The sequence below is a fragment of the Oratosquilla oratoria genome, unplaced genomic scaffold (genome assembly GCF_046742065.1).
Source record: "Oratosquilla oratoria isolate Oo_2021 unplaced genomic scaffold, ASM4674206v1 SCAFFOLD45, whole genome shotgun sequence".
Classification (NCBI taxonomy): Eukaryota; Metazoa; Arthropoda; class Malacostraca; order Stomatopoda; family Squillidae; genus Oratosquilla; species Oratosquilla oratoria.
Window position 1 is genome coordinate 5,969,944 of NW_027467710.1, and position 72,089 is coordinate 6,042,032.

General features: G+C 40.5%; 1 pseudogene; it reads left to right on the plus strand.

Moving 5' to 3' along the window:
• The first annotated feature begins 25,254 nt into the window (after positions 1 to 25,254).
• LOC143023317 (protein CWC15 homolog pseudogene) lies at positions 25,255 to 60,347 on the plus strand (annotated as a pseudogene).
• Positions 60,348 to 72,089: the final 11,742 nt, after the last annotated feature.

A 72,089-nucleotide genomic window follows, 5' to 3' on the forward strand; every position in this document is an offset into this window, starting at 1 on the left:
GTGGAGGACAAAAGATCACGATGGGAAATAATGATAGTGGAGAACAAAATATCACGATAGCATGTAATGATAATGGAGGAGAAAATATCACGGTAGGATATAATGTCAGTGAAGAACAAAATATAATTTTAGGAAGAGATACCGGACAGAATGTCAATGAAGGCCAAAATATCAAGATAGGATGTAATGACAGTGGAAGACAAAAGATCACGATGGGATGTAATTATAGTGGAGGAAAAAATATCACGGTAGGATATAATGTCACTGGAGGACAAAATATAATTTTAGAAAGGGATGCCGGACATAATGTCACTGAACGACGAGAGGCCGGCGTGAATCACGGTGACGTAGGGGGACAAAATGTACAAAATAGATCGGATGACCGTAATCGACCAGATGTCCGTGATGGGGGAAATGTTAATTTTGATAGGAGAAATGTTAATGAGGCATTGAATGTCAATGAAGGACCAAATAATAATAATATAGAGCAAGGCATAAATAAAAAACAAAATGATAATATAAGACATGATATTGAAACTCAAAATGTGTCAAAAAGAAATAATCAGGAGTTTCTTAAAACTATGTACTTTAATGCTCGTAGTATTAGGAACAAATTTCAAGAAATACAGGCGTATGTCAAAAGCGAAAATCTCGATATGATAGGAATAACTGAGACATGGTTGAATGGTACAGAGTTCGAAGCTGAATTTAATATTGCGGGATTTAAACACTTTCATCAGGATAGAAACCACAAGAAAGGTGGGGGTGTTCTATTGTACGTTAAAAACAATGTTCATGCTTGTGTTTTAGAGAAAGTGAAACAGGATGCATATGACAGTTTGTGGGTTGAGTTAACCCAAACAAATGGACAAAAAATGAATATAGGTGTAATATATAGGCCAAAGACATTATCATTAGCAGACGACAAACTGTTATTTCAAGAACTGTCTAGTTTCTGCAACCGGGATTTATTGATAATGGGTGATTTCAATTTTACTGACATTGATTGGATGACCCTTGAACATGGCCATATAGGTAGTCGCTTGATTGATTTTCTTGGTGACAATTACTTAATTCAGCATGTAAAAGAGCCCACAAGATATGGAAACTTACTCGATTTATTGATCACTAGCCGCGAAAGCATGGCAACTGATGTAGAAGTCGGTGAATCTGTTGCAAATAGCGATCACAACTTAGTCAGATTCAAACTCCTAAACAATTTTAGAATAGATACTTGTGCTTCTAAAATACCCGATTTCAGTAAAGCTCAGTTCATAGAACTACGTCAGGAGCTTCAGCTTACAGATTGGGAGGAAAAATTAAACGAAAGGCCTGTAGATCAGATGTGGGAAATATTTCAAAATACGCTCACTAAGATGATTCAAACTTACATTCCTTTTAAGGACAGACGTCCCCCAAATCAGGCTCGCCCAAAGTGGCTCGACAAAGAAACTGAAAAAAGTATTGCTAAAAAGAGACAGGCTTATAAGAAATATAAGTGCTCGGGTGCATCAAATGACTATGAAAGTTATGTATCAATACAGAGAGATTTAAAAAAGACAATAAGAAAAAGAAAACGACAATACGAAATGAACATCGCTGAGAAATCCAAAGAGAATCCCAAAGAATTCTATAGTTACATTAGAGATAAAAAGGTTGTTAGGAATCACATTGGTCCACTATTATCTGCTGACGGTCAACTTGAATATTCAAATGAAGGAATGTGTAATCTCTTAAACAATTATTTTAGCTCGGTATTCGTAAACGAAACACCTCAAAGTGAATTCCAAACTGAAACCTGTGAAAAGTCTGGGGTAAACTTACTCACTACGGTAAATATAACAAAAGAAACAATTAAAAGGTGTATAGACAAACTCAAAGTTAATAAAACACCAGGGCCTGACGGTTGGCATCCAAGAATCTTAAAGGAAATGAAAAATGAGATTGTTGTTCCATTAGAAATTATTTTCAAGAAATCCATCATATCCGGAGATGTCCCAAGAGAATGGAAGCTAGCTAACGTTACTCCCATATTCAAAAAAGGTGACAAAAAGAAACCAAATAACTATAGGCCTATTAGTTTGACTTCGATCGTAGGAAAAATAATGGAAACTATCATCAGAGATGCTATCGAATATCATTTAGAAAGTAACCGTTTGATAAATGATAGCCAACATGGTTTCAGACGGAAACGTTCTTGCGTGACTAACTTACTCGAATTCTACAACACAGTTGTCTCGAATTATGACAAAAGAAACAATATAGATTTAATATATCTAGACTTTGCAAAAGCTTTTGATACCGTCCCACACGAAAGACTACTTACTAAATTAGCTTTGCATGGAATAAGTGGTAGCCTATTAGGTTGGACTAGTAATTGGTTGAAAGGTCGAAAACAGAGAGTTGTTTTAAATGGAAAAACTTCTGGATGGAAAAGTGTTGCAAGTGGAGTTCCTCAGGGTTCCGTTCTTGGGCCACTTCTATTCATAGTATATATAAATGATATAGACCATGGACTAAAATCTACTGTTTCCAAATTTGCTGATGATACAAAACTGTGCGGAGTGGCAAATGATCACTCAAACCAATTAGATATTCAAGAAGATTTAGATCAATTACAGCAATGGTCTGAAAAGTGGCTAATGAAATTTAACACAAGTAAATGCAAGGTAATGCACATAGGTAAAAATAACAGTAAGTACGATTACAAGTTATTTGGAAATTCGTTAACAAAAGTGGATAGTGAAAAAGATCTCGGCGTAATTATCAGTAACGACCTCAAATCATCCAAGCAGTGTATTTCAGCCTCTGAGAAAGCAAATAAGATTCTGGGATTGATTGCGCGATCTTTTGATTTCAAAAGTCCATCACTCATTAACAAGCTATATAAATCGTTAGTTCGTCCACATTTGGAATATGCTGTTTCCGTATGGTCACCGAATCTCATTAAAGACATTGACAGACTGGAAAAAGTACAACGGCGAGCCACAAAACTGATTCCAAATATCAAAAATAAATCATACGAAAATCGACTTAAGCACATGAATCTGTTTTCCCTAAAAAAGCGTAGACTCAGAGGTGACTTGATACAGGTCTTTAAGATTTTAAAGGGAATTGACAACATCAAAAGTGACCAAATTTTCACATTGAATGAGAATCAGACAAGAAACAATGGTCTCAAACTGTCCGGAAATAGATTCAATTTGGAAGTAGGTAGAAACAACTTTGCCAACCGTGTAGTTAATGAATGGAATAAACTTCCTGCACAGGTAGTGCAATGTAGTTCAGTTCGAAGCTTTAAGAATCATTTAGATAAATACCTAAGTAAGATGCTGTAATTATTATAATTTATGTTATATTATTTGTTTTTGTTTTGTTATAATTTGTCTGTCTGATTTTCATTTATCATTAGTTATATGTCAATTTATTATCATTTACTATTTACCTGTTTGTTTGTTATTCAACTATACCAATGCATTTATTTATGTATTTTAATTGTTATTTACATTGTTATAGTTTTAATTTATTATTAATATGATTTTTTTTTTTTTTTTTTTTTTTTTTTTTTTTTTTTTTTTCATCCGACCTAGATATGGATCAAAAGGTCTCCTGTCGGCATGCTTTGCCTTTGTAATCCTTTGAAGCTGTAGTTAGCTATGGTAATTAGACGAATCGTATATTTGGTTTTAGACCAATTCGCTTTGGACCAGTCTTAGTTAAATCGGTAGTTAGAATAAAGAAATTTTGCACAAACTATCCTTTAGGTGAAGCGGTTGGTTTTAGACTAATCGTGTTGTTGGACCAATCGTACTATTGGACGAGATGGTTTTAGACCAAATGGAATTAGACCAATCGTCCGGGACCGACAGCAGCATCTAGATGAAAAAGGTCTATTGCTGGCTAGATAAATGTCAGTTTGCTCAATCATGGGTTTAATAATTAGGACATAATCTGTCATGAGAAGGGATAGCTAAAGAACCCAAGATCAATGCTGTCTTAAAGATGCCTACACCGACAGATATGTCTAGCTTGAAAGCATCCTTGGGGTTACTATAGTTTTACGTCACTTGCTAACTCAATTTTCTATTATTTTTTAACAAGTGTACCACCTGACAAAGAAGAAACTTCCTTAGAAATGGAGAGAATCCTCGTGAAAGGATTTTGAATGTCACAAGGAATTGCTGTCATCATATGACATCTTGGTTCATTATAATCCAAAAATGTCCATTGACATACCATGCGATAACTCAAATGTTGGAATTGGTGCCATCTTATTTCACCATCTTCCAGGTGGAAGCAGACTTCCAATTTGCAACCTGTCCATGATTCTTACTAAAATATAAGGAAATTAGAGCCAGAATCAGAAGAAAGCACTGGCCTGATGAAATTTTGTAGGTTGTGGTACTCTATATTTAGAATTGGTGGTGAAAGAAACTTGAGCAGAGTTCTTGGCTTTAATTCTGCAAGTTCGGATATAATTACAAAATACACAGCAAGACCCTAGGAAGGCTCGGAGGATTACCAAACACATATTATTTACATATGTACAGTTGCCATATCATAGTAAAGATTAACAAGGTTTCATTGCGTTGATTGAGATGTCAGCCAATAATGTGCAGGTGTTGACCCAAGATGCAGCTGGGCCCTTTGTCTAGTAGAGCTCTTGACCTGAGACACCAACAATCTATTGTTGTCAAGAAGGGGTTGGTGAGCTTAGTTACCAAACAATGAAAGTCCCTAGGGAAACGCTAGTCTCATCGTTGAAATCACATCTTGTAGCATATTGTGCATGCACGCTAGTCATCAAAGTGTTGCATACATTGAATATAACAATTTTACCAATGTAATGAGGAATAGACATTTTGGAATGGATGCTAAGAGGAGACTATATGAAGGAGTGATTGTGCCAACAGTACTGTATGGGGCAGAAACATGGAACATAAGAGAGAAAGAGTTTGAATGTGTTTGAGATGAGGTGTCTGAGAAGTATGATGTGGGTTACTAGGCTAGATAGAGTGAGAAATGAGAACAGGGGTGGAAAGGGAGTTGGGAGATAGGGTTGATGAAAGAGTATTAGGATGGTTTGGACACATGGAAAGAATGAGTGAAGAAAGACTAGTAAAAGAGGTGTGGAAGGCAGATGTGGAGGGAGTGAACATGAGGGGACGTCCTAGGATGAGGTGGATGGATGGGGTGAAGGGGGCTTTGGGGAAGAGGGGAATGTCTGTTGAGGAAGGATGGGAGAGGACAGAAGACAGGGGTGAATGGAGAATGGTTGTATATGGATGATGTGATGCATGAGGTGGAATGGGCGGGGGGATAGGGGGTGAGGTAATATGTGTGAGCAAATTTTGACACAGCCCGAAGGGATTTCTCCCCCATCTTCTCCTTTATGCATGGGGGGACGGAGAGGGGGGGTTGCCAATTTAATGAAGCGGCCTTGCTGTGGATGTGCTGTGTCTTGCGACACTCCTTCTGACCCAGGGTAGTGGACAAGGTGCAGGGATGACCCGTCATCCAGGAGGTGCTAAGATGAGAGGGGGGGTGGAGGGGTGTGGAGTGTATTCAGGGATGGAATGGGTGGGAATGATTTTATGCCTTTTCCTTTTTGGCTACCTCCCTTGTAAGGGGGAAAAAGCCTTGCTATATGTATGTATGTACCAATATGTCTATGGACGAAGATTTATTTTGGTTACAGATCACAGGCCATAAATTGCTATGTTTGGACCAGGAAAAACAAGCCTGGTATTGGCTGCCACCAGACTGGTACAATGGAGTCTCTAAGGTTGGTAGAATAATTGTAATTACTTAATTCAGCTAAAACATCAACAAATACTTTTCTGTATTTAAAGAGTATGCTTCCAAGAGGTGTTTGTTTATGTTTTAATAAGGAAGGCATTTTTTAAGATGGCCACCACCCTAACGGCCCCGTCATACCACGCGTCAAATCTTGGGGAGTTCACCCCGGCGGTGTCCGCAACACACTCAAATTGAGGCGCGCGAGGCACTTGGCGCGCGCCACTTTCTTCTGAACAGCGGTAGGTTGGTGAGGCGCGACAGAAGACCCACCAAACCGACTCACTCTTGTCACAGAAGTCTTCGTTTCAATGGCATCGTGAAGACGTTATTCAATTAATAGAACTGTACGAGGATAACGTGTGCCTGTAGCAAGTGAAACATCACCTGTACTAAGCTGTGACAGCTATAGGCCACGTCACACTACGTGTCTTTTGAATCAAGGTGGCCTGGCGCGGGAGTGAAAGGCGCGCTCCTTTTAACCGCCCTGTGTTCAAACGGTGACTCATTGCCGTGAGTGAGTGACGCGCGCTACTCAGTTCATCAAAGCGGTCACAGCTTTGTACAGGTGACGATTCACTTCCCACAGGAACATGTTGAGGCCCCGTCACACTGCGCGTCAAATCGTGGAGAATTCACCTCCAGCGTTCCCCGCACCACACTCAAATTGAGGCGCGCGGGATACTAGTTTCACGCCACTGTCCTCCCAGCAGTGGTGGATTGGTGAGGCGCGACAGAAGACCCACCAAACCACCTCACTGATCATGTCGCAGAAGTCGCAGCTCCACTGGCGTCATGTGGACGTTATTCAACGGATAGAACAGTACAAGTATAACGTGTTCCTGTGGCAAGTGAAACATCACCTGTGCAAAGACAGAAATGACAGGGATGAACTGAGTAGCGCGCGTCATTCACCCACGGCAACGAGTCACCGTTAGAAGACGGGACGGGTAAAAGACGCGCACCTTTCACCTCCGCGCCAAACCACCCTGACTCAAAAGACGCGTTATGTCACGTGGCTTTAAGTCATTTTTGTAGAGTTCTATTAGTTGAATAACGTCTTCATGACGCCAGTGGAGCTGAAACTTCTGTGACAAGAGGAGTGAGGCGGTTTGGTGGGTCTTCTGACGCGCCTCACCATCCTTTTTAGTTAGTTAAGTTTATTCAACAAAATAAAATACAATTCATACATACATATATACAAATTTTTTTTACAAAATTGCTTGTTGAAAAGGGAGAGCGTGAAGCAAAGCTTGTGGGGAATTGCTCTCCCTAGGAAATAATTATTTTTATTTAGTTTATTTATTTTTGTTACATGTTAGTATGATACATATATATACACACACACACACACACACACACATATATATATATATATATATATACATACATACACACATACATATACATATATACATCTATATATATTTTTTGCAATGAGATGCGACGCGACGCCCGTCTCCGACCTCACGTAGGAATCGGGGTCACGTGCGAGCAACGCATCTTGTGGGGGTCAGGTGAGAGGTGAGATGTCAGGTCGATTGTTGACGGGACGATAATTGCTTACTGCGCGGATCCGGGTCACCGTCACCTGCAGGAACAAAAAAAAAAAAAAAAGAGAGAGCGGCAGACTTGGGCGGTACATGACAGTTTCTCCATGAATACAATCATGAAATGGACCTGAAATGTTCAATATACTAATACTTATAGATTAATGACTTTTAAATATCGTTTGAATGTTGATAAACATTTTGTCTTAGGTAATTCCTTTTCAAGTTTATTCCATGTGTTAACACCTATAATAGATAAGCATTGGCCTTTTTTGGTTGTTCTGTATTGAGTTTTAAAGAAGTCGTTTGTATGTCTAGTCGCATAGCGAGTGTCGTAAGTTGAGTAAAATTTCAATATATTTTGATTCAATTGTTTATTGTAGATTTGGTGCATAACGATGGCAGTTTTGTACTTTATTAAGTCCATGAATTTCAGTAGATTTAGTTTTTTAAATAAATTATTTGTATGTTCTAAACGACCTACATTGCAGATTATACGCAGTGCCTTTTTGTGAGGTAATTATGCGTTGAAGATTAGTTTGATAAGTATTACCCCAAATTTCTGAACAGTAGTTTAGGTATGGTAGTAGTAGAGGATATTTATCATTTTATGCATTATTCCTAAAGTTTTAGACATCTCATTGATCACGTGATTTATATGATGTTTCCAATTAAGTTGATCGTCTAAATACACGCCTAGGAATTTACTGACGGACGCTTTTTCAATAATTTCGTTGTTTATTTTGATCGGCTTAGTGCTTTCATTATTTTTGTAGAAAAGCAGGTAGTTTTTGATACATTTAAGGATAGTTTATTGGCTGAAAACAAGTTAGATAGCTGACATAATCCTTCATTAATTGTCTTGATCAGTTTGTCGGAATTTATATCGGAGCATAGAGTGGTGGTATCGTCGGCGAATAGAATAAATTTCATAAGGTTGGGTACATTTGTAATGTCATTAATGTATAGTAAGAATAGTTTGGGTCCTAGAACTGAACCTTGAGGTACTCCGCATGTAACTGGTAGAATATGTGATCTTTCTTCCTCAATGGCTACATATTGTTTCCTGTTTTTTAGATAACTTTTTAACCAATTATAATTAACCTTACCTCTTAGCCCATAGTATTCGGACTTTCGAATTAGGATTTCATGATTTACTGTGTCAAATGCCTTTTTTAGATCAATAAATATGCCGGCTGTCTTTTTCTTTTGTTCTATATTGTTAGTTATCTCTTCAATTAATTCCATTACTGCTGTTGACGTTGAAAGATTTCGTTGAAATCCATATTGGCTATGGTAAATGACGTCTTTTTTTTTTTTTTTTTAATGAGTCAAGGCGAATTGTGAATAACTTCTCAAGAATTTTGGAAAACTGTGGTAATAGTGAAATTGGTCTATAGTTATTACAGCTTGATTTGTCGGCTGATTTCAATATCGGTATTACTTTTGCTATTTTCATTGCATCTGGAAATATTCCTTGTTCAAATGATTTATTGCATATTGTCAGAAAATTATTTTTGATGATAGGCATAATTTTTTTTACGAGGTTCATATTGATTCATGTGCAATCGAGTGATTTCTTGTTCTGTATTGATTTTACTGTGTTCATAAGTTCGTTTTCCGTGATGGGTTTTAAGAACATAGTGTTATTTATTCGGTGTTTCAAAAAGGTCTCATAAGTTTGATGTGTTATCTTTGTTTCGCGAGGTTAGGCCCTACATGGGAGAAAAATTAATTAAATTCGTTTGCCACTTTTTTTTCCCGTTTTTAATAATGTCTATGAATTCATCGGTGTGTAACGTAATATTAGATATTACGTCATATGTGTAATTATGTTATAGAATTGTGTTCCTTTGTATTACATAACTATGTTCATATTTCTTGTCTATGTATGTATTGTAACAATGTTAAGCAGTAACGCCCGTCCACTATATGTAATCTTGCCTACGTGCGGAGAGAGGTGCGCACTCTTGTAGAACAAACAGACAAGCGAAATCCTGAATAGTTCGGAGCGCACAGATTTGACAGTTACTAAATAAGTAGATTGTTCAAGCGAGTCGAGGGTCCTAAAACTACCCATGTTGACGTGTGTTAACTTACCCTCCTCCCCTCCTTTCGCTCTCCCGAACACTCACCCGGAAGTATTCCGCTTCCGGTCCAATGGTATATAAGCGGTGGAAATCGCTCACTCCTCGTCATTTTCTCGCATATCTTATCTCTTGATAAAAACTGGAAGTTTAGACTCGTGAGACGATTGGTGTGAAGTGATCACCCTTTTTGCCTACATTACGTGTCTGATATACATTGCATTACTTTACTTATATTTGTACTTATTACTTATTTTGATGCATGTTCCTGATCTCTTTGTACTTAGATAGTACCATATTGTATACGTATCTTGTGTTTCTTATTTGAACGATAAATTTCCATATTCTTATAATCATGTAACGGTCCCATTGACCCTACTGCCCATTCTCTTTTGTGTTGATTGCCTGTAAATATTTTCCATATTAATAATTTCGTTTACTAGTTTTATCGCTAGTTTAATATTCCTTTCCTGGAATCTTCTTTGTTACCTTTACTTCTAGTCTTACGAATTATCTAGGCCCTGACCAGATAGTTCAGTCCTACAGTGGCTTCTAGAAGTGAGCTGGTTCTTAAGCACTTAGACGTTATACGTAACGTCTCTTCACATACCAGCCGGCCCGTAACAAAGTGGCGACCCTTGCCAAGGATATTGGATCAGGTATTTAACACATTCTTATAGAGATGGATGATATAATTAAAGAATTCGTTCAAAATCCCAAGGTAAGTTTCTTAAAGAAACAAACTAAAGACACTTTGATAGAAATAGGCAAGCACTTTGGAGTAGACATTGATACAAGTTTGCGAAAGAAAAAAATACTTCAGGAACTCGTTGAAAATCTGATCGAAGATGAGATCTTATCTCCAGAAGAGATTACAGCTATACAAATTCCTTCAAATAGGTTAGAAATAGAGGCACGACTAACCGAACTTAAGATTAAGGAGATTGAATTAAAGGTCAGGAGAGTAGAAATTGAGGAGGAAACTAAACTGAAACAAATGCAAATTGAGGCAGAATTTAAAGCTAAAGAGGAGGAAACTAAACTAAAACAAATGCAAATTGAGGCAGAATTTAAAGCTAGAGAAGAGGAAGCTAAAGTGAAACAAGTAGCTAAAGAGGAAACTAAACTGAAACAAATGCAAATTGAGGCAGAATTTAGAGCTAGAGAAGAGGAAGCTAAAGTGAAACAAATAGAAAGAGAGGACGAAACTAAAATCAAATTGGCAGAATTTAAAGCTAGAGAAGAGGAAGCTAAAGTGAAACAAGTAGAGTTAGAATTAAAGAAGACAGAAGTAGAAGCTAGGATTGTTGATAGACAACCCGTAGTTCAGGAAGGTCATATAGATATTTCCAAGTATGTAAAACTTTTACCCAAATTTTCAGAAGGAGAGCCAGAAATTTTCTTTCTTCAGTGGGAAAAATTGGCGCAACAGTTACAAATCCCTAAAGAAAATTGGCCATTAATCATTCAAACACAATTTAAGGGTAAGGCTCAGCAAATTTATACTTCTCTTTCAGAAGCAGAAAGCGAGTATGATAATATGAAAGCTTGTATTTTAAAAGCTTATGAACTAATACCAGAGGCCTATAGACAGAAATTCCGTAATTATAGGAAGACACCTCAGTTAACATACGTAGAATATGCGGCTCAACAAGAGAGGTTATTCAATAGGTGGTGTTTGGCTAGTGAAACGGACACCTTAGATAGACTTAAACAGTTGATTTTGTTGGAGCAGTTTAAGAATACCTTAGAGACAGATCTTAGGATTTTTATAGATGATCATGTTCCCGAAACTTTAACTAAAGCTGCTGTATTGGCTGATGAGTTCACACTAAATCATAAACCTAAGTCAAGACAAATGGAATCCCAAAAGTCAAAGTCATATATTTCAGATTCAACAAAATACTCTGATCCTTGGTCCCCAAAGAAACACTTTGAAAATCAGTCTAGCCCATCACATTTCAGTTACAGGTCTGATTTCAATCAATATCCTCCAAACCAACCTTGGCAAAGAATGGAAAGGTTTAAGACTAATCCCCCTGTAACTTGTTCATATTGTAAACAGGTTGGCCATCACATTTCTAATTGCAGAAAGAGACTGACACCCTCATTCTCCAATAAGACACCAACTCTTGTAAGTAATATAAAATCAGATGATTCAAAATCCTCTATTCAGGATGAACTACCAAAGAAGCCGGTATTGTCAAGTAATGTAGTAATGTAGATCCTTGTTTCAAACCATTTGTATCTTCAGGAACTATATCTCATAGTAGTAGTTCACAACAATATCCTATTTCCATACTCCGAGACACAGGAGCAAAGCAAAGTCTGATTTTAAATTCTGTCTTGCAGAATCTGGGTGAGTCATATACAGGTTATGATATATTGATAGAAGGAGTTGGAGGAATTGTAAAATGTCCATTACATAATGTTTTCTTGCTGTCTGATTTAACAACCGGAATGGTTAAAGTAGCAGTAGTAGACTCTCTTCCCATAGTAGGAATATCCTTATTGTTGGCCAATGACATCGCTGGAAGCAAAGTCATTTCTCCCTTAATAACAAATAACCCTAAGACCTCAGTAGAACCTTCAGATAACTTACAGTTGTTTCCCGCTTGTGCTGTAACCAGATCTCAGTACAAGAAATCTGAAGAGGAGACCTATAATTTAGAATCCCTATTCTCCCAAACTGACCCATCTTCTTCTTCACCAGTTTCTCTATCTAGAGCAGAATTAATCAAAGAACAGAAGTCAGATCATTCTCTTAAAAATTTGTACGAGATTGTTTCTTCTCCAGAAGAAGTTGAAAATATGTCACGAGGTTTCTATATAGAAAACGGAGTCCTAATGCGAAAATGGAGAGCATCCACCGCAACCGCTGACCAGCCATGGCAAGTAAGGAATCAAATAGTCCTCCCTCTTGGTTTCAGGAATAATGTTCTAAGATTGGCTCATGATACTCCCTTAGCAGGTCACTTAGGGGTAAGAAAGACTTTGTTCAACATAACCCAACATTTCCATTGGCCCACGGTTGTCAAAGATGTTGCCCAATATTGTAAAACATGTCATACATGTCAACTTGTAGGTAAGCCCAACCAGAAAATTGTAGAAGCTCCACTCCATCCCATTCCTGTAATGGAAGAGCCATTTAAAAAAGTTCTTATTGACTGTGTAGGACCTTTACCTCCTTCAAGTAAAGGAAATCAGTACATTCTCACAATCATGTGTATGAGCACTCGTTTTCCAGAAGCAATTCCTTTGAAAAATATTAAAGCTCAAAACATAATCAGAGAAATGTTGAAATATTTCACTATGGTAGGATTTCCTAAGAACATTCAGAGTGATCAAGGAAGTAATTTTCTTTCCAACAAGTTTAGAGAAACTCTTGTAACACTAGGTATAAATCATGTAACTTCCTCCGCCTATCATCCTCAATCACAAGGTGCTCTAGAGCGCTTTCACCAAACGCTCAAGACAATGTTAAGAATCTTCTGTGCTGAGAACACTCGAAATTGGGAAGACGGACTCCCCTTTTTGTTGTTCGCCACCCGAACAACAATTCAAGAAAGCCTTGGATTCAGCCCGTCAGAATTAGTCTTCGGTCATGAAGTCCGTGGTCCCCTAAAGATACTTCATGAACAATGGATGAAAGAAGAACCACCTGTTCCTTCTTTGAAATACGTGTCCCAGGTCACGTAACAGGTCACGTAACAGCCGGCCCGTAACAGGTGTTATTATTTTTGGGCCTAGTTAAGTTGTTTATTACTTCCCATGTCTTTTTTATATTACCTTTATAATTTTCCAGCAGTGTGTCATAGTATTTTATCGGCTGAAAGAAACCTGCACAGCGAAGCTATAGCGATAATCCCATACCACACTCCTGGTCATATGACCATTTCCCGAAGGTTGAGTGTGGTTTGAATTTTCCGCCAAAATCATCGGAAATTTAAAATTCCCGGCTCTGTGCAGGCATGCGCATTGTCGACCCCACCTCCCCCTCCCTATCCCCTCCCTTCTTACCCGGCTAGCTCGAGCCGGGCGTCGCGTCACTTAGATCGCGGAAACGGGACGGAGTGGTTAACTCGCTGCCCACATGGGAGCAGGCGGTCCCGTTTCCTGCTGGTTAATCGTCTGTTAGTTTTATCGCTTTCCGCTTGGCTGCTGGTTTGTCCCATTCTTCGACTTTGATTTTATACGAGCACAATCCGTCCCCGTCTTCGAGCCGTCCCTGGTAAACAACCCGGGTCCTCTCGGAGGACAGGGGACGTGTCTTATGGTACGGAGTGTGGCGCCCCCCAGGGTCATCAGGCCTCTCGGCAGCCCCATACCTCTGACCATCATCGGTCCTCTATTGCCTCACGGTTTGTATCAGGCCCTAGGCGTAGACTTTGACCATATACGATCGCAATACGTCCCCGTCTTCAGGCCGTCCGTGGTAAGAACCCGGGCCTCTCGGAAGACAGGGGGACGTGTCTTATGGTACGGAGTGTGGCGCCCCCCAGGGTCATCAGGCCTCTCGGCAGCGCCATACCTCCGACCATCATCGGTCCTCTATTGCCTCACGGTTTGTTTCAGGCCCTAGGCGTAGACTTTGACCATATACGATCGCAATACGTCCGTCTCCAGGCCGTCCGTGGTAAGAACCCGGGCCTCTTTGAAGACGGGGGGACGTGTCTTATGGTACGGAGTGTGGCGCCCCCCAGGGTCATCGGGCCTCTCGGCAGCGCCATACCTCCGACCATCATCGGTCCTCTATTGCCTCACGGTTTGTTTCAGGCCCTAGGCGTAGACTTTGACCATATACGATCGCAATACGTCCCCGTCTCCAGGCCGTCCGTGGTAAGAACCCGGGCCTCTTTGAAGACGGGGGGACGTGTCTTATGGTACGGAGTGTGGCGCCCCCCAGGGTCATCAGGCCTCTCGGCAGCGCCATACCTCCGACCATCATCGGTCCTCTATTGCCTCACGGTTTGTATCAGGCCCTAGGCGTAGACTTTGACCATATACGATCGCAATACGTCCCCGTCTCCAGGCCGTCCGTGGTAAGAACCCGGGCCTCTTTGAAGACAGGGGGACGTGTCTTATGGTACGGAGTGTGGCGCCCCCCAGGGTCATCAGGCCTCTCGGCAGCCCCAAACCTCCGGTCATCAATGGTCCTCTAACAGCCTCATAGCTTGCTTCGTCAGGCCCTAGGCGTAGACTTTGACCTTATACGATCGTAATCCGTTCCCCATACGTCTTCGGGTCGTCCGCGGTAAGAACCCGGGCCTCTCGGAAGACAGGGGGACGTGTCCTATGATACGGAGGGTGACGCCCCGAGGGTCATCAGGCCTCGGCAGCCCCATACCTTCGACCAATAATGGTCCTTTAACGCCTTATAACTTTCTTTGTCAGGCCCTAGGCGTAGACTTTGACCTTTTCCACTCGTACTCCGTTCCCCATACGTCCTCAAGTCGTCCGTGGTAAGAACCCGGGCCTCTTGGAGGACAAGGGGACGTGTCTTATGATACGGAGGGTGGCTCCCCGAGGATCATCAGGCCTCGGCAGCCCCATACCTCCGAGCTTCAATGGTCTTCTAACGCCTCACGGCACCACCCTCCTTCCAGGTTTCTTAAGCAAAAAACCGCCCAGCCCTTCTCATGAGCCACAGCCAACCTCTTATCAACTTCACTTGGCTTGAGTTTAAAGATGACTTCCCTGATGTTCCACCCCCAAGTAAAATACAAAAGAACTTTAGACTTAGGGAGTCTAGTATTAGTTAAAATGAGTATAAATTAGTTCAAAGAAACTACAATCATTTAGTGTAATGAGAAGAGGAAAATGTTTTAAATAGTACAGTTTCAGTTGGCGCAAAGTGCTAGGTATTACATAAATAAAATGCCTTGACCTTAAAAAAAAAAAAAACGCAGGTCGAAATGGACATGACTTCTATTCAACTTAAGCTAATATATAGTCATGATGGTCAAGAATTTTACCATGTTGAAATTAATTTCAACGCTCACTGTAACTCAGATCGAAATGACCATGACTTTTCCTATTCAACTTAAGCTAATCTACAGTCATGATGGTCGAGAATTTTACCATGTTAAAATTAATTTCGACGCGCACTGTGACTCAGGTCGAAATGGACATGACTTTTCCTATTCAACTTAAGCTAATCTATAGTCATGATGGTCAAGAACTTTACCATGTTAAAATTAATTTCAACGCTCACTGTGACTCAGGTTGTAATGACCATGACTTTTCCTATTCAACTTGAGCTAATCTACAGTCATGATGGTCGAGAATTTTCCCATGTTAAAATTAATTTCGACGCTCACCGTGACTCAGGTGGAAATGGACATGACTTTTCCTATTCAACTTGAGCTAATCTACAGTCATGATGGTCGAGAATTTTACCATGTTAAAATTGATTTCGACGCTCACTGTGACTTAGGTCGAAATGACCATGACTTTAACTATTCAACTTAAGCTAATCTGTAGTCATGATGGTCAAGAATTTTACCATGTTAAATTAATTCAACGCCCACTATGACTCAGGTCGACATGAACATGACTTTTCCTATTCAACTTAATTTAATCTACAGTCATGATGGTCGAGAATTTTACCATGTTAAAATTAATTTCGACGCTCACTGTGACTTAGGTCGAAATGAACATGACTTTTCCTATTCAACTTAAGCTAATCTGTAGTCATGATGGTCAAGAATTTTACCATGTTAAACTAATTCAACGCCCACTGTGACTCAGGTCGACATGAACATGACTTTTCCTATTCAACTTAATTTAATCTACAGTCATGATGGTCGAGAATTTTACCATGTTAAAATTAATTTCGACGCTCACTGTGACTTAGGTCGAAATGAACATGACTTTTCCTATTCAACTTAAGCTAATCTGTAGTCATGATGGTCAAGAATTTTACCATGTTAAACTAATTCAACGCCCACTGTGACTCAGGTCAACATGAACATGACTTTTCCTATTCAACTTAATTTAATCTACAGTCATGATGGTCGAGAATTTTACCATGTTAAAATTAATTTCGACGCTCACTGTGACTTAGGTCGAAATGAACATGACTTTTCCTATTCAACTTAATTTAATCTACAGTCATGATGGTCCAGAATTTTACCATGTCAAAATTTATTTCAACGCTCACTGTGACTCAGTGATGTCACGGTATGATAAGATGACGTCATTATGTGATAAATTGACGTCACCATGTAGTCCTATGACGTCAATTTGTGTCCCTGTGACGTCACGAGACGATCCTATGGCGCCATGATCAATCCGGTGACGTCACAGTATAATCACATGATGTCACTAGGTATTAAACATATAGAAGTCCGCTTGTGGGTGATGAGACGTCACAAATTGCCATAGCACACTATTGGATGAAGACGCTCGCCACGGGCTTCGAGGACTTCCCGCGGGAAGACTTTGGGTGAGTTGGATACATACCGAGGGTCCAGGCCCGTCTTCGTGGGAGACGCTCAGGGAACGTCTTCACCCAGGACGAAGCCTCTTGACTAACGCCCACGGACGAGGTCGCTCGGAAACGAACTTGGCCTCGCATACTCCCTTTCGGTTTCTCGCTTACCCCGAGGATCTTCACGAAACTAGTGAGAGTGGTAGGCGTACGTTGGACGGAAGCAAGCGTCTCCACACTCATGTTCCTAGACGGCTAGTTGATGCATTTGCCCACCGGGGAGGGTGCATCGGCCGACATCTCAGTGGCTCTGAGTGTGTTGGCGGACGTGGAGTTCGGGGTGGACTGGGACGGGTCTGCCCTTGCTCCCACACAGAGACTTTATTGGCTCGGGATTGAGTGGGACACAGTCAGCGTCCTTCGGGTGCTCCCCTGCGCCAAAAGAGCGTGCTTCTCTCACACGTCCTCCCTCCTTCGTTGGCGGGGGGGGGGGGTTGCCTCAACTTCGCGACCCCGGCCCTTCCACTGAGCCGCTTGGGGCGCCGACGGCTGGTACGGGAGGTCGACAGGAGCATACTGCTTCTCCCGCGTGACCTGCCCGGGCCGATACCCTCAGCACTCCACAGGTTGTTGCGTCCCTGGCTTCGGTCGGGGGCCCTACGCCGGTCGCTCTATCCAGGTTTCAAGAGATCTACGTTGTGTAGCAACTACGCCCACAAGTGTTCGAGTCGTTCTCCCTCCGCTACGGCACCCCAGAGGTGGACCTGTTTGCCTCCCCAAACACGACCCAGCTCCCCCTTTACCTCACCTGCATCCAAAGGACACGCACAGGAGGCCCAGACGCCTTCACGGAGGACTGGAACAGCTGGAGGTACGTATTCATTTTCCTCCTCCAGCGACACTAGTCCTCCTGAAGGTGATGCAGACCCTCAGATCCTTCAAGGGTCTGGTCCTCCTGATAGCTCCCTACTGGCCAACCCAGCCGTGGTTCGGGGAGCTAATGAGATGGGGCCCTTCTCCCCTTCTACTGGGGTCAGCCTGCCTAGCCAACAGCCTTACCGCGCCTCTCCAAGCGTCACTCCAACTTGATAATTGGAGTTTCTACGGGGAGCTCTCAGCCAACTCTTCTCTACAGAGGCAGCAGACAAGATGCTCAGAGCTCACCTTCCGTCCTCAGTGCGGCAGTGTGGTTCCTGCTAACGGAGATTCCGGAACTGCCTTCGGAGACGCACGATGGTGACCATCTCCGCCAGTATGGTCACGGACTTCCTGACTTGGCTGGCTACCTCCACCAACAGGCCACCGGCGACTATCTTGACTCACTATACAGCCCTCACTGATCCGCTACGCTTTGGCATGAACATCCGAGTGCCACAGAGGGCGTGAACCCTCCTAATGAAGGGGATCAGCGCCTCGAGAGAGCCGAGACATCAACCGGTCCTGGCCTGGTCCTTGCATCGTGTTCTGCAGTACCTGGCGTTCGAAAGGGCCATTATGGAGGAAGAACACTTCCCTCGACGCGTCGCCTTTCTGCTCGCCTTGACTACGGACTACAGGGCTTCACAGCTGGCGGCAATCACCCGCCACCCGTCCGTCTCCAAACTGGAGGAAGACAGCTCGGCCCTAACCCTCTCTCCATCACCAACATTCCTGGCCAGGAACGGCCGAGCGGACGACATGATCGGCCCTCTCAGAATACAATCCTTCCGGGAGGGAGGACGCCCACATCCACTGCGCCCGGTCCGTGCGTTCGAAGACTACGTGGACCACACGGAAGAGATTTCTGAGGATCATCTCTTCTACAACTCGAAATTTAGGATTCCCCTAACCCCGAGGTCCCGGGCGCACCTGCCCTTCCGCTTTTTGGGAGAGAGCCGACCCGGGCCATGCCCCGCACGCCCACAGTATCAGGGACTTTGTGGCATCGCTGGAGTTTCATGCATAGCTTCGCTGTGCAGGTTTCTTTCAGCCGATAATATTTCTTTGTCGCGGCTCGTGCCGCTTAAATTCTTCTTATCGGCTTAAGAAACCTGCACAGATTTAGGGTCCCTCCCTCCTCCCACAGGCGAAGCCTTCATTTCTCATTGAAGTGACGCGACGCCCGGCTCGAGCTAGCCGGGTAAGAAGGGAGGGGATAGGGAGGGGGAGGTGGGGTCGACAATGCGCATGCCTGCACAGAGCCGGGAATTTTAAATTTCCGATGATTTTGGCGGAAAATTCAAACCACACTCAACCTTCGGGAAATGGCCATATGACCAGGAGTGTGGTATGGGATTATCGCTATAGCTTCGCTGTGCAGGTTTCTTTAGCCGATAAGAAGAATTTAAGCGGCACGAGCCGCGACAAAGAAATATTTTTTCGCAGTTGCGTAAAATTTTGGTAAGTTTGTTTTTGTACGCTTTGTATTTGTTTTCGTCTGTCAAGGACTTGCTTTTAATAGATTTCTTGTAAAGTTGGTTTTTCTTTCGACACGCGTTCTTAAGACCGTTTATAAACCATGGTTTTGAGTTTACGTTACATGGTTTTATTTCTACTTCTCTCTCTGGGCAGCATTTGTTTACATTACTCATGATAATGCTTACAAATTCGTTATATGATAGATTGGCATTTTCTGACTCGTAAACCAATTTTCTTCTTTTAAGCATTGATTTAATTTTGCAATACTTTTTTCGTCTATTTTACGTTTTAGTGCAATTCTGGGTTTTGTTATGCAGTGTATTTCTTTTGGATTGATAGTGAATACCGGTGGATGGTCACTTATGTCACTTGTCACAACTTTGGGTTGTGACACACGGCGTACTATTTCTTCTCATTTTCTTATGCCTGCTCTCAAACCACAGTTACCAAATAATTTCGTTCAAGGGCCTAGCCGACGCAAGCTCCACAGTTTTTCGTCTCCTTTCAGCCCTTTTCGACTATCAATTCCCTCTACTCCTTGGAATCACCGGAACTCTAAGGCCTCTAGCAACTACTTCTTGATATTTTCCCTTCTCCTTATCCTCATTAACTATTGTACCAATTTGGCAATCAATTACAGTGCCTTAACGAATTTGAGAGAGAGACTTCTAATTGCTCAGGAAAACCCTCCCCCTTGGTTTAGTTCCAGGTGTCTACATATGCCTGCGAGCAAAAACACGAATGTTTAACATTAAGTGTGGGATTCCACAACCTCTCAAGTTTACTGTTCCTTCTTGCAGTTGTAAGTTGCTACTTTATGAATAGAATTAGTGTATTACATTCAAGAGTTACCGTTCGAATTAGTTCTAACGGTTCCGCCCCCCCCCCTGCGCGCTTGCCATTTATTGTTTAGGCTAGTTTTAATTAGACTAGTTAGGATCATATCTTCCACTCTCGTGAATAGTGACTACCCTCAAGGAACAATTAGAACTGTTTCAACTTCCACATAAAGATTGCACGGCGCCCCCTACGGAGCTGATGAGTTGACATTGCGAAAAACGGCAACGGTGTATGCCATGCAGTATGGGAGGCAGTTGAGAGGTCAGTGCTTGACTGGCAGTGCGGCTTGGGTTCACACAGAGTGAGGTGGGACACACGTGTCCTCGGAAGGTCCAAATGTGCATCATTCTCTCGTAGAGTGGTCACTGCGAATTCTACTCATTAATACGAACTGTTTAATCACCGTCAATCATACACGGCTGATTAATTATAAGTGACTAGTGCCCTGAGAACTCGTGAATATCAGTGCTACGACATTCAGCGCCACTGTGACCAGGAACATGTCGGTGAAGAGTGTCGCCTTCAATGATTGCCCGACCTAATCGTTCTGCCGTATCGCCACTAGAAGGTGCATAAACGCCCCCTTTCGGGACATCCTGCCCGGAAAGGAACTGGCATAATTACAGAAAGACGCCTGCGTAACCGTTCCCAACTCCCGCCGTGAAGTGCTACCTCACGAGGTCAGTCAGTTCCCGCCGAGCTCAACCACAAAGGCATCCGCACCCCAGACGCATACTGCCGGAACGAGGGACCCGCGCCTATTGGAAGACATCCCCGCAAACAGCAGAAGATGCTAAGAGAAGTAAAGAAAATGTCGACCTAGTGGTAAAGTAGTAGTTAGATGTCATAGGCTTAGAGCAGGGGATTAGTTAGGATACATAAGTGAAATTAGGTTATCTGTTAAAATATCCTACTAAGTATTGGTGTATGGTTACTGTGTTTGATTGTAGAAATAATCTTAATAATTAAATTTCACAATAGGATGATCTGTTTGATTAGCCTAGGACGGTCTACTTAATGAGTTGTCATATACACGCGCGCCGAGAAGGGAGTGCGCGTGGTCCCGGTCGGTGACTCAAATCTCCTGGACTTCGGCTTCCCACTGCGGCTATCCTTCCCCCTTCATCTCTCACTCAAGGTATGTATGTCCCACGCCCCCACAACCACCACCTTCTCCTTCCACTGTCCAGGGATTTGTGACATCATTAAGATACCACTATGAATCTCGGAGTTTACAATATTGGTGAAAATGTTATCTATCATTGTTTCACTTGTATTTGTTATTCGGGTTGGTTTATTTATCAAAGGATATATACCTAAAGAGAAAATCATATCTGTAAAGTGTCTTGTTTGTTCGTGAGTCTCGTACTTAAGTAAATATATGTTGAAGTCACCACAGAGATATAGGTTTTTATTTCTAGATGGAGTTATGATTTCTTCAAGCATATTTGTGAACTCATTGATGTTTGTGCCTGGCTTTCTGTAAATGTTATGACTTTTTTTTTTTTTTTTTTTTTTTACTGAAAATCTCAACAGCTACGCAATCAGATAGGTTTTCATGCGAATTAGTGGATTGATTTATTAGTTTGCATGATTTTTTTTTTTTTTTTTTTTTTTTTAAGATAGAGACTCCACCGCCTTTTTGGATTAGGGAGTATAGTCTTGTAGGAAAATTACTAGACATCCTGGGTCAATCCATGTTTCGCTTATCACTATAACGTCAAAGCTTTTATTGAGTAACTTGAGATAACAGTCAATTTTCTGATAATTAATTAGCGTTTAGGCTCTTTGCATAAATGTGAATTAGTGTGAAACCAATATCACGAAATACTGTGTCAAATTGTGTATCACTATAGTAATCGCTGTCTTTTGTTAGTTTTGAGTAGAAATTTAATTCGGGGTCAATTTGGGTATTATTGTGATTAAATATCGAAAATTCCTTTTCTGATATTTTGTCTATTTCTTTATACTTCATAATGGCGGTATATACATCCAGGTTTTTTTGATGCGAGATTTGGCGCGGAAAACAAAAAAATAATTTCTGTGTTTGAGATGGCATGATAGGGAAATGTTTTTGAGCAGTCTGTGCAGAACCAGTTTTTGAAAATATTGGGGTTATTTTTGGCAGTGTTTACGGGTATATTTGCACACATGAAATGATGTAAATGTTTGCATAATGTACATTTGAGGTGATTGGTAGGGACAAGGGTATGGCATGAAGAACAGTTTTTTGTTATGTTTCTTTTTGTGTTAGTTGTAGTGTTCATGGTTATGTTTGTATTAGAAGATTAAGGAATGTGAACTATTGAAATTCAACTAATTGTTCAAGATTACTTACTTGATGTACTTTTTCATCCTTGCACTTGATATACACCTTGCAGTCTCTTGTCCATGTCGAGATGATCTTCCCTTGTTTCCTCATGTCGTGTGCTGGTTTGGCAATCTCTCCGTTTCGTGTCGTCAGGTGTTCATTTACGTAGATGCCCGTCCCCTTCAATTTCTTGGCGTTTTTCAGCACGTTCACCTTCGACTTTCTTGATACGAATCTCACGATTACAATTTGGGTACCGTCCTGTTTTCTTTTTCCCAGTGTATGGCAAGCTGATACCTCTGTGTCTCTGTTCTGTATTCCCTTGTTACTTAGAGAATGGATCACGTGGCATCTTTTCAATCTCTAAGACCACGCGAGCGTGAGCAATACATGGAAAACTTTCTTGATCCCCTTTGTCCGATAGCGAGTAGGAATATATTTGACATAGTAATATTTTTACATGTGTTTGTTGACGAATAAAGTCCTTTTTATGGATTTCACTATAATTAATGTTAATGATTATAATAGTAATTTAAAGATATTAGAGCTGGATGATGAATCAATTTCTAAGTACATCCAAAATTTTAGAAGGATAGCTTTTCACTCTGACAACGCCACTGTTGGAAAGAGAGTGGAGCTCGCCTCAATTTGAGTGTGTTGCGGAGACCGCCGGGGTGAGTTTGTATACCCGTTGCACTGAGAACTGGCCGTTAGGGCGGAGCACTGGGAGTTCCCCTGTGGTGCCACATCTAATTATTTCATAATTTTATTTTATTTTATAATTCTATTTTATGATTTTATTATGTTGCCACATATGATTATATCATAATTTTTGTCACCACTGAGGTAAAAATCAAAGCAATGTTTTCTATACAAAGGTTTCGTTTCTTCGAGTGTAGACATGGCATATGGAAAAGAGAGAGCGACGTTGCCGCTACATCTAATCTCTGGCCCCGCCCCCCTCACACTGCATTCAGAAAACATTGCATCCACACGCACGTTCTCGCCATGGATGCCCATGTGTGGCAACACCGGGAAATCTCCTAGCCCCGCCTTATCGGTCATTTCTCCTTGCGCTGACTATAGTAATATTTGGTTCGGAACAACGGCAGGATAAATGAAAATCAACAAAAACTATCTAATCTCTTTCTTTTGGTAAATAGCCACAAGGTGCGACACTATAAGTGTCACATGAGAAATATAGGTGAAGCTCGGACTAAGGCCACTGCTTAGTGGAGCTTATGGTTGTAGCTGGACGTGGAGCCTAACGTCAGCGAGGCGGTAGCAGATGATGACGGCGAGGCTCGATGGGACAGCTAGAAGACTGGACGAGGAGATGTTGTTGTGTGTGCTGGTAGTACTGTTCTGGTCATCTCGGCGAAACGCCGACCTTTTAAAGGAGGCTCGCGGGAACGTGAGGAGCTTTGCAAGTTCCTGGTTGGCTGGCCGCTGGCTGGTCGGGACGTCCTTGCGACTTACGCTTGCCAACTATGTGTGTGACGGGTCGTGGGATGCGTCACGTCACTACAAGCTCCCCACGATTTGATGCCTAGTGTGACGGGGCCTTTTTCCTACGAGTTAAATTCTATGACGCAAAGCGAAGTGAGGAAAATGAAGGTACGCAAAAGGCAAGGTGCTTATGGACTGATAGTCGAGTTGTGCAAGAAAGTGAATGAAAGCCAATATTTATTTTTGTCAAAGCTAAACAGATGGCATTGAATAAAATTTTGATACATTGATATGTTTTCTTACCTCATTTCAAAATCCAAGGTGGAGATGGAGTCTCGAATTTCTTTGCCATCATTTATGAAGCTAAATACATTGAAACACCAGAGATTAGGCTTGTCGTCTTCTTCAGGCTGCAGCACCAGATTTTGTTGGCTCCTTCATCAGTCTCAACTCGTGTCCCTGTTGAGATCGATGTGGATGTAGTTTGGTTTTCATGTCGAACCTTGTCAAGTATTCAATTAAGTACAGTATCCCTCGCATTTCTGTCTTTATACGACTGATGCTTGACTTGCCACAGTCACGTGTTATCCTTATAATTTTCTACTAATTCAGTTACGTCTTCACCAGAGCTGGGCGCATTCCTCGGTGCGTTCCGCTTTAGTTTGGCCGCGGTTAGCGCTCCCAAACAAAGTTTAAGAGACAGGTTCATACCGAAATAAAAGTCCGGTAGGCCACATACTGTACCAAAGTAAAATTTCGTAGGCCTCATCCAAAAGGTAGGCCACATACTTGTACGTACCGGCACCTATATTGCTTTAGTTTGGGGGCGATAACTGCGGCCAAACTAAAGCAGAACATACCAAGGAACGCGCCCAGCTCTGGTCTTCACGACACCAGAAGAGCTGTAACTTTAGTAAAATGAATGGAGCGGTTTGGTGGGTCTTCTGCCACGCGCCAAAATATCCATCTGCTGGGAGGTCAGTGGCGCGAGTTAGGGCGCTGCGTTCCTCAATTTGATTGTGTTGCGAGAACCGCTAGGGTCAGTTCCACATGATTTGATGCCTAGTGTGACGGGTCCTTTACTGATAGTTAACTATCGCCCATCAATGAAATCATTGTCGCTCCCTGAAGAAGCTGTTGAGCCGAAATCCGGATTGGAAATTATGAACGCCTGCGGACAAGTTCTGGAGTATAGACCCTTCACTTCGGGGAATAGAAACCATCTGCAAGAAAAAAATCAGCGCAGAGAGTAACACCACCTCCAATAATATTTTATATATATATAAGAATTAAATTAGAAAAATATCTAAATTTCCAACAAAAACCGATCTCACGAAAACAGGTGGACCACGATTCATAGCTTTCATTTGCACCTTACATTACTGTGTTATGTTTCAACGAAAGCAGGAGTTGCCACCCGGCCATCACAAAATAACAACTTATATTTTATATGGTTTCTTTACCCTTGTGGGCATCAAGTGAGGATTAATAAAGGTATTTTTATTTCTTTCATAACAAGGCGCTATTTTCTCTACAAGATTGTACTGTAAACTGGCGTCATTTTATCTCAGATTCGAGTTTGCCCTTGTTTATGTTTACCAACGTTTCAGGATGGCAGCGAAAACCGATTAGTGGTAAGTGTTTAAGCTTTAATTAGTTTTGCTTTATATAGGTTATTATCCAGTTCGTTTTTTAAGACGACAAGTGCCCAGTAACTTCATATTCTTATGAAATTAATGGTCACAGAAACGTGCCTATTGAAGTGTAAAAAATAGATTACTGTGACTAATCACTAGTCTATAACTCTATTATCTATATAGGCATAATTTAACTTTGTTTCTCCTGTAAAATTAAATGTGAATAACAATAAGATTAGTATGCTGTAATTTAGTCTTGTATATAAAGTACAATGTAAAGATTGATAATTCATTGAAGTCGTAATTGAGAAGGCAAATATTAACCTAAAAAAAACGTTGTGGAACTCGGTGATAGCCTACGGCTACGTAACTTATTTTATTATTATAATTATTATTATTATTTTTTTTTATCATCGGAGTTCGGACTTCGTGACGTGTATATACTTCTTAGGTGGGCTTTGTTAACTTGGTATTTCATTTTGCCACAATTCACTATCTTATCACAACTTATAGTCATTCACAATTTAAAGTTCATCATAATAATATCATGTAGGAATGCTTATTGATTGTTCAGTTTCTTTAGTATTTCATTTCAGCATAATATTAACAATTAGTGTTGGAATGCAATTCTTGCAGCTTGCAGAGTAATTTGTATATTTAAATATTAATACAAATCTAACAACTTTTCTTAGTAACATTTCTTGCAGAAATTAATGTTAAGGCTGGGGCGGCTATCCCCCCCCCCCTTAATGGGAAAATTGACGAAAATTTTGAAATAACGGAATTTTTGCGTTTCCATGCCACGCTCCAGTGCCACAAGCCATCTAGCGGTGCCTTACGGAACTTACAGCCAAAACAAAGATGACGACCGAGAGAAAATTCATTGGGAGTGTCAAATACTTTGCATCAAAATATCTCTGCAGAATTTGAATCAAACTGGTTCAAATTCTCCAAAATCATACTTTATACTATTTTGAATAGTTTGAGAGCATAAATCTTTGGTTTCAATTGATTGGTGCCGTTTGGGCACGGTTTAGTATCACCGCTGTGAGCAGGTGAGATGAAACTTCACAAATTCCCATTTTTCTGAGTCTATTGGGCAGGTCTCACTAATTACCGACCAAAACAACCAAACCCAACCAAGGACAGTTTTTGCTTAAATGCACAATATTATACAAAAAATTAGCATATGGTTACATTATTTGAACTGTTTTCTTTAAAATGTGTGATTTTCATGTAATTTGATCTAAGAGAAATTTATGTTTTTATATTCTGCAAAATTACCGACCACAGCTATGAATACCGTCCAGCCCGCCATCTATGATCACTGGTGTTATGGATCAAACTACACTATTAACCACTTCACTCCGGGCTTAAATCTCGCGGGCAGCAGCCAATGCCAGCCGTACGACGTGTCGTAATACTCGCATCATAAAATATAGCTTATATCGATCGTTCTCTCTTTCACCCGCAAATTTTGAAAACCACAGAGAATGGAATTCAGGGCACATTTGGGAGAATGTAAAAACACAGGGGCGACTACAATAAATATAATCAAGACGCCGATATGGCAGCGTCGCGAATCCACTTGCTCCTCATGACGCCTACGTAGGTGGCACCGTATGGAAGGGGTTAAGTTTCTTACTATTATGTTATTAGTGTAATAGATTGCATATAGTTGAATTATTTGAACTAATTTCTTTAAAATGTGTGATTTTCATGTAATTTGACCAAAGAGAAATTATGTTTTTAGCTTCTGCAAAATGACCGACCACAGCTATGAATACCATAAAAAATTAGCACATGGTTGCATTATTTGAACTATTTTCTCTTTGATCAAATTACATGAAAATCACACAATTTAAAGAAAATTGTTCAAATAATGCAACCATATGCTAATTTTTTTACATAAAATTGTGCATTTGAGCAAAAACCATCCTTGGTCAGGTTTGGTTGGTAAATTTGTAGCTGTGGTCGGTAATTTTGCAGAGGGTAAAAACAACTTCTCTTTGAAACAGCTGCCCAGGATGTAACACTTCACCCCATACCATACAACACATAATGGAAGACTGCATTATACACAATCATGCACGCAAACAACACAACATACACTCTATAAATGATTTGTGGGAAAACCCAGTTTCGGCTGTGGCATTCCTTGGGGAGACGGGACTGCTCGGACAGACAGACTAGGGAACGACAACAACAACTTCTCTTTGATCAAATTACATGAGAATCACACATTTTAAAAAAAATAGTTCATATAATGCAACCATATGCTAATTTTTTACAGTATTCGTAGCTGTGGTTGGTCATTTTGCAGAAGCTAAAACATAATTTCTCTTTGATCAAATTACATGAAAATCACACATTTTAAAGAAAATAGTTCAAATAATTGAACTATGTGCAATCTATTACACTAATAACACAATAGTAAGAAACTTAATAGAGTGTAGTTTGATCCATACCACTAGTGATCATAGATGTTGGGCTGGATGGTATTCGTAGCCGTGGTTGGTAAATTAATCACACATTTTAAAGAAAATAGTTCAAATAATTGAACTATATGCAATCTATTACACTAATAATATAATAGTAAAAAACTTAATAGAGTGTAGTTTGATCATTGATGGCAGGCTGGACGGTATTCGTACCCATAGTCGGTAATTTTGCAGAGGATAAAAATATAACTTCTCTTTGATCAAATTACATGAAAATCACACATTTTAAAGCAAATAGGTCAAGTAATGCAACCATATGCTGGCTGGATGGTATTCGTAGCTGTGGTCGGTAATTTTGCAGAGGATAAAAATGTAACTTCTCTTTGATCAAATTACATGAAAATCACACGTTTTAAAGAAAATAGATCAAGTAATGCAACCATATTCTAATTTTTTATATAAAATTGTGCATTTGAGCAAAAACTGTCCTTGGTTGGGTTTGGTCAGTAATTAGCGAGACGGACAGTATTCGTAGCTGTGGTCAATATTATTGCAGAGGATAAAAACGTAACTTCTCTTTAATCAAATTACATGAAAATCACACATTTTTAAAGAAAATAGGTAAAGTAATGCAACCATATGCTAATTTTTAATATAAAATTGTGCATTTAAACAAAAACCATCCTCATTCAGGTTTGGTCGGTTTGGGTTGGTTTTGGTCGGTAATTAGTGAGACTGTATTGGAATGTTATTGAAACAATAGATGCTTGTGATGCATTATATCTTTTGATATATATATATATATATGTATAAATGTATTTAAGGGTTTAAATGTATTTAGTTGGTTTTAGAAATGCAGTAAACCCCTGAAAGACCATGCTGGGAAAGATCTTACACTATATTCAAAAGCTCAAGTAAATACTATGATAAAAGTGTAAAATATTTATAGGGTTTTGAGCAGTAATTGGTCCTATCATTTCTTTATTTTTATCATAATAGAATTTAACTCAAACTGCATATATTAAACGTAACATTGGAAACTAATGTCAGTAGTGCTGTTTAATTTTCATTATTTTAAAATTTGTACATGAATCACCTGAGGGTGCCATGTTTGTCCTACTTCAAATTTTAAGTCAGTAATAATTTTTATTAAATGGCTTTTTTTATATTTTATTTGTTTTCTATAAGGAGTCTATAATTTTAAGATTAAAACACTGTCAAACATGCATTATTTTTCCCCATATAAAATATTTTATTTAACAAGTTTATCATTCTCATAAATGTCAATGTTTCCAAATGTCAAGAAATTTTCAAGATGGTTTTGTCGTGGTTACACTCGTGCATCTGATAAAATCATTGAGCATTGGCATATATATTTTTTTTTTTTTTCTTCTTCTTGGAATGGGCGGGGGGATGGGGGGTGAGGTAGTATGTGTGAGCAAAATTTGACGCAGCCCGAAGGGATTTCTCCCCGTCTTCTCCTTTTATGCATGGGGGGACGGAGAGGGGGGGTCACCGATTTAATGAAGCGGCCTTGCTGTGGATGTGCTGTGTCTTGCGACACTTAATGAAGTGCTTATTGATTGACCACTTTATCATTATCAATGTGGACAGTGGACAAGGTGCAGGGATGACCCGTCATCCAGGAGGTGCTAAGATAAGAGGGAGGGTGGAGGTGGTGTGGAGTGTATTCAGGGATGGAATGGGTGGGAATGATTTTATGCCTTTTCCTTTTTGGCTACCTCCCTTGTATGGGGGAAAAAGCCTTGGTATATGTATGTTCTTCTTTTTCTTTCTTTCTTGAAAGAATGAGTGAAGATTAGCAAAAGAGGTGTGGAAGGCAGAGGTGGATGGAGTGAACTCGAGGGGTCAACCAAGGATGAGATGGATTGATGGAGTGAAAGGGACAGTAAATAAGAGAGGAATGTCTGTTGATCAAGGTAGGGAGAATGCAGGATAGGGGTGAGTGGGGAATGGCTCTGTATAGATGATAGTGTAATGTATGGGGGTTAGGGAGTGGTTATGTGGGAATGATATTTTGGTGCAGTCCAAAAGGATTTCTCCCTATCATCTCTTTTTATGCATGAGAGGACGGAGAGGGGGTCATCAATGGGACCTTTCACAGTGAGCGATTTGATACCAGACACCGCCAGATTTTGTAAATCTTGCCGGAAAATAAATACTTTTTTGGGCAAGTTTTATAAGCTTACAGAGGTGTATTGTTGTACATTATTGTGTCTGAGATCTAAGTCAATTAATTTCATGATTGCAAACGGCATATAGCATTGTTTGAGCCTCTATTTATAATTACAGATTATATTCGTAAAACAGCCTATTATTGTATCAACCCAAGCAATTTGTCATTTTCTACCGACTTCAATGGACGTATACTGATATATACTTTCATTTGAATGCACCAAGCAATAGGCAAATCCATGTAATGTATCGAAAATATAATTTTGCATCAAAGACTTAATTTTTTCGGTATGGTTAACATTTGTCTTTCTTTTACTTTTCTTGAATCTGACGTGCAGTCTGCCACGGCACACGTAAAATTAGTTATATTTGTTTGAAAATAGCTCCCAGCAGATCTAAGAGGCTATTCTTTACATAAAACATCGTTCACTTCGTACGTCCGCCACCACTGTTGTTATTTTTTATCTCACTGATTATCTTCATATACAGGACGTGACAGTGATATCCATTATTTTTCAACACTCTCAGATAAAATGCACAAACCAAAATCAACATCCTCTTATTTTTGCTGCTCATACTTACTTCAGTAAAAATAATTACCTATTTTTAGTTTTTACCTTATAATTAAATTAACAAAGCCTTATCACACACCAGTAAGTAAAAATCATAACATTAAGTCATATTTTTAATTTTAAATACATTTATGCAGCAATTTATGTCATATCTTTTTTTAAATATCAGTTTCCAAATTAGCTAAGTCACCCCTTTGCCTCGTGAAATCTGAGACAATTTAAAATTCTAGCACTAATAGGAATCTATGAGCCTGACTGCGAAAGGTCCCATTGAGTGAAGCAGCCTTGCTGTGGGTGTGCTGTGTCTTGCTGTATTGCTTCTGACCCAGGGCAATGGGCAGGAATCAGGGATGACTCATCATCCATGAGGAGCTAAGGTGAGAGAGAGGAAAGGGTGGTGGTGGGGGGGGGGAGTGGAATGGGTGGGAAAGGAATGAGTGGTAGAGGGTATATGCCATTTGACTGGGCTACCTCCCTGGTAAGTAGAGGTGTATGTATATATATTAGGGGTTTGCTTTTTTTTTTTTTTTCTCTCTCTCTCTCTCTCTCTCTCTCTCTCTCTCTCTCTTCGATGCCATTACTGATTCCTTTTCACTTTCAGTTGCCGATGCCAATTCCACTTTATATAATTACAGTATATCAGTTTTTTATATAAAGTAATTAAACAATGATTTTTACTCGCTTTATAATCTATGTAAATTTATACATGCCTTTTGTCGAGCTGTTGGATACTAATGATTGAATGAACTTAATGAAGTGCTTATTGATTGACCACTTTATCATTATCAATGTATGATTGTATTATTTTCAATCGGTTGAAAAAGAGGTTAGAAATTACCTATTTCATAGATATTGATGTAACTACTAACTTTAGTAACTTGAATCATTTAATGCATGGTTTTAATAAAACACATGTACGGAGTGTAAAATTTTAGGGATGTGCTGATTAATCAGCATCTGCAAGAATTGGCACTTTTTTGGTGAATTGGTATTGACAAGAATCAGTTTTATATATATATATACAGTCGCCGCAAAAAAAATCTATACACTTAAGGACTTTTGGACAATAAAACTCAAAAGTACAACTAACATGCGCTTTATTTCCATTTAAGAGTTACATTTAGTATTTTGTCATGTTCCCCTTGTTCTTGAGTACCATCTGGATCCTTTTGGGCATTGAAGAAGCGAGTTTGGTGAAGTAGGCGCTGTCCATAGTGACCCAGATCTTCTTCAGCACCTCCTTCAGGTCTGGAATACTGGTGGGTCGCGATTTCTCCAATTCGTTTTTCATCAGATTCCAGGCATTTTCTATTGGGTTCAAGTCTGGGGAATTGCCTGGCCACTCCATAACACTGATATTGTTGTCATTAAGGAACTTTATCACTTCCTTAGACCTATGGGCAGGGGCACCGTCATACATGAAATGATCACACTCATGGATGTCCCAAAATTCGAGCATGTGATCCCTCAAAACATTGATATAATTGCTCCCTTTCATGGTCACATTCTTGGGGAGGAAATATAGTCCACCCCTGCCCTTGTTACCACTAAAGGCACCCCACACCATCACACTGTCTGGGTGTTTCACTGTTGTAACTGTGTACCGCGGGTCAAATCTGGACACATCACTGGGGCGATGAACGATCTTGGAGCTGCCCCTGATCAGCCTGAAGGTACTTTCATCACTGAACATCACCTTCTGCCACTGCTCTGATTTCCAGTCCTTGTATTTCTTACAGAAATCAATCCGTTTCTTCTTCATGGCCTCTGTGAGCAGGGGCTTCTTGGTGGCACGTCGATGTTAGATCGTTCTTACAGCAACGTTTTTAAGGAGAGCAGGATGTTTTTGCTTCAGACTAACAGCTGTTATACATGGATCTGACATCACTTCTCGTTTTAGGATCTTGTCAGTGCAAGTAGATGTCTTCTTTGGGGCTCCAGAGCCTGGCTTTCTTGGTGGTACCGTACCAAGAGGGTGTGTGGCGGCTGCTTTCTTCGGGCTGTAAATGACCATTCTTGTCACCTGCAGGTCTGCGGCAACACGTATCACAGACATTCCCTGCTCTAACAGAGCTAGGGCGCTGGCGTTTTCTTGCATTGAAAGCTTAGAACGACCCATTTTGATCACCAGAAGGAGAGTTAGAGGGCACCAAAGTCAGTGAAAAAATGAACAAAAGGGCACTAAAGAGCAGCATGCATAGACTCCTCTCTCATCTAGCACTGGCAGCGCACTGAAGCATGATGTGTTGGTGAACAGTGTAAAAAGGGGCACTCTACACACCATCGTCATCAGGTACTCCGCCCACTTTTTATTATGGTGGGAAATCAAGTGAAATCTATTCATAAAATCCCGTGTATAGATTTGTTTTTGCGGCAACTGTATAATAGAATTCTGCATTGGCATCAGCAATATTTTGCCGATGCCCATGCTATTAAAATAACAGCACAAGTCAGAGTAACTGTTAGAGCAAATTATATTGATTCTTAATTTTATTTTTACATTTCTTATATGAAATTAAACTAAAAATAATATATATACAGTAGAAGCCCGATTTAACAAACTAATTCAGCCAAGGTCCAGTCCGTTAAATTGAGCGAGTGAGCGTAGGTGTAACAGTGTTGCCAGAGCGGATTATAAAAATGATACGTACCTAAAAATTCCCTAGTGTACACACACACACATACAGTATATATATTATTGTAAGTGAATTATAGGCAGTACAATCGTGAATTGCAAACGAACAGCAACGTGCAGTAATTTGTTGCAACGTGTGTGTGTGTGTGTCGTGTAACAATGATGTGAGCTGTCTGGGAATTTTGCGGAATATTAGACATAGCTTCGTGTTTGGTTCGATGTACATAATTCTAGCGATTAATAGGACTGGGCAGTTGGTTTTTGGATAGTGAGCGTTATTGTCGTGTTGTTGCAGAAAACGTAGTTCGTTGTTATAGAAGTGTTTTTCGTGGTGATTACTCTCGCGTACTGATTTTGCATTTTCCCATCAACTTACTGTTTCATTATTTTGTTTTCCTATTACAGGTAGTCGTCGACTTACGACTGATCGACTTTACGACCACGAGATAGTGCAATAATATTTAACATTTAATAGAGTAATAGAATTGCAATGTCATGCCTGGCAGTGCAGTACAATTACTTTGCACGTCGCGAGACGCGAGTACGATAGTTTTGGCAGGTTACCGGCAGCATCAGCTTCCCTCTCATTCAGGAGCATGTGGTATTTCTGACTTCATTCATGACAAGGATTATATCTTTAAATTTTTTGTGCTTCAAACCCCCATGAAGATATCTAAAAGAAAATTATCTTTCGATATTTCCAAGCCTGCCAAGAAACAAAGAAAGGTTATTGATCTTGACACGAAAATGAATGTGATAAAACATTATGAAGGAGGGAAGAAAGTTAATGTGAACTTCAGTTATCACATTCTACAGTGTCGATAATTTTAAAAGACAAAGAGAGGATCTCAATTTTGCCTTGGATTTTATATTTTAACCACTTCACTCCGGACTTAAATCTCGCGGGCAGCAGCCAATGCCAGCCGTACGACGTGTCGTAATAATACTCGCATCATAAAATATAGTCACCGCTTATATCGATCGTTCTCTCTTTCACCCGCGAATTTTGAAAACCACAGAGAATGGGATTCAGGGCACATTTGGGAGAATGTAAAAACACAGGGGCGACTACAATAAATATAATCAAGACGCCGATATGGCAGCGTCGCGAATCCACTTGCTCCTCATGACGCCTACGTGTGCGGCACCGTATGGAAGGGGTTAATATGTTTTGCAATTAATAAAATGTAACAGTAAAACTTTTTTATGCCTAGTCTGTTGTCAATAACAATATGTTCGGTACAGCATTTTGTATTTTTATGTTTTGCAATATTTTCGGTACAGTACGTAAACAAAAAGAATGTTTTGAATTTTTTTTTTTTCCTAATTTTGCCTTGCATTATGTATTTTTATGTTTTGCAATTAATAAAATGTAACAGTAAACTTTGTTTAGGCATAGTCTGTTGTTGATAACAATATTTTCGGTGCAGTACGTAAACGAAAAGAATGTGTTTTGAAATAATTTTTTACCTAATTTTGCCTTGCATTCAGTATTTTTAATGTTTTGCAATTAATAAGATGTAAACTATACAGTACAATGATTTTAATTTAACCAACAAAAAAGTATTTGTAGGTCAAAGATGACAGGACTTTATTCAGTGCGTAGGCCTAGGATACATTTCCTAACGACAATTATAAAAAGAATAATGAATATTAAACAAAGCTCAAAGATGATAAGATTTTATTCCGTATGGATACGTTTCCCAAAGAAAGTTTGATGATAGAATAATAAAAATGTTAAAAAATACAGTATTAAATATCATAGGTCAAAGATGATAGGATTTTATTCAGTATGCTACGTTTCTCAAAGAAAATCAGATAAAATTATAAAAAAGGTTTAAAAAATACTATACAACATAGTTCAGATGCTAAGATTATTTCAGTATGCTAAATATAATATAGAATATACATGTATACAGTAACAAAAATAATATTTAAAGGGTAATGTAAACTGTATATGAATAAAGTCTGACTTGCGTCCAGATCGACTTACGACCTGTTTGTCGGAACCGAACTCAGTCGTAAGTCGACGACTACCTGTATACCGTATATTTCTGCTACAATTATACTTTATACATATACTGAATTATATATTATTGGAGAAAAGTGGGAGGTGAGCCAGCTGTTGTTTGCGGACGACACTGCGCTTGTGGCAGGGTCAGAGGAGGGATTGAGGAAGCTGGTGGCAGAGTTTGGGAGAGTATGTGATAGAAGAAAGTTAAAGATAAATGTGGGTAAAAGTAAGGTGATGAGATGTACAAGGGGTGAAAGTGGCAGTAGACTGGAAGTGAACATTAAGGGAGAGCGACTGGAGGAAGTGGATAGTTTTAGATACATGGGTGCAAGTGTAGCAGGAAAAGGTGGAGTGAAAGTGGAGGTAGAATGTAGATTGAGAGAAGCGAGTAAATGCCTTGGTGGTTTAAAGAGTGTAATGAGGAATAGACATTTGGGAATGGATGCAAAGAGGAGACTGTATGAAGGAGTGATTGTGCCAACAGCACTGTATGGGGCAGAAACGTGGAACATAAGAGAAGAAGAGAGAAGGAGTTTGAATGTGTTTGAGATGAGGTGTCTGAGAAGTATGGTGGGGGTTACTAGGCTGGATAGAGTGAGAAATGAGGAGGTGAGGAGGAGAACAGGGGTGAAAAAGGATTTGGGAGATAGGGTTGATGAAAGAATATTAGGATGGTTTGGACACATGGAAAGAATGAGTGAAGAAAGACTAGTAAAAGAGGTATGGAAGGCAGATGTGGAGGGAGTGAACATGAGGGGACGTCCTAGGATGAGGTGGATGGATGGGATGAAGGGGGCTTTGGGGAAGAGGGGAATGTCTGTTGAGGAAGGAAGGGAGAGGACGGAAGACAGAGGTGAGTGGAGAATGGTTGTATATGGATGATGTTGTGACTGCATGAGGAGGAATGGGCTGGGGGGTGGGGGGGGGTAGTATGTGTGAGTAAATTTTGACGCAGCCCGAAGGGATTTCTCCCCGTCCTCGCCTTATATGCAAAGGGGGACGGAGAGGGGGGGTCGCCGATTAAATGAAGCGGCCTTGCTGTGGATGTACTGTGTCTTGCGACACTGCTTCTGACCCAGGGCGGTGGGCAGGGTGCAGGGATGACCCGTCATCCAGGAGGTGCTCAGATGAGAGGAAGGGTGGGAGGGGTGTGGAGTGTATTTAGGGATGAAATGGGTGGGAGTGTTTTTATGCCTTTCCCTTTTTGGCTACCTCCCTTGGAAGGGGGAAAAAGCCTTGGTATATGTATGTATTTATATACCTTCAAAGTACTAAATTATAAATTTTTCCTTGACTCCACCACCACAATCTGGTAACATTGGACTCTGAGACACGCATGTGGCCAGTTGACGGAAAATGCTCAACTTAGCTCATTGTTCCCGCTAAATTGAGCTATTTCCATAGACGCGCGTCTGACCAACTAGCGGAAAATGGTCAACTTAGCGGACCATTTCCGCTAAGTTGAGCATTTTCGTTATTGCTATTTGCAGTTTACTAATTTGAGCTTCCACTAAATTGAGATTCGTTAAATCGGGCTTCTACTGTATATGTATATATATATATATATATATATATATTGAAATGACAAATTTTCTACAACAGAAATTAAGCAAGAAAGAAAAACAGGATGCATATGATAGTTTGTGGGTAGAATGGACAAAAAAATTAATGTAGCTGTAATATAGGCCAAAAACATTATCATTAGCTGATGACAAACTGTTGTTTCAAGAACTGTCTAGTTTCTGCAATCAGGACCTTTTGATAATAGGTGATTTCAATTTTACTGACATTGATTGGATGACACTTGAACATGGCCATATAGGTAGTCGATTTTCTTGTAAAAGAGCCCACAAGACATGGAAACTTACTTGATCTATTGATCACTAGCCATGAAAGCATGATAACTGATGTAGAAGTTGGTGAAACTATTGTAAATAGCGATCACAACTTAGATTCAAACTGCAAAAAAAAAAATTAGAGGATGTACTTGTGTAGTTGGGAAGGCTTATGGGAGGATCTTGATTGAGAGGATTAGGAGAGGAACTGAGGGAGTGATTGGTGAGGAACAGTGTGGATTTAGGACGGGTAGAGGTTGTGTAGATCAAATTTTTGTGGTAAGACAGATATGTGAGAAAGCTATAGGAAAGGGAAAGGATGTGTTTTGGGCTTTTATGGATCTGGAAAAGGCTTAAGACAGGGTAGACAGGAAGGTACTGTAGGAGGTTTTGCGGATATACGGGATAGGAGGAAAGCTTCTAGGAGTTCTCAAGAGTTTTTACGAGAGTAGTAGAGCATGTGTCAGGATTAGAAATGGAGAGAGAGTGTGGTTTGAGGTAAAGGTGGGACTTCATCAGGGATGCGTTATGTTGAGTATTAAGGGAGAGCGACTGGAGGAAGTGGATAGTTTTAGATACTTGGGTGCAAACGTGGCAGGAAAAGGTGGAGTGAAGGTGGAGGTAGAATTTAGATTGAGAGAAGTGAGTAAATGCCTTGGTGGATTAAAAAGTGTAATGAGGAATAGACATTTGGGAATGGATGCTAAGAGGAGACTGTATGAAGGAGTGATTGTGCCAATAGCATTGTATGGGGCAGAAACATGGAACATAAGAGAGAAAGAGTTTGAATGTGTTTGAGATGAGGTGTCTGAGAAGTATGATGGGGGTTACTAGGCTAGATAGAGTGAGAAATGAGGAGGTGAGGAGGAGAACAGGGGTGGAAAGGAAGTTGGGAAATAGGGTTGATGAAAGAATATTACGATGGTTTGGACACATGGAAAGAATAAGTGAAGAAAGACTAATAAAAGAGGTATGGAAGGCAGATGTGGAGGGAGTGAACATGAGGGGATGTCCTAGGATGAGATGGATGGATGGGGTGAAGGGGGCTCTGGGGAAGAGGGGAATGTCTGTTGAGGAAGGATGGGAGAGGACAGAAGACAGGGGTGAATGGAGAACGGTTGTATATGGATGAGGTTGTGATGCATGAGATGGAATGGGTGGGGGGATGGGGGGTGAGATAGTATGTGTGAGCAAAATTTGATGCAGCCCGAAGGGATTTCTCCCCGTCTTCTCCTTTTATATATGGGGAGACGGAGAGGGGGGTTGCCAATTTAATGAAGCAGCCTTACTGTGGATGTGCTGTGCCTTGCGACACTACCTCTGACCCAGGGCAGTGGACAAAGTGCAGGGATGACCCGTCATCCAGGAGGTGCTAAGATAAGAGGGAGGGTGGAGGGGAGTGGATTGTATTTAGGGATGGAATGGGTGGGAATGATTTTATGCCTTTTTTCTTTTTGGCTACCTCCCTTGTATGGGGGAAAATGCCTATGATATATGTATGTACTTGTGTATCTAAAATACCCGATATTAGTAAAGCTCAGTTCATAGAACTACGTCAGGAGCTTCAGCTTACAGATTGGGAGACAAAATTAAGCGAAAGACCTGCAGATCAGATGTGGGAAATATTTCAAAATATGCATACTAAGATGATTCATAATTACATCCTGTTTAATGACAGAAGCCCCCAAATCAGGCTCACCCAAAATGGCTCAACAAAAAAAATTGAAAAAAGTACTGCTAAAAAGAAACAGGTTTATAAGAAATACAAGTGCTCGGGTGCACCTAATGACTATCAAAGTTATGTAATGATACATAGAGATATAAAAAATACAGAAAAAAAAGACATTAAGAAATGAATATCGCTGATAAATTTAAAGAGAATCCCAAAGAATTCTATAGTTACATTAGAGATAAAAAGGTTATTAGGAATCACATTGGCCCACTATTATCTGCTGACGGTCAACTTGGGTATTCAAACGAAGGAATGTGTAATATTTTAAACAACTGTTTTAGGACGGTATTCATAAACAAAACACCTCAAAGTGAACTCCAATCTGAAACCTGTGAAAAATCTAGAGAGAAGTTACTACGGTAAATACAACCAAAGAAAAAATTAAAAGGTGTATAGAGAAACTCAAAATTAATAAAACACCAGGGCCTGTTGGTTGGCATCCAAGAATTTTGAAGGAAATGAAAAATGAGGTTGTTGATCCATTAGAAATTAATTTCAAATAATCCATCATATCCAGAGATGACCTAAGAGAATGGAAGCTAGTTAATGTTACTCCCATATTAAAAAAAGGAAAAATTATGGAAGCTATCATCAGAGATGCTATCGAACATCATTTAGAAAGTAACTGTTTGATAAATGATAGCCAGCATGGATTTAGACAGAAACGTTCTTGCATGACTAACTCGAATTCTACAACACAGTCATCTCAAATTATGACAAAAACAATATAGATTTAATATATCTAGACTTAGCAAAAGCTCTTGATACTGTCCCCCATGAAAAGCTACTTACTAGATTAGCTTCACATGGAGTAAGTGGTAGCCTATTAAATTGGTTGAATGATTGAAAACAGAGTTGTTTTAACCCCTTCCATATGGTGATGCCCACGTAGGCGTCATGAGGAGCAAGTGGGTACACAAGGCTGCCATATAGACGTCTTGATTATATTTATTGTAGTTGTACCTGCGTGACCCCCATACTCTGTAAACTGGCTTCATCATATTTTCTATGGTTATCAAAATTCACAGGTGAAAGAGAATGAGCATTACAGGGGTTACTTTATTTTTTATAATGTGAGTATTATGACGCAACATTGCACGTCTGGCAGCTAATGCTGCCCGCCAGATTTTGGCCCAGAGTGAAGGGGTTAAATGGCAAAAATTCTTGATGGAAAATTTTTATGAGCAGAGTTCCTCAGGGTTCCATTCTTGGGCCACTTCTATTCATAGTACAGTCAACTCCCCGTTAATGCGAGGGTTACATTCCTGAAGATGTCATGTTAATGGAAATCATGTTAACAGAACATAATTTCTCCATAAGACATAACGGTAATAGTGGGGATTACGTTCCTAGGCAACGGGAAAGTCCATCTATTTTGGGATTTTATTACTAAAAATCCTAAACAAACACACTATTGATAAATTTGAAGGTTACAGAAACAATAGAAACACACATTCTTACCATATTGGTATTTATTGTGCGGTAAAATAAAAAAAATTATGCATGTAAACATTATGACGCATCATTACCATCACTGTCGCTTGCCATGCTCCCATCCCCAACCTCACTCCCCTCTCCTTCCTCACTCCCCTCTCCTTCCTCACCCAGCTCTGCCTCCTCACTCTGCTCTCCCTCTCCCTCCTCGCCTCGCCCTGCCTCCTCTTCCTTGACTGTCTTTTTTTGAAAATGGTGGAGTTTCAACTGCGTTGTCTTTTTCTTCTTTTGATCTAACATCACTTTATAACATTTCAGCTCCGACATAACTTTTCTGGCCACTGTTGCACTTTGTTAATATTTGGATCTCTGGCATCCAAGATATCCAGCCCTTCTCATATAAACAAGAGTGCTTTTTCAAGATCACTTTTGGTCAGGACTCTCTCAGACTCTGGGGTTTCTGATATAGGCCGAGATGCAGCTGCCTCCAACTCTGCATTCTGTATCGTCTCCATCTCAATCAGTTCTTCGTTAGTCAGCTCCACTGTGTTGGTCAAACCCAGCTTCCCTGGCCTTGTCAAGACTTTCCTTGTTAGCTTTAGAGACATTTTCTTGGATGTCAATGCCAACGAAATCATACACCAACCGAGGACACAGATGTTTCCAAACCCCGTTTAGGCATTTCCTTGGCACTTTCTCCCAAGATTCTTTAATGAAGCATCTTTGATGGTAAACTGCTTCCAATATTCCGTCACGGTCATCTTGTCTTTTTGTGTCCTCTAAACCATGTCAGTCGGGGTCGATCGTAGATAATACGACTTGAAGGTTTTAATAATTCCTTGGTCACATGGCTGCAGAATGGGAGTGGTGTTGGGCGGCAAGAAAGCGAGCTGGATGTTGTTGGAGAGATTTTGTATTGATGGGGGATGGCTGGGAGCATTATCCAAGATCAGGAGAATCTTGAATGGAATCTCTTTCTTCTTGCAGTAAAGTTCTAACTCTTTTTCCAATTTCCCAAAGTAGTCCTTGAATATGCTCCCCGTCATCCATCCTTTTTTGTTGGATTACCAGTAGCAGGGTAGGAAGGTCTTGACGTAGCCCTGTGAAGACACAAGAACAAATAAAATTAGTTTAGTGTGCCGTGAATTGTGAGTTGGTGACACAATTTTCTTTTTTGTTTTGGTGCACAAAAAAAAGAAACGAGTGTTTACAATCTCGGTAAAAAATTTCAAAGCTTTCATGACTAATAATCAACATCCATACATACACCTGTCTCATCTATATTAAAAATCTGCTTGGAAGTGTAGCCACCTTCCTTGATGATGGTCTTGAGGGTAGCCAGATACGTTTTGGCTGCTTCCACATCGGCAGATGTAGCTTCCCCAGTCATTTTGAGATTGTGGAAGCCATATCGTTTCTTGAGCCTGGAGAACCACCCAGAACTGGCATTGAAGGTCTTGGCTTTGTCTTTGTCCTCCTCATTCTCGTCTTGCACATCCTGGTAGAGACTTAAAGCTTTAGCTTGTATGATGGCCATGCTGATAGGGGCATTATGCTTGTTTTGGTTTTGGATCCATTGTGCCAATAACTTCTCCATCCTCTCCATCTCCATGGATCTTGCTCGGTAACATTGTGAAGAGAAGGCTGATGTACCAGCAACAGAACTGGCTCTGATCTTGTCAGCATTCACCCTGATGGTCTGCAAAGTGCTTTCATTCAGTCTGGTAGCATGAACAATAACCTGAAGTTCTTTCACCCCGATCATAATGATCCAACACTTCTAACTTCTTTTCTATGGTCACAAGTTTTCTTGACCTCTTTGTTGCACTCTCCTTTGGGGTACCAGTACGCTTGGTTGCCATAGTACAACCACTCCTCGTTTAACGACGACAATTCGGACCAGCGTTGCTGTCGTTAACCGAATTGGTCGTTAAGCGAAAGTGTACAGACGCTCCTCAACTTACGTTTTAGTTACGTTCCGAACGGCCGAACGTAAGTTGAAAATGAACGTAAGTTGTTACTGTACTATACATCCGTAAATTCTATTACCGTATCTTATAAAACACCCCTAAATCATTAATTATACACATAACATTGTAAAATAATAACATTAATTTCAAATAAATTAATTTCAAGCAACATAAATTGAGATGGTGGAGGAGGAGGAGGCAAGGCATGTTCAGTTTGTCGTTTGTGCAATGTAAACAATGGACGCAGTGTCATGCGCAAGTATCGTTTGAACTACGGAGAGCGCGCTAAACTAAAAAATTCACTCAATTTTTTTTTTTTTTACAGTCAGTTCAAACGTAAAACGAATTAATGTAAGTAGAGGAGCGTCTGTATACATATACGTACATGTACTGTAAGTACAATGTCCAGCAATACATGTATCTTTATTTTTGTGTATTTTCTCTCTTTTATACAGTACATTAAAGCTTTATTTACTGTTTTGGTAGTACAGAAAACCCTCAAATAACGCGGTGGTTAGGTTCCTGAAATTACCGTGTATGACCAAATCCGCGTATGCTGACATTCTATATTAAATACCGGGGTATTTTTTTAGTTTTGACGATGGGCGCAATATAGCAATAGAAAATTAATTATTAATTTTGTAAATTAAAATGTATCAACGTAATATGCAATCTTGTGGGTGGAAATGAAAATAAAAAATACCTTGCTACAAGCAAATATGCTAATGAATGAAGTCGGTAGCATAGGATCGGGACGCTATCTTGTCGTCTGTCAATTGACGGCCTCGGTACTTCCGACAGTACCTCGCCAGGTACATTTTCTTGAAGGAATGTTATGAAGCAGAGATACATGCATTCCTTCAAGCTGCAAGAACTTTGTATACCCCACAAGCTGAGAGAGTGGTTGAAAAGCCCGCCAACGTCTCCCACGATGATGACAACGAGGATGAGTCGGATGACATTTAATTTGCAGGTAATGATTTATTAACCACTTCGGTACGGGACTTAAATCTCACGGGCAGCAGCCAATGCCAGCCGTATGACGTGTCGTAATAATACTCGCATCATAAAATATAGTCACCGCTTATATCGATCGTTCTCTCTTTCACCCACGAATTTTGAAAACCACAGAGAATGGGATTCAGGGCGCATTTGGGAGAATGTAAAAACACAGGGGCGACTACAATAAATATAATCAAGATGCCGATATGGCAGCGTCACGAATCCACTTGCTCCTCATGACGCCTACGTGTGCGGCACCGTATGGAAGGGGTTAAACACAGGTTAGGTTAGTTTAGGTTAGATGAATTTATCATCCTTTCGTTTCTTCGACGTCGGTATCTATCATAACAAACATGGCGTACCATTCATCCTACACGAGTTCGTTACTTACGAAATCTGTTTTAGCACCTTTTTTGTTTTTTTATTTCTGCTCACAAAATTGCATATTACGTTGATACATTATAATTTACAAAATTAAAAATTAATTTTCTATTGCTATATTGTGCCCATGGTCAAAACTAATACCGATATATACTGTACCCCAGGTAGTTTTTGCAGGTTGCAGGATGGTAATGTAGACCTAAGCTTCAGAACACTTTACCTCACAGCTAATATCCACCGTACAAGTTCATTTATAATGTCATACAAATTTGCCTCAGCCAACTTATCGTACACGACATCGTAACTTCGGGAGATTTACGTTAAACGAATATTGGTCTGTCATAAAGCCCATCGTTACTCCATGTTGTCGTTAAACAAGGAGTGGTTGTACACGAATTTATGTAACACAAAACTTTGATAGAATTGTTTATGAGTTCCACACGCTGTGAGGGCTGGCTTCACACTGAGGACAAAAGGCAGAGAGCGGAAGCATGGGAGTCAGAGCATCTCTTCTGCATTCTGGCGGTGAGATATTCAACTACAGTAGGCGGGAAATTCAACTCGCATAACATCGGACATTTTGTGTTATCAGAATATATACAGGTCGTAAGTCGATCTGGACGCAAGTCGGTCTATATATATATATATATTAGTGATGTACCGAAGCTTCGGTATCGGTAAATATCGGTTTATTTTCAAGCTATCGGTATCGGTAAAATAGAAGGTATCGGTATATCGGTATTGAAAAATGAATACCGATACCGATACCTTGAGAGAAAATTTAAGTTAGATTACTTTCATTCATGAAACAAATAAATAATTATATAAATATATAAAGTAAAGGGTGTCTTTCACGCCATGTGGTTGTGGAATCATTTGCGTCTTATGTAAGAAGAGAAGAGAGCTAGCTGATGGCTATTATCCTATTACCCTTTTCGATCTCATTCTTAATATTTATTTATTGTAATTATTTATTTATATTTAATATTTGAACTTGCATTTTCCAGATAGTCAATATTGTGATAAATTTATTAAATTACAATTAGAATTGCCAGAATTAGCAATAATGCCTAAGTCAAAGCAAAGTGTTATATGGAATCTAGTGACAGTATGCAAAGATGGTTCTTCAAAAGTATCCTGTAATTTCTGTAATACAATATTAAGCAGAGGAGGAATAAACAGGCAAACCCAAACAACAACAAATATTAGAAAGCATCTTCAACATAAACATCCTGATGAGTTTGGAAATGCCGAATTGGAGCAGAAAAAAGCAGCTGAATCAAACCCAACACTTGCCTCATTCTTAAATGTTCCACCTACCAAAAAGCTAAAAATTTCAACTTCAACTTCTAGTCAAAGTCAAACAGGCTGTTCAAGTGCAAAACAGGTATCTCAACAGCCAACTCTTGAAGCTACTCTCCAGTACAAAAAGATTTGTGACATCAACAGTGCTCCAGCAAAAGAGGTACACAAATATATTGCTGAAATGATCACAATAGATTGTCAAACTATATCTATTGTAGAAGATCTGGGATTTGCTAGGCTCCTTAATCACTTAAAACCAAACTATAAGATCCCAAGCAGGAAATACATCTCTAACACAACTATCCCAGAGCTTTATGAAAAAGTGCACAATAACGTACAAGGCATTGTGAGCAATGCGCAAAATATCGGTATCGGTATCGGTAACCCATTAAATTCCTGTATCGGTATCGGTAAAATGCTAAAAAAAATATCGGTATCGGTAAAAATTTTGGTTCTGGCACATCACTAATATATATATATATATATATATATATATACAGTATAAATTACCCTTTATATGATATATATATATATATATATATATTTTTTTCTCTCAGTCTCTCATATATATATATATATATTTGTATATTTAGCATACTGAAATAATCTTAGCATCTTTGAACTATGTTGTATAGTATTTTTAACCTTTTTATAATTTCATCTGATTTTCTTTAGGAAACGTAGCCTAGGCCTAAGCATATTGAATAAAATCCTATCATCTTTGACCTATGATATTTAATACTGTATTTGTTAACCTTTGTATTATTTTACCATCAGACTTTCTTTAGGAAACGTATGCATACTGAATAAAATCTTCTTATCTTTGAGCTACGTTGTTTAATATTCATTAACTTTTTATAATTTTCGTTAGGAAATGTAGCCTAGGCCTACACATACTGAATAAAGTCCTGTCATATTTGACCTACAAATCCTTTTTTGTTGGTTACATTAAAATCATTGTAAAGCAAAATTAGGAAAAAAATATTTCGAAACGCATTCTTTTCGTTTACGTACTGTACCGAAAATATTGTTACCGACAACAGACTAGGCATAAACAAAGTTTACTGTTACATTTTATTAATCGCAAAACATAAAAATACAAAATGCTGTGCCGAACATTTTGTCATCGACAACAGACTAGGCATAAAAAAATACTGTTACATTTTATTAATTGCAAAACATAAAAATACAAAATGTAAGGCAAAATTAGGATTTTTTTTATTTCAACAAAACACATTCTTTTTGTTTAAGTACTGTACCGAACATATTGTTATCGACAACAAACTAGCCTAGGCATAAAAAGTTTGTTATATTTTATTAATTGCAAAACATACAAAAGGCAATGCAAAATTAGGAAACATTTTACTTCAAACAAACAAAATGAAAGAATATTTAGGTGGCTGGGATGCTGACGCTGCCGGCAGCCTGCGAAAACTATCGTACTCCCGTCTCGCAGCGTGCGGAGTAATGTACTGCACTGCTAGGCATAACATTGCAATTCTATTACTCTATTAAATGTTAGATATTATTGCACCATCTCGTGGTCGTAAAGTCGATCAGTCGTAAGTCGACGACTACCTGTATTGATAAATTTTAAGTCGTCTAAGATCGAAATCGTGTCAACAGAACTCATTTTAACGGGGAGTTGACTGTATATATAGATGATATAGACCACGGACTAAAATCTATTGTCTCCAAATTTGCTGATATTCCAAAATTGTGCAGAATGGCAAATCAATTGGATATTCAAGAAGATTTAGATAAATTACAGCAATGGTCTGAAAAGTGGCTAATGAAATTTAACACAAGTAAATGCAAGGTTATGCATGTAGGTAAAATAACAGTAAGTGCAATTACAAGTTATTTGGATATTCGTTAACAAAAGTGGATAGTGAGAAGGATGTCGGGGTAATTATCAGTAATGATCTCAAATCATCTAAGCAGTGTATTTCTAAAGGGATTGACAACATTAAAAGTGAAAATTTTTACACTGAATGAGAATCCGACAAGAAATGATGGTCTCAAACTATCAAGAAATAGATTTAATTTGGAAGTGGGTAGACTGTGTAGTTAACAAGTGGAATAAACTCCCTGCAGAGGTAGTGCAATGTAGTTCAGTTGAAAGCTTTGAGATTTATTTAGTTAAACATCTAAGCAAGATGCTGTAATGCTGGCCATTTGATTTATATTGTTTGTTATTTGTCTATTATTTGCTTGATTTTCATTTATTATTATCTATTATTATTTACTATTTACCTGTTTGTTTAATATTTAACTATACCTATTCATCTATTTATTTTATTTATTGTTATTTATATTATTGTATTTTTTATTTTATTTGTATCATTATATTTTTTCACATCCGACCTAGTTATTAACCGAAAGGTCTCCTGTCAGCATGCTCTGCCTTTGTAATCCTTTATAATCTTTGGGTTTAAATTGCTGAACATCCGTGGACTTGGTTGATTTTACCTGCTTACAAGTACAAAAAATGGGTGGAAGGATTTACTCCCATTTACTCCGCAGCAGTTTATAGCCAAACTAATTGTTTATAAAAAAAAAAAATTATGTATTTTGACAAGGGAATATATAACAATATATCTTTATGCATTTTGGCTTAATAGTTCTCTGTTATTCAAAAATACAATTTTTGTAAGTAGACTTTAGAGGCTTAAAAATTGTTTAAAACATCAGGCATCTTTATAAATAGTATTACATGTATTTTATTAGTGTTTTTAAAGTTTATATTGTTTGTTTTTTCTAATAGGAAGTTGTTCATCAGCAGCAACATAATAAAAAGTATTATTTAAATTTTTTGTTTTATGCATTTATGTAATGTAGTAATTATGTACTACTGGCTTATAGAATAAAACCACTAATTAATTATCCTTAGTGATGCTGGTTGAAAAATATTTGCAAACAAGAATTTCTTATGGAAACAAGTACATAATAAAAAATAGATACATAATAAAATAGTTAAAAAGTAGCCCAATCTGTTGTGTATAAATCTACATAGATTATAAAGCAAGTAAAAATCATAGTTCAATTACTTTATAATAAAACTGATATATCGCAATTATATAAAGTGGAATCGGCATTGGCAACTAAGAGTGAATTAGCATCAGTATCAGCAATTAATGGTAAATAGGCATTGGTATCGGCAAAAATATGAAATCGGCACACCCCTATAAAATTTATTAATACATGCATACATATACCAAGGCTTTTTCCCCCTTACTAGGGAGGTAGCCAAAAAGGAAAAGGCATAAAATCATTCCCACCCATTCCATCCCTGAAAACACTCCACACCCCTCCACCCTCCCTCCCATCTTAGCACCTCCTAGATGACGGGTCATCCCTGCACCCTGTCCACTGCCCTGGGTCAGAAGCAGTGTCGCAAGACACAGCACATCCACAGCAAGACCGCTTCATTAAATCGGCGACCCCCCCTCTCCGTCCCCCCATATAAAGGAGAGGACAGGGAGAAATCCCTTCGGGCTGTGTCAAAATTTTGCTCACACACACTACCTCACCCCTCCATCCCCCCGTCCATTCGCCCGTCTTCTGTCCTCTCCCGTCCTTCCTCAACAGACATTCCCCTCTTCCCCAAAGCCCCCTTCACCCCATCCATCCATCTCATCCTAGGACGTCCCCTCATGTTCACTCCCTCCACATCTGCCTTCCATACCTCCTTTACTAGTCTTTCTTCACTCATTCTTTCCATGTGTCCAAACCATCCTAATACTCTTTCATCAACCCTATCTCCCAACTCCCTTTCCACCCCTGTTCTCCTCCTCACCTCATTTCTCACTCTAGCCTAGTAACCCCCATCATACTTCTCAGACACTTCATCTCAAACACATTCAAGCTCCTTCTCTCTTCCTCTCTTATGTTCCATGTTTCTGCTCCATACAGTGCTGTTGGCACAATCACTCCTTCATACAGTCTCCTCTTAGCATACATTCCCAAAAGTCTATTCCTCATTACACTTTTTAATCCACCAAGGCATTTACTCGCTTCTCTCAATCTACATTCTACCTCCACCTTTACTCCACCTTTTCCTGCCACATTTGCACCCAAGTATCTAAAACTATCCACTTCCTCCAGTTGCTCTCCCTTAACCACTTCACTACGGGACTTAAATCTCGCGGGCAGCAGCCAATGCCAGCCGTACGACGTGTCGTAATAATACTCGCATCATAAAATATAGTCACGGCTTATATCAATTGTTCTCTCTTTCACCCATGAATTTTGAAAACCACAGAGAATGGGATTTAGAGCAGATTAGGGAGAATGTAAAAACACAGGGGCGACTACAATAAATATAATCAAGACGCCGATATGGCAGCGTCGCGAATCCACTTGCTCCTCATGACGCCTACGTGTGCAGCATCGTATGGAAGGGGTTAATGCTCACTTCCAGATTACTGCCACTTTCACCCCTTGTACATCTCATCACCTTACTTTTACCCACATTTATCTTCAGCTTTCTTCTATCACACACTCTCCCAAACTCTGTCACCAACTTCCTCAATCCCTCCTCCGATCCTGCCACAAGTGCAGTGTCGTCCGCAAACAACAGCTGGCTCACCTCCCACTTTTCTCCATTTTCTTTAACCATCTCCAATCCCTGACCCACTACCCTTGCATTTAGCTCTCGCACTACCCCATCCATGCATAAGTTGAACAGCCAGGGTGACATAACGCATCCTTGACGAAGTCCCACCTTTACCACCACTCACTCTCTCCATTTCTAATCTGACACAAGCTCTACTACTCTCATAAAAACTCTTGACAGCTCCGAGAAGCTTTCCTCCTATCCCGTATATCCGCATAACCTCCCACAGTGCCTTTCTGTCTACCCTGTCATAAGCCTTTTCCAGATCCATAAAGGCCCAAAAAACATCCTTCCCCTTTCCTATAGCCTTCTCACATATCTGTCTTACCACAAAAATTTGATCTACACAACCTCTACCTGTCCTAAATCCACACTGTTCCTCACCAATTACTCCTTCTGTTCCTCTCCTAATCCTCTCAATCAAGATCCTCCCATAAGCCTTCCAAACTACACTTAACAAGCTTATCCCTCTGAAACTACTACATTCACACTTGTCCCCCATTCCCTTGTAAAGTGGAACTATACAGGCACTCCTCCAGTCCTCCGGCACTACCTTCTCTCCAGCAAACATTAAATAACCTCACCAACCAGTCCACCATCACTGTACCTCCTTTTTTAAGACATTCTGCATGGCATCCATCCAGACCAGGTGCCTTACCTGCTTTCATCATCTTAACAACTGCCTTCACTTCATCCTTCCTTATTTCTCCTCCATTTTCCTCACTCATCACGGTCATTTTCTTAGCATTTCCCACTTCAGCTATCTTTCCCTCCCTATCCTCCTTCACATTTAGCAACTCCCTAAAATATTCTGCCCATCTTCCCCTTACTGCCTTCTCCTCCATTATCATCTCTCTATCTGTACCTTTTATCTTTTCTTCTCTACTTGATTCGCCTCCTCTTCCTCTCTTAATTTCTTTCCAAAACATCTTTTTATTACTTTCAAAATTTTCTGTCATACTCTTACCCCATTTTACATCTGCTCTCCTCTTTGCCTCCTTTACCTTTTTCTTTACTTCTCTTTTCTTTTCTTTGTACATCTCATATGACTCCCTCATCCTATTTTGTAACCAATCTGTGTAAGCTCGCTTCTTCTCTTCTACAACCTTCTTCATTTCCTCATCCCACCATTCACTACCCTTCCTTCTATTTCCTCCTGTTCTTGTTCCACACACCATCTTTGCACACTTTGTGACTCCCTCCTTGAACCATCCCCATTCCTCATCCACACCTACCTCTACTCTATCCTTCACTCCCTCCCACTCCTCCTTCAGCTTCTTCTTGTACTCCTTCTCCTCTTCATTTAAAGAGTTCACTCTAAGCATCTCCCTACCTTTTGCCCCTTTCCTCTTTCTCCATCTGTCCTCCACTCTCAACTTACCTTCCACCAGAAAATGATCTGATATTCCCCCACCCTCTCCCCTTAGCACATGTACATCCTTAACTCTTCCTATCATAATCCTATTTACCACTATAGTCCATTAAAGCTCTATCTACCACCCTTCCCTCCACCACCCTCTCCCATGTGTACTTATGCTTGACTTTCTTCTGAAACATTGTATTTGCTATCATCAACTCTCTAGACACATTTCCACCATCAACTCTCCACTATGATTTTTTCCTGGAACTCCACATTTCCCAACCACTCCATCAATTGGATCCTTTCCTACCCTAGCATTAAGGTCTCCCAGTACTATTACATTTACACTTCTCCCTAAACCCTCTATGCACTCATTTAAATCTATCCAAAAGGCCTCCCTTTCTTCTACACTCTTCTCACTGCCAGGCCCATATGCACTTACAAAAACCCACATCTCCTTTCCCAGTTTCCTTCATCCACATTATCCTTGAGGAAACCTCCTTCCACTCCACTACATGTTTACCTATCTCTTCACTTACTAGAATAGCCACCCCTTCCCTCCCTCACCCTCTATTCACTCCTGATAACCTCCCACTTACACTCCCAAACTTACACTACCCTTCCCTTTCAGCTTAGTTTCACCCAAAGCCAACACATCCATCTTTCTTCTCACAAACATACTACCTATCTCTTCCCTTTTACTCTCATCTGTACCACATCCATGCACATTAAAAGACCCAAACCTTAGGGTGCTGGTCCGAGAACTTCCAGACCCTCTTATGCCTTTGCTTTTACTTTTAGGAATGTGCCCTGTGGGGCTACAAGGAGAAGGATGCCTAGTCCCAATCCCCGTCCCTTTCTTCTTGCCTCTTACGATCCAAGTGGGAATACGTGGTGGCAGTATTCTTTTCCCCCTCCACAGGGAATTCCCCCACCACAGAAAAAGAATACTCAGAGAAAAGGTACAGGACAGCAACAAGGGGTTGGGGGACAGCATAACGGAGGGACAGTCATAGTATAAAAGTGTCATCATTTCTCTATGAACAGAGTTTTCCTCTATCATAGACAAAATGATGTGTGGCTCTGGTCCGTAGGGGCGCCCCATATAGACCCTAAAGTATCGACTGCATGCTACTTTTCCACAATAGTAAAACCTAAACCTAAAACAGTCTAGTAATATTTGACCCATGGAATGCAGGATTTCTCTCTCTCTCTCTCCCCAACAGCTGTGTCTGGGCATAAAATCCAAAAGAGAAACAAAAACTTGATTTTTTTTTTTTTTTTTTTTTTTTTTTGTGACATGCGGACTCACCGGAGTACTGCCACATTCCATGGGTTAATAGTCAAAGTTAAACATTTGTCAATTGCAATTGAAGTTCAGCAGGCAGCATTAATTTCTCCCCTGTTTCTGAAGTCAAGCAGTTATGGTGTGGGGTGTATACATTACCACCAATGCTGAAGAGGCGTTTACTTTCCACTGAAGATGGTGGAAAGCACAGCATTTTGTTGGCAACTTTTCCAAGTTCAGGATATGAGTTGTCTCTGCACCAATTCAAGGAATATGAGTCACATGGTTCTAGTGAGAGGGAGCAAAACTTATCAACTTTGCTTTGTAGTGTCAGAACAGATGAAGATAATCTTAATTTTTTTCTTTGAAGTTTCATTTTGTCCAAATTTGACCCATGTGATTGTGAATTTGACAGCAAATCATCTAAGCATGAGTGAGAGTCATAGCTGTCATTGTCAAAAAGCATAAAGATGTATTGTTATGTATTAACTTGTCAAAATACATAAAAAATTCTTTATAAACAATTCGTTTGGCTATAAATTGCTGTGGAGTAAGTGGGAGTAAATCCGTCAGCCGATTTTTCGCACTGATAAGCAGGTAAAATTGATCTAGTCCGTGGACACCCAGATGATTTACTCCCATATTACTCTCACTTAATTTCTGTTATAGAAACTTTGCTGTTTAAAAATATATATATATATATACAGTATATATATATATATATATAAAAAATGCAAAAATAAAATTAAAAATTAATATAATTTGCTCTGACATTTACTCCGACTTGTGCTGCTATTTTAAAAGTTTCTGTGATTATACATCCTTGTGTCTGCAGATTTTATCACCTCTGCATAAAATTTTCAAAATGTGTTTTATGGCACTAGATGGCAATGTAGGTTTACCACCACTGCAGTATATTCCTAGCCACCTCATTCCCTACAGTTGTGATGCTATTTGAAAATGAAATAAAGCAATGATTATTTGGTAGTGGTATCTCAAATAGCACATGCTGCATGGCCCAGTGCAACCACCAGAACAATGAAATAGGTGAATTACTGAATTGGCATCAGTAAAATGATAGACGAGATAAACACCATATGAGGACGGAGCCTTTATTTGTACAATGTTTCGCTTATTACAGCTTTTTCAGTAAAATAATACCAATATCAATTCTTGCTGCTGCCAATTAATTGGCAAACTCCTAATATATATACACATATGCACCCTTGGTATATAGATTTATATATATATATATACAGTATTGTGAAACACGTAGTTTAGCCTCAAATAGTTTGAGGGAGAGGTATTTGAAATTTCAGATCCAATTTCTACCCACTGCACTAAACTGGAAGCTGTAAATCAATTCCAAAATCATGCAAACATGGATATTCAACATGAAATTTAATATACTATTATTACTATATAACCTAACCTAACATAACCATTCCATATAGAAAATAGATCTTTAAAATAAAAAAATAAAAAAGAAGAATGTGTTTGCCTGATACTGGAATAGAACCAAGCTCTCTCTCTCTCTCTGCATTGTGTGCCCTCACAAAGAAGGTAGACAAGGAGGACAAAGATATTTCCCCAATCAACTCTTAACCCCTTCCATACGGTGCCGCACATGTAGGCGTCATGGGGAGCGAGTGTATTCACGAGGCTGCCATATCGGCGTCTTGATTATATTCGTTGTAGTCGCCCCTCCATAATGACATTCTTTCTAATTCTTTTGTAATCGCATTTTCTATGGTTATCAAAATTCACAGGTGAAGAGAGAACGATCGATATAAGCGGTGACTATATTTTATGATGCGAGTATTATTACGACACGTCGTACGGCTGGCATTGGCTGCTGCCACCGAGATCTAAGTCCATGACGCCTACGTGTGCGGCACCGTATGGAAGGGGTTAACATGCAGTCAACTCTCAACATTTGTGGATCACTTACAGATTTAATTATTCAAGGAGATGTGAATATGACCAGATTAGATTATTTGATTATGCAAATAGGCTGCTAATATTAAATTATGGTATTTCTGCTTAGGTCTACGTATGGTCTATTGCTTTTTGTATTCTAGATCAACTCACCATGTCAGTTAGCAGCATTTCTTAAAAAAAGACATATCATATATTAATAATAACAACACTGTTTAGTGTATAAAATGGTATCTGACGCTCCTTAACTCTCCACCATCTCCCCATCTCAAACGCAGTTCAATCCCCTTGTCACCTAAGTTCCATGTAACTGCCTCTTCCCAAGCAAGGAGATATTGTGTATTCTCCTTGTAGAAATCCACATGCATGGACATTTTCATGATTCAGTATTTCATGAAGTATAAAATTTATATATATATATATATATATATATTATTATTATTTTTTTTTTTTAACTACATTTGTACATACATTTTTACACATTTTCTTGATCTGAAATTGGCTGGATATTTTTCTCATTCTAATTATCCTTCTTTCATATTTTAATTTCATTCTAGTTAGATGCTTCTAGTTAGAGTAACCTCTTCAGTATGAGTCAAATACTTGTGTGCACATTAGGCAGCCAGATATATGATTATGCATCACAAAACACGCATTAAGAAATATAAAATTATAGCTGTAATAATTATTCTTTCACCCAGAATGTTTATAATCACAGAAAATGCAATCAAGCTGGTTCACACAATATGGGGGTTACTCAACTACAACTACAATACTAGCTCCTTGTATGCTCACTTGAGAGCCTCATGATGCCTACATAGGTGTCATCATATTTTAAGGGTTAAAATAGGTTAGGTTGCATACCCAAGTGTTAAGTTTGGTTGGTTGCTGATTTACCCACCCTGTACTGCCCACATGTTTCAGCACCATTACCATTTTCCCTCATTCATACTCTGACCACCATGGTCTTCTCACATTGTGTTTGCATTTACCTAATTGTAGTATACAGGAAAGAAGCAACAGTCATTGGGTCCTGTTTCCTACTCTCCAATTTATCATATGCCAACTTGGTATATCTGTATGTGTGCACAAGTGCATTTCAGGATATTGCTTTTATGGTTCTGTCAATGTTGGTTGTCACCATGGGGGTAAAAGATGTGTGTTAGAGGTAGTTTAATGGAATAGACTTCATAACCATGTACTGAGTGGTGAAACTATCAGTTGTTTTAAGAGAGGGTTAGACAACTTTCTGGATGGGGATGATACCATATGTTCAATAAGTAATGAGAAAATGTCAGGCGAGACATTAAATATGTTTTAATCAAAATACTACTTCATGGTGAAGTACACATACATATATTCTATAAAATGATTAACTGGCAACTTTCTGTATTTGTAGGCCCGAGTGCAGCAGTGAATGTGGTGGAACCAGTCTGATTCAGTTTGCCAATCTGTGAACACTTGTCAAGATGCAAGGAAACATAGAGCAACATTACGCCATCAGATTTTGTGTTAAGCTTAACTACTTCACTCCAGGCCAAAATCTCGCGGGCAGCATTAGCTGCCAGACGTACGATGTTGCGTCATAATACTCGCATTATAAAAAATAAAGTCACCGCTGTATCGATCATTCTCTCTCACCTGTGAATTTTGATAACCATAGAAAATGTGATGAAGCCAGTTTACAGAGTATGGGGGTCACGCAGGCACAACTACAATAAATATAATCAAGACGCCGACATCGGCATCCTCGCGTACCCACTTGCTCCTCATGACGCCTACGTAGGCGTCACCGTATGGAAGGGGTTAAGAAAACCAAACAAGAAGCTTATGGAATGTTAAAGGAGGCCTATGGGGATGAACAGATGAGCCAAGCAAGTTTCTATCTGGTTTAACAGGTTTTCTGAAGGAAATGAACAGGTTGAGGATGAACCCAGATCTGGAGCACATTGAGGAAGTGCAAAGGTTAGTGATGCAACACCATTGAATATCTTTGAGGATGATATCTGAAGTTGTTGGTATTAGTATTGGCACAGTAGAGACAGTTCTAACCAAAGATCTGAAGCTCCACAAAGTCTGTGCCAAGTTCGTGCCTAAGATCCTCTCTGATGACCAGAGGTAGTTTCGTGTGGAATGTTGCACTGACATTCTCGAAATGATAGAGGCTGATTCAGGTTTCCTGAATAAGGTAGTGACTTGCGACGAGAGTTGGGTGTTCACCTACGACCCTGAGAGCAAATGTCAGAGTGCTCAGTGGAAGCACGCAACTTCCCCCAGACCCAAAAAGGCAAAGATGAGCAGGTCACAAGAGAAAGCCATGGTCATTCCTTTCTTTGACTCTCAGGGGCTTCTTCATGTTGAATAGGTTCCTCAGGGTCAAACCATCAATAAGGAATATTACCTTACTGTTCTGAAAAGGTTCAGGAAGAATATGAGAAAGAAAAGGCCTCAGCAGTGAAGGAGTGGTCAGTGGTGGTTCCACCAGGACAATGCCCCATGCCACAAGTCAACGCTGGTGACCACCTGGATGTCCGACAGGGGAATGAAAGTGGTACAGGAAGTCCTCATTATACGGTACATATGCGTGTCTGAAAACCTTACCGCAAATTGAAATTACCGTATACCGAACCCATTATAACATGTAATAATAGGATATGGCAGATGTACCTTCTCCCTGCTCTTTCCTCTCCAAAGTATCTAGCAGATACCATATCTGTGAATTTTTCTTACTGTAAATAGAATCGAGGGTAGTAATTACCAAATACCGTAACTGTGAATTTACCGGATAAAGAATTACCATATAAGGAGGACTCACTGTACAACACCCACCCTACATCCCAGACCTAGCCCCTTGCGATTTCTTTCTGTTCCCACGCATGAAAGACAGCCTCAGGGGAACCAGATTCCAGTCAACAGAGGAGCTGAAAGAGGAGTTGGAAAGTTACCTGAAGGGACTACTGAAAAAGGACTTTGGGGAGGTCTTCCAGGATTGGGAGAGGTGCATGCGTGTGTAGATGTGAGAGGCAATTATTTGGAAGGAGACAAAGTTTTGTAACCTTAAGTAAATAAATAGTGTCTCTCCTGACATTTTCTCATTACTTATTGATCGTAGTGGTAGGTGGTGATAGACATGGAACTGCCTAGTGTAGGCTTTATGGTTTCTTGCAGTTTCCTCCTTTCATATGTTCTTATAAAATCTTCACTTTCTTCTTTTCTTATTCTGGAATATATGGGGGTCAACTAGAGATTGTATTATTGTTGAAGAAGGCATTTTTTGACAGTTCTTTATGTTGCAGGTGCATGTCAGCGAGCAGGAGTGGGAACTGGACCAGTGATAACAGGAGCAGCAGCAGCAGTGCCAATTTGACAGAAGGAGCAAAATGACAACAGCAGCCGTCCAACATTTGAACCCGCCAAGGGTGGGATGGGGCGTGGTGAACGAGATTTAGCTGCCCTGTCTAAGCAGTATTCATCTCGAGATTTGCCATCACACAACAAATTGAAGTACCGCGAGTATGGTCAGAACAGTGTTGATGAGGTACGCAACAGGGAATTCCGACGTGAGTTGGAGGACCGTGAGCGTGCTGCACGAGAAAAGAGGAGTGGAGGTAGTAGTAGTAGCAGCAGTGGATCCAGAGATGTTTCTTCTTCTTCATCATCATCATCCTCTAAAAAGCCCCGGCTAGACCAGATTACTCCTGCAAACCTAGATGCTGATGATCCTCAAGATGAAGATGATGATGACTCTGATAATGATGATTCAGAAGATGAAGCTGCCCTTTTTGCTGAGTTGGAGAAGATTCGTAAAGAGCGGGCTGCAGAAGAAGCACGGAAAGAGCAGGAGCGACAGGAACAGGAGGACCGGATACGTATGGAAAATATAATCAGTGGAAATCCTCTCCTCAATCTAAGTGGTAACATAAAGTCAGATTTGAAAGTTAAGCGACGTTGGGATGATGATGTAGTGTTCAAAAATTGTGCAGCATCAGAACCTGAAAAGAATGAAAAGAATTTTATCAACGACTCTTTGAGATCTGACTTCCATAAGCGTTTCATGGAGAAATATATAAAGTAGTGTACTTTTGATAACATTACTCAATTGGAAATTTTGGGTTTTTCCAATATAATTAAAGTTTCGTATATAATTCATCAGTGCATTTTAAGATGTACAAATTTCGTTAAATTAATTTTCTTGGACCTTGCTTTGCAACCACCACTTATTTTTACTATTGTATGAATGCTTATCAGGGTTTTCTTATAAAGTTTCTTATTGTTGTACAAACTCACTTAAATAGAATTGTTTTGCAAACAGCAGTAGTTACTCCTTTACCATTCATTTTAACAGATATACCAAAAGGTTTTTCCCGATATATTGAAGGGGTGGCCAAGTGTACACCCACCCATCCAAAAACTCACTCATTTTCCCATTGATCTTAACACATCAAGAATGAAGGGTCATCTGTCCCATTCCATATTTCTTGTGTCAGAGGCAATGTATCAAGACAACACTTCCACACCAGGGCCTGACACTCAGAGCTGATATACCCCCCCCCCCCACTGCTGCATCATGTGGCAAACTCCTCCCACCCTTATCCACTTAAGAAATATATGGAGACAAGAAGATCCTTTCACACCATGTAATTCCCTTGTCCATTTATTACCACTCTCCATTGACTCCCAATTTTTTTCTCACTTCCTTGCTTAACAGACATTCCTCTTGTATCCAATGCTCCCTTCACCCCATCCATCCCCCTCATTCTTGATCTTCCCCACAAGTTCCCTCTGTCCACTTCTGCTTTTCCCCACTTTTTTGTTAGTCTTTTTTCATTCATTCTTTCTATGCCCAAACCATCCTAGCATTCTTTGGTAAATTTTGTCTACTAGCTCTCTTTCCACTCTTGCTCTGCTTCACCTCCAACACTTAAGCTCACATACTGTATGCTCAGGGTTTCCATTATTACCATCTTCAAATTCCAAGTCTCAGTTCCATACAGTGCCAAGGGCATAATCACTCATTATACACTGTATTTTTCACCTACTAAGAGTCGAGGCTTTTCATTTGTCTATCTATATACCAAGAGCTTTTTCTCCCATATAATGGAGGTAGGTAAGTCAGAGGTACGGATCTATTCCGACCCATTTCACTCCCCTCCACCACCCTTTCCACCCCTCCCATCTCAGCTTCTCATGGATGACAGGTCATCCCTGACCTGTTCATTTGTACCATGTAATGATAATTGCTGCTTTGAATTTCACTGATCCACAATCCCACAGTAGCACTGGTCCTTGGTCCCTCAGAGATCTGTATGGGAAGAAATTTGAATTGTTGCTTGTGTTGCATTAGTGTGGGATCTGTCACCAGTTTACAGTAGTTGGAAGAGGTTAGTAGCTTTTCTTATGTGAAAAGTTGGAGATGATAGAGACCATATGCCCATCCCAGAGACTGTGTCAGCCCCTCAAGAATGCACCCCACCCCCAGATGGAAGTGAGGGTGTGGGTAGGTTGTGAATTACAGTTGTTGTCTTGCATTTAACAGACTGGCAACCCCAAAGTTGCTGAGAGATCTGTATGAGATTGTGAGGACTGTTGCCAGCTACTGTGGGGCTGCAGCTTTTCCACTTTGTGGAACTAGAGGCAAAAATTGATTGTGATCAACCAAGGTTATGAAAATTTTTAACATAATGGCATTTTACTTACAACTATTTGTTATACTCTATAACATACTATTGTTTCAAATATTTTGAATGGAATTGTATTTTTTTTTTTTTTTTTTTTTTTTTCATTCTTTCTTAATTGGAGGCTAATCTCTGCTCAAAAAAGAATGTTGATCACATGTCTCGGCTTCCTTTCTGGTACTGGTCTTGTATCTCTTCTTTACCACCTCTAAACTCCCATCTCAGCATGATTACATTGTCCCCAAGTGGTGGTTGTTGAGAGGGAAATACAATATAAGGTGAGCATTTCTTGTAAGAAAAAAAAAAAGAACATCCTTTAGGTTTGTTAAAGGGTTTTCAATTAACAAGTGGGGCTAACTATTGTTTAACATTAATTTTAATAATTTCATCAGTATTTTGGAATAAATGGTATACATTTTTATAGATGAATGTTAATAAATGTGTAGCATTAATTTTTGGTCTTGTATTGCCCTGTCCATCAGAGAAAATTTGCCTTGCTTGCTCTTTTCCTCCTTCATCACCCACTCTACTGCTACTCTCCTTTGAATTAATGTATTCATTTATTTGATTTGATTTTTTTTTTTTTTGGGGGGGGGGGTCCTCTTTCAAATATACAGTTTAGTAGTTAAGGTCTTAAAACGATATTGAAAATAAAAGCCTGAATGTGATGGCAAAGTAGAATATATAAAGAAAAACATTCTTAGTTTATGTCAAGTGCCAGATTATAGTCTATCATTTGCTTGGAAGAAGTACTCTGATGGAGAGCTGGACTAAGAAACTATTTTCTAAACTTCAGCAGTGGAAAGAGAGAAATTACCACATGAATTAAATCTTGATCAAGAGATGTACAGAAAAAAAATCAATGCATCTGATATAATTGCGAAGAGGGTGGATTCCACATTTAACAAGCTATAAGGATTACACATTTGACAAGTGAGTAGTAGTTACCACAACAATAATAAGAGATTTGTCTTTAGTTATATATCTACATACCAAGGGCTTTTTTCCCCATATAAGGTAGGTAACCAAGTCAAAGGTACACGCCCACTCCCACCCATTCGCCACCCTTCTTTCCTATCTTGGCTCCTTGTGGAGAAAAGCAAGCAAATGTCTTGGGAGGGGAGGGGGGGAGAGTGTCATGAGAAATGTGCTTCTGGGAATGGATGCTAAGAGAAGATAATTTAAGAGAGGCAGAAAGTAGAATTTTAAATGTGCTTGAGATGAAGTCTGAGAAGTATGGTAGAGATTACAAGGTTGGATAGAGTGAGAAATAAGGAGAACAAGGTCAGGAAGGGAGCTACCAGATAAGGCTGGTGATAGATTATTGGAATGGTTAGGGCACATGGAAATAATGAGTGAAAAAATTATTAGCTAAAAAGGTGTGGAAAGCAGAGATGGATGGAGTAAACTTGAGGGTATGCCCAAGGATGAGATGAATGGATGGGATGAAAGGGGCTTCGAGCAAGAAGGAAATGTCTATTGAGGAAGGAAGGGAGAAGGCAGTGGATAGGGGTGAGTGGAGGATGGCTGTGCGTGGATGATATTTTGACACAGCCCAATGGGGATTTCTCCCTGTCCTCTATTTTCTGCATGAGGAGACAGAGAGGTGGGGTTGCTGTGTAAGTGAAGTAGATATGCTGTCGTGCTGGATTGGGTCTGATCTAGACAAGAGACAGGAATGACCCTTCATCTATGAGGAGCTGTATTTGTTCTGACACTTTTATCCTTATGGACAATCTCGCACTACTATTTCATGACCTCTTACATTTCATGTGTTGGTCTAGTTTGATTAGCGAACCATTGTATACATTGATGTAGGTACAGTCATGGATGCGTGTGTGGGGTTTTATTGCTTTATGGTAATTGGTTGGGTCTTGTTCCCAGATGCTTTGCCATACAATTAGCATTATGGATCAGGGTACTGGATAGTAGTCTGTTACTGGCAATGAAGTGGAGGCATTGAAAGGGAATAATGCCACCTCGTGATGTGCTTTGTCAGCTTGTTAACCTGAGGTAGTACAAAGGATTACAAAGGCGGAGCATGCCGACAGGAGACCTTTTGATCCATATCTAGGTTGGATGCGAAAAAAAAATCATATTAATAATAAAAACTATAATAAAATAATAAATAAAAACTATAACAATGTAAATAACAAATAAAATACATAAATAAATGCATAGGTATAGTTAAATAATAAACAAACAGGTAAATAGTAAATAATAATAAATTGACATATAACTAATAATAAATGAAAATCAGACAGACAAATGACAACAAAACAAAGTACCCTACAAAAGGATATATATTGGAAGCAGGTGAAGATTTTGATGATCTAAGAATGGATTTTGTGGACCATTGGGTGGTGGGACTTCAAGGGTGAAATTGCTTGTAGGATACTTTGCAAGTCTGAGGTGATTATATAGGATTTAGGGAGGAGTGGTGGCTAATACACCGGGCAGCAAGGGCAATGAAGCTTGATATGATGGGAGGGAGGGAGAGATCCAGGTTTGGTGTCAGTTGGGAACTGTCAGTGAACAGCTGTTGAATGAGTGAATAGGTGGGGGAGAGATTCCTGTTGGGTGACTTCAGTTGCCCTTAGATCTTTTGTAGGGTGGCTGAAGTGTGTGTGTGTGTGTGGGGGGGGGTATTGGAGGAAGAAGCCAGAAGGCATGGGTGGATGTTGTTATGGGAAGGACTTTCTCAGCTATTTCCAGTGTGGATAATAGGTCTCCCATTCACTTGTCACATGGATGGGCACTTGTGGGTATTTGTTAAATTCTTGATGGGTTGTAGAAGTTTTGATGTAGGACATTGGTTGCTCCTGATGCAGTAGAGATATCTTGGTGATATCAGGGATTGCTTGGTGCCCAGAGAGGGCACTTTCTGCATTCAAGTGTTTTGGTGGAGTCATCAGAACTAGTACCACGAGATGGCACTGTACGCTGCTTTAGAATGTGAATTACCAAATAACAAACATTTTTGTCAAAAAGTCCCTCATAAAAACACTTGGGATAAGATATTTTTTAAACATGGTTCTTGTGAAAATGAATAACCTTAAAAAAAAATGCAAATTTATACCAGAGCATGGTGATTACCCTGTATGACTGCTCTATGTTTATATGTTGCAATAAAGCCTTTAAAATGAAGACTATTCCATTTTATTTTCATGTTTAATTACAAAAATTGTGTTATTTGTTATTTTTTCCAATAAAGTGTGTGACTGAGGCAAGGATGCATTATAGCTATAATCATTATTATTTTTTTCTTTATGTGGAGTGCAGTGAAGAAATAAATGTTTTATCATTGGTTTCCAATGTCAGCCTGTTAGTTGTCAGTAAACTGCCATAATTCAGATTCATAAATGACATACGGGAACATCTGGAAATCTTGCTGGGTCACATGAAGAATTGTCACCCCAGAACGCCCACATAAACAATCGTCACCCCAGGAGATCCCACTTGAAGAATTGTCACCCCAGTACGCCAAATCAACAGTGGAATAAAGATTAGGTTAGGCTGAATGAGGGTTATGCTTACTGTCATCAACTTGTACAACCGAAGAATCGTAAATCCAGAATGGTAGTGAAACAACCAGATACCCATCAAAGTCTGTGGTGACAATTCTTCATGTGATCCCATTTAATTCTGAACTATGAGTTCCGTTTCCCCTACTAGGATTTTTTTATCTTTGCTCGGATCCGATTTGCTCCTAAACTTAATTTATTGGTTTAATAATGCTTAGAGCAAACCTTACATAACTTACTTGTAAGGCAGTTCATATACTTAATTCTTTGATGGTGAATCTGCCTTTTTGTTAGCCATCAAGAACGCTTTGAATCGCATGTCGAAAACGTAACCAAATCAGTTAAAGGAGCAGTTAGTCCCCAAAATTCATACCTTCAAGTTCTCTTCATACATTAGCAGGACAACACTGTAGCTCCGCACTGACTCTTGTTCCAAGGACGATTCCCACTAATTTTCTATTTATCTTACACAGAAACTAAAAGTTTCAACAAGCATACTTCAATGGTTTCTGAACCTATTAAATTTCCAACACTCAAATTTTCTTACCTTCCTATTATGATGCTTCCTCTTGTTCAACTTTTCAGTGTCTCTTGAAGTGAAACTTCTCTTTGGAACCGTTACCCTTGGTCAAGTTTATCATTTCACTTAAAATCTAATTCAAATTATTTAGATTATTTTATATTTCTGCTTAAAGTTTTATTATCAATTAAATTACCACAGTTGGTTAAATAGACAAATGTTGGTAGTTCGATTTGATTAGATTTATTTCAGTATAAAATAATTTTACAAGCAAATTGGGCCAAAAAACAAAACAAATGAAATAACCAATGTAAAGAATATACACTGAGTCATAGGTGCATACACATACAAAGATATACCAAGGGCTTTTTTTTTTTCCTTACAAGGGAGGTAGCCAAAAAAAAAGACATAAATACCATTCCCACCCATTCCATCCCTATTACACTCCACTCCCCTCAACCCTCTACTCTCCCTCTTGGCACCTCCTGGATGACGGGTCATCCCTGCATCTTGTCCACTGCCCTGGGTCAGAAGCAGTGTCGCAAGACACAGCACTTCCACAGCAAGGCTGCTTCATTAAAATGGCGACCCCCCTCTCCGTCCCCCCATGCAGAAATGGAGAAGACTGGGAGAAATCCCTTCGAGCTGCGTCAAATTGTTCTCACATACTACCTAACCCCCATCCCCCCACCCATTCCACCTCATGCATCACCACATCATCCACACACAACCTTTTTCCATTCACCCCTGTCTTCTGTCCTCTCCCGTCCTTCCTCAACAGACATTCCCTTCTTCCCCAAAGCCCCTTTTACCTCATCCATCCATCTTATCCTAGGTTGCCCTCACATGTTCACTCCCTCCACATCTACCTTCCATACCTCTTTCACTAGTCTTTCTTCACTCATTCTTTCCTTGTGTCCAAACCACCCTATCTCCCAACTTCCTTATCACCCCTGTTCTCCTCCTCACCTCCTCATTTCTCACTCTATCTACTAGTAACCCCAATCATACTTCTCAGACACCTCATCTCAAACACATTCAAACTCCTCTCTTTCTTATGTTCCATGTTTCTGCCCCATACAGTGCTGTTGGCACAATCACTCCACACAATCTCCTATTAGCATCCATTCCCAATTGTCTATTTCTCATTACACTTTTTAATCCAAGGCATTTACTCACTTCTCTCAATCTACATTCTACCTCCACCTCCATTCCTCCCTTTCCTGCCACATTCGCACTCAAGTATCTAAAACTATCCACTTCCTCCAGTCGCTCTCCCTTAATGCTCACTTCCAGCCTGCTGTCACTCTCTCCCCTTGTACATCTCATCACCTTACTTTTACCTCCCACCCCTTGTACATCTCATCACCTTACTTGTAACCACAGTCAGGTAAGAATATAATAATAGACAAGGGGTGAAATGTTTTTTGTACAGAAATGAAAAAAAAACAAGAAACTGCTGGTGTCTGCACTCATTCAAAGCCATTGTGATTATGCTTGTAGATCATGGTACAGTGGGCTATCCAGAAGATATGTGTAAGCTGCAGGTGGCTCAAAATAAAATTGTACGATATAGACTTGCCGGTAATATTTGAGAAGTGCACAAGTAGCGATGCATTACTAATATATATACTGTATGTATATATATATATATATATGTGTGTGTGTATGTATATATATATTCATTCTGTGTAGGATGTACGATAGTTTAGGCAGCCTAGTGCTGCCCATATGTACTGTATGCACTATGCATTGCATAGTCCATACATTAGCAAGCAAGTAAGGGGAGTGCGCCGAAGCACGGCAATAAAGCACAAACTTTACATGATATTGTTTCATTCAACATCTACCATGGTGCAGTAATCACAGGATAGGACGTATGCCCTACAACCTCCAGGATGCCCTTGCCATGCTGCCCCACCTACATGCCCGCTTGACCACCCAGGGCCACCACCACCTGCGGGTTCAGACAATTGGCGGAAGCCATTCAGTCCTTGGCTTCATTGTTCGCCGAAGGCCATGGCTCATCAGCCACCAAGGTCCCGCCCTCCGCAACTAAGGAGAAATGTGAGGTGGGAATGGAGCCGGCATTATTCAGGACCTGGAGGAGATCCATGGGGTGCTGGTTATCCCTCTGTAGATTCAACCCACACGACGCAGTGTCCCATGTGAGGCTATACTGTACTCCGGCTTTACAACGCACGCTGGTACAAGAATGGGACTCCCTCACCCCGGATGCAGCTCTGGATACTATTGAGCAAATAGTGTTACACAAGTACAATCAGGCAGTGCTCTGGTCTGATTTCTTTAATGCATCACAGGAACCCAGTGAGTGTTAATGATTATTTCACGAAATGTTCACAAAAGGCTACAAACTGCGAGTTCAAATGACCCCAGTGCAACCACTCCCTAGCAGAATACATGTTATTGCCCAAATTGATAGTGGGGTTTAGGGATGATGCGCTCTGACGCCACGTTTTTCAACAATGTGACGATATCACGTGTGTCGAGACATAAGAACAAGGTCCGGTTCATTCGAAGCGTTGCAGAAAGATCAGCTAAGCTGTGCTGGCAGGAACCAGCTTGTGCGGCTGACAGCAGTGAGTGTTCAGACCTACAAGACAAAATGGCAGCAGCCGCGGGCAGACCCTCCGGCACCCCCCACCCAGAGGCGCGCACCTGTGGAAACTGTGGCGCACGTCAGTGACGTCACATGCACTCTGCCAATATGATGGGTGCCAGAAGCGTGGTCACTTTCAAAGGTGCTGCAGGAGCACCCCCCCCTCTTCTGAGCCCAGACCAAGAGTGATATCACCGGTGTCAGAGGCTATCAGGTGTGCCGTCAACCCAGTGTCAGTTATCATCTACGGGGCCACACCTCAGGCGATCACTGGACGCGGTGGTGGACACAGGGCCAGCACTCCTGTCAGGGGTGGGGTTGCAACCTACAAATCTACAAGCATGTGCTAACCTGCAAGACATGGCTGACCTCCCATTGAAGTGCATGGGCACCTCAAAATGCAGCATCGCCCTAGGGGCTCATACCACAGAGCAAGACATCTACTTTGTGCAACCAGCCAAGGATCTCTTCCTATCTCTTGATGCCTGCAAGGGGCTACATCTGGTACCCGGGAGCTTCCCACACATTTCCCCCCAAAGTGGCACATACCCAGCCCACACCAGAGACAGGTCCACTCACCCAGCCACTGCCCAGACCATCCACAGTGTCTCTACTCCCGCTCAAGGAGTGGCTACTATAGCACTTTTCAGCACCTCAAGAGTACCGCTGCCGGTGATGTACGGGCCACCACATCGAATCCACCTGGCCCCCGTAGCCAACCCTTACACGAGTCACACGCCGACATCTATGCTGAAGCACTGGAAAGCAGAGGCAACTCGACGAAGATGTGAGGTGCAGGGTCATTGAGCCTGTTCCGGCTGGACTGCCCACCGAATGGTGCACCCGGATGGCAGTGGCCAACCCCGCAGCACTGTTGACTTTCAAAGGGTCAGCACAATCCCGCACCCTTCGACATGGTTTCCAACATTCCCAAGCACTCCTAGAAGTTGGTAGCGGATACACACTGGGTATACCACCAGGTGGAGCTCCACCCGGACAGCCACAACCTCACCATGTTCATCACACCATGGGGTAGGTACAGATATCGCCCCACCCCCATGGGCCACTGCTCTGCTGGTGATGCATACACAAAGCGGTTTGACAATGCCATACAAGGGATAGTAAGGAAGCACAAATGCATGGATACACCCTGTTGGGAGATAGGGTGGATGAAAGAGTATTGGGATGGTTTGGACATAAGGAAAGAATGAGTGAAGAAAGACCAGTATAGAAGGTAGATGTGGAGGGAGTGAACATGCCTTTTGACTTCCGCATTAAACCGGAGCGCTAAATGCCCTTTTTACCTGGTACTTTGGGTGGTACATTGGGTGATTCTTTGGGGATCTTATGTACCTATTTATCGTGTTATCAAATTTATTATACTTTTCATACCACTATTGTTGTTTCTGATTTATGCATGTGCATTTACTTTATAGAATATATATATATATATATATATATATATATATATATATATGTAGTAAACATAATTGTGTTTGCTTGTCTACTTCACAGCTATGCAAACTTCCTGGTACATGGGGGTAGATCTGGTGTTTCTTTTGGGGGACCCGATGTACCTATTTATCATGTTAGTATCAAATATATCATGGCTTATATATAGGCCAGTCATTTTATGGATATACCCACCACAAATTGCAATAGTAATAAAACTTGGCATTTTTGCTTCTTTTGACCCATGTAATAACATAGTAAAAATCAAGGAAATTCGAGGCATTGGAACACATTCATTTCGAGCAACCACTTTTTGAAAGTTATGCACGAAAATACGGTAATAGAAATGGCATAATATTTTTGTTATAATAGTGCTTTTGTTATTTCTTTCACATTTCTCAAAAGATGTCAAAAATTTGATTATTGAATAAATAAATTGAGATAATTAACGTCTAATAGCCTTTTGTTATTTTTTTTTCAGGTTAATCAGTAGCATGGGCGATTGCGTTTTCTGCAGCGAGTCTCTCGGCAACGGCGAACAAACCACGAAATTAGATGCCAAGGGGTGTGATGGAATAAGCAAGGCAAATGACCTATGGCAGGCTGATATCAGTGTCGCACCTGGACAAGTTGTATACACCAAATGCAGGAAGGACTTCTGCTCCCAACTGTCTATTGAGCTAGACATCAGAAAACGGGGATATGACTGTACTGGTGGTTTCAGCGGCACTGTGCGTGCGCGTCGATCTGCCAGTTCTGCGTTTAACTACAGCGAACACTGTTTGTTCTGTGGAACACCAGACAAGTACCAGGGCAGACAAAAAACGCATAAACTTGTACCAGTCCGAATAATGGACTTCCAGAGGAAGGTTACAGAGAGTTGTGTTGAACGCAATGATGCATGGTCAGAGACAGTAAAGGCTCGAGTAGAATTCGTCCAGGACTTGCATGCCGCTAACACAGTCTATCATAATATATGTAGCATACACTTCAGAACTGGGAAGCAGATTCCACGCCAGTTCCTTACAGTGCCAAGCAAGCGACCTAAGTATGGTAGACCGGCTGATGACACACGGAATGATGCATTCATAAAAGTCGTAGGGTACCTCAAAGCCAATGACGAGGAACAGACAACGATACCGGATCTCATAGAGAAAATGGGGGAATTTCTTCTTGGAACTGATTGCACACCTTATGGATTCACCTACATGAAGGAATGTATCCAAAAGCACTTTGGTCAGGATATCACCATCGCAGAAATAAATGGCAAAGAGAATGTTGTGACCTTTCGCCACAGGGCCTCTGCGATCATTCACGAATTCCATCAAAGGCCAAAGGAGACATCATCTGAAGCTGAGAAGATGAGACTGATTAAGACGGCAGCAAAACTGATCAAAAGTGACATGAAATCCGTACAACAGTCGATAGATATGTACCCATGTACAACTGAAATGTCCTCAACAGAAGAAGCCATGTCGTTCCTACCTGAATCACTAAAACTCCTTCTTCAAACACTGTGGGCCGAGATGCTGATAGAAAAGTCGGTTCTCTAGGGCAAGCTATCATGCAGGCAATTCGGCCCCAAGTGCTGCTGGCACCCTTACAGATAGGACTGGGTGTACAGATGCACCATCATTTTGCATCAAAGTTCTTGATCGACACCCTTCATGCCCATGGATATTGCAGTTCTTATCGTGAGATACAAAGGTATGAACGGAGTGCAGCAGTTGTACAAGGGACAGACATACCAAACTACCGGCCAGAGCAGGTCATCCAATATATGGCGGACAATGTCGATCACAACATCCGTACAACAGATGGCCTCAACACATTCCACGGGATGGGAATGATTGCGTCTGTCACTCCAGGTACCCAGACGTCAACAAGAGTGCCACGTGTGCCTGTGACACTGAAGGATGTTGTAGCTGTGGGCCGAATAAACATCCGACATCTGACATCACCTTGCGATGGGCTAGATATTCTGAGGTATGAGGTTCTACAAGATGAGATGGAAAAGGACAGATCTACCAACCTTGACCTCCTCTGGAAGCTGTCCCTCACATTGCGCTCACCACGACCAGCATGGTCTGGCATGATGCAAGCCGTGCACACTGGTGTACATCCAGGGAACAGCAGTGATCCAACTTGCATCTATTCAACATTGACATTTCTATCTGAGCACGCCAAACAGTACAACGCAAAGGTCATTATCACATTTGACCAACCACTTTGGTGGGGGGCGCTTACCATCATTGAAAGTCAATCGGAGGGCAGTGACTTGCGTAAGATTGTACTGCACATGAGGGGCTTCCACACGTTGATGAGCTTCTTGGGGAGTATTGGAAATATCATGTCAGGATCTGGACTGCGCTCTGTTCTGGAACTGGTGTATGCCGAGAACACTGTAACACACATGCTGTCTGGCAAGGCATATGACCGAGGTATCTGTGGGCATCTCTTGGTTGATGCAGCACTGAACACTCTCCTTGCAGAAAGAATACTTGGTACGCTAGTGCCTACTTGTTCGCAGGCTAAGGATGATGGTCCTCAGGGCACTGTAGGAGATGACGAACCAAGTGAAGACGAGATAATCCAAAGCATAGATGATGCACAGCCATGGATCCACATGATACCGAGTCAGGGTCGCAAAGTGTGGGAGCTGGACCAATTGACCTGTGTGAGCTGCGAGACCTGTATGATTCATTGATGAAGGGTGAGTGTTCCACTGAAGATATCCTTTCAGCTCCGGTTCTGGACTCTGTTCGTGACATCTTGAATGTTGCCCGACAATCGATGAAGGATCTGCATACTGCACAGCTATGGCTGCAATACATGGACATGATTGACATACTGAGGACATTCCTGAGGTCGGAACGCATTGGTGACTGGCGTCTGCACGTGCATGCTTTGCACGACATGTTGCCCTACCTGGCAGCTGCAGGCCATCTCTACACCAAATCTATTTACGCCTACCTGCAGCGACTGTCACAACTGTCTATTCAGCATCCCGAGGTCCACCAGAATGGATATCACGTAGTGCGGCGCTCAGATCGGTACTGGGCCAGCTTGTCCGCAGATCTTCTGATCGAGCAAGTGCTCATGAGAAGTGTGAAAACCACAGGGGGACTGACAAGGGGTCATGGCATGAGCAAGTCGCAAAGGATCACATGGCTGCTGTCCACCCCCATATGTGCAGAGGTCAACATGGCCTTGCAAGACTACACATCAGTGCAGTATGGGACCAGTGACCAGCACAAAGAACAAAGAGCAGCTCGACAAGCACGGGACACAGATGACACGCACAAACTCATTGGCTACCTGTCATCAAAGGATCCCTTTGGAAACGATCCAACTCTGCAAAGCATTGACACTGGCATCACAGCTGGAGATTCGGTCAATGCTGACCAAGCAGCGTCAGTGGGCAGGAAGATCTCAGATGGAATGGTTGGCAAAAAGTTTCTTGATCACACGTTCAAGAAAAAAAAAAAACAGGTTGTGACTTTAGACACGTTCATCAGTGAAAAGTGGCAAAGAATCTGTTCTGATAGATCCACAACTGTTGTTCCAACGTCCGAGTATGGCAGGATCACGCTGTGATGACCTCACTGATGTTTTCAAGTACGAACTATGCAGTTACCCACCAGCACTGTTTCAGACCATTGATATCCTGCTTGAGGCCGACAAGCCAGCGCTAGCCGAGGCCATTTGGAAACAACTCCCCCTTGCCGTTCGCAACACAGTGCTGCCACAGAATGTGCAATATGTTCTGGATGGTGGGGCACTGCTACACAGAATTCCTTGGAATTTTGGCGAGACCTATGAAGGAATCTCCAGTCACTACATACGATATGTTGGAGACAGGTATGGTAACGCTGTCATAGTGTTTGATGGATATGTAAGTACACCCTCCACCAAAGATGTAGTGCACAGCAGGCGCGTTCGATCTCACAGTAGTCCCCTTGTCAACTTCACAAAGGACATGGTATGTACTATGAAGAAAGATGACTTCCTTGCCAACCAAACAAATAAACAAAGCTTCATCAATCTACTGAGTGATGACCTTCAACGGCAGCACAAC